At 42.5% G+C, this 72,089-nt stretch overlaps 1 protein-coding gene across 1 annotated transcript; it reads left to right on the top strand.

Moving 5' to 3' along the window:
• Positions 1-18,070: 18,070 nt before the first annotated feature.
• On the top strand, positions 18,071-39,743 carry LOC149454787 (serine/threonine-protein kinase SBK1-like). Its single transcript, XM_089687109.1, has 5 exons — positions 18,071-18,345; positions 35,801-35,917; positions 38,124-38,299; positions 38,570-38,772; positions 39,162-39,743. Exons 1-5 carry the CDS (start codon positions 18,071-18,073, stop codon positions 39,741-39,743), a joined length of 1,353 nt encoding a protein of 450 aa, XP_089543235.1.
• The last annotated feature ends 32,346 nt before the right edge of the window (positions 39,744-72,089 follow it).

Genomic DNA, 72,089 nt, shown 5'->3' with positions numbered 1-72,089 from the left:
TCTAGTCCTGTTTTGGTTACAACTGTAAAATTGTGGATTTCTGATCGGTTTCTGTTTTAGAGACAATGGTCACCAGGACAAATAGAGAGGGTGGATCTCCCCAGAAGTGACACATACAGAAAATCAGAACCTGACAAAAGATATAATCCTTCACCAGTTGATGGAAAACTCAAAAATATTTTTTACCATTACATAAACTTTGGACAGGTTAGTTTCTCATTCATTTTTTTTGTTTTGTAAATTTTTCACCCCAAATCTATTTACATTAAGATGTAATATCTCTAAAGATATGATTTGGTAGAGTGTTCACACAACTAACTGAAAGAAATGTATTGGTAAAAAGGCTTAAATCTAACAAACCATCAATCTATTCATTTACACAGAAATGATTAAAGTGACACTGTTTTGTTTTTTCTTAAAAACATCAAACATTTCATACTTATCCGCTGTGTGCAATGGTTTTGCACAGAGCAGCTGGGATTCTCCTCTTCGCGGGTCCTCCGCTGGTGCTCCTGGTCTTTCCCTTCTGTCGGGTGCCCCAATAGCGAATAGCTTGCTATGGGAAAATCTGAGCAGGCGCACTCCCAAACCATGGTTCTACGTATCCATTCACATACAAAGCTGTGTCTGAGCCCTGCCCCTCCCTCTCCTAATTGACTCACTGGCTGTGAATTGGCTCACGCTGCTGCATCATCCAATCAAGAGTGAGGTCCCAGAAAACAGAGGCTGTCATGGACATTGATGGATCAAGAGGGAGCTCAGATAAGTGTTGGGGGAGCTGCATACATAGAATGCATGAAGGTAAAAAACCCTGAGACTTTACAACCACTACAAAAAGAAAATTAAATGGATTGGTATAGAGCTCTTTCCATAGACTTGCATGGTGTACTACCAATTGGTGGGTCTATCTATTCCATCTACTCAAATATTACTCATCTTTTCAGGATTGGACAACTTCCAATATACCTTTAGTTAGCATCCTGTAATAAATCCTAAGCACAACCTTTTTGGAGGGAAAATTAGATATAAACAGGACTGGGACTTCAAAGGTCAAATAACACATTCCTGAAAGGATGGCCTCCCTCATTACATATCTAAACAAGGGGGATCCATTAAAGTGGATATTTTGGAGTTGGTTCCATTGGGGGAGATTTACTAAAATTGATGCGCACACAGTCCGGTGCAGCTGTACATGGGAGCCAATCAGCTTCTCGCTTCAGCTTCCTCAATTAAGCTTTTCAATAAGTCCTGGAAGCTCCAGTTTTAGTAAATCTACCCCATTATGTAGATCACTACTGAGACATGGAATCATCTGAAAGAAGCTCCTCAGCCTATTGTCAGCCTTCTCATATACAGTATCATCTGTAATGAATAGAATGTGCCCCTTGGCAGCTTCCATTCAGATCACACAATTCCCTTCTATCTTCAGAACCTGGGGATATCCGAAGACATATTACACACTAGATATGGGCTGCATGTTAGACTCGAACATGGGCCGTTCGTGAGTTCGCTGAACACAGCTCAGATGCATTGCTTTGACCAATCTCAGTGTGTGATGATGTCACAAGGGGTAGGATGAACCCCTGCCCCCTTGTGCCATCATGACAGTATATCAGAACTGTCATCGTGGGTGCAGCTGTCAGACAGTGAGAGCCAGCATGGAGTGCAGAGTGTTTTTTTTTCTTTTTTTGGGTAGTGGCAGCAGCGGGCATCGGGATTGATGTTGGATCTACTTTGGGGGACATTTTTTTAATTTATGTTTTTAATAAAGGACTTGCCAAAGACTGTCTCCTGTCTTTTACACTACACTTTTTCTTTGCGAATGGGTAGCGGTACCATGTATCGCATACTCATTTACATAGGTGGGTTGGGATCTGGGGGCCCCCTTGTAAAGGGGGATTCCATATTCTGATAAGCCCTCTGCCCGCATATCCCCACAATCACAGACTACTGTTGTGGAGAAGAGGCCCTTGTCCCCATCAACATGAGGCAAGGTGCTTTGGGCAAGGGGATCCCCTGCCCTAAGTGCCCCTCAATATTGAGGACATGTAGCCTGGCATGGTTCATAAGGGGGGGTACTCACTCATGTCACCCCCTTTTCTGATCTGCTGGGCTCCATCGTCGGATAAGGGTCTGGAATGTTTTTTGGGGGAACCCCCACACCATTTTTTTTTACATTTTGGCATGGAAGTTCCCCTCAAAATCCATACCAGATCCCAATGGCTTGGTATGAATGGGAGGGGGGACCCCACGCTGTTTTTTTTTTTTTTTAAGTAATTGTCGTGAAATGCCGACAATTCCTTTTACATTCAGTTGTCAGCAGGGAACCCCACTGACAGCTGAAACATGAATGAATGTTTCACTACTAAAAAACACATGACTTCAGAACAGAACTCAGGCCAGATTTTAGTAACTGAGCGGGATCTCACCACATACTCAGATGCAGTCAGATACCACTCAGTTGTTCAGTTCATGTACGAACATTCAAACATTCTGTAGGTTCCAATGTTCAACCGCGAACCAAAAAGAGCGGTGTTCGGCCCATCACTATTACACACCCACATTGATCAAACTCTAACTAAAATATATTTCTAACCACAAGATTATTTACATCTATGAATGGAGATTTCACATAACCTCATAAATAATGGCGGGCTCACCTCATGAAAGGATATTGCATGTGGTATTTGGGTCACGTGACACGTTTCCCAAATATCGCATGTGATACTGAAAATGATAATTCACAATCCCTTTATCCGGTATTTACCTCAAAAAGCAGAAATACTTGGTAAACATTAGTCTATTCACTAAACACACGGCTGGTGACGGCTCTGGAAGAACCAGATGAAATTTCATACATTACTTGAATATCGCATACCTGGACCTCTACTTATTTAACATTTACATTTATTTAGTTATGTACTTTTGGTGAATTGACTTTAATGCTTTCAGGAGATATTTATCGAGTTTTAGCATTTTGAAGTAAATTCCACATAAACGGATAATACATTGACATTTCCAGTATTGCATATGATATTTGGGAAAAATGTGTCATATGACCCAAATACCGCATGCAATATCCTTATGTGAATTGAGCCCAGAGTGCTTTGTGCATTCCTTCTTCATAGATGAGTTAGGAATCAGAAGACTTCAGTGTTTATGAAGACATGTGACTCTTTGTATACACTCATAAAGCCGGGCTGTGTTCCTGTGACTCTTGTTTTCACCACATGGAGAGGTTGTAGAAGGTCAGGCTTGTAAGGATCAGGTGTAATAGTTGGGTTGTTCATGTAATTCCTGCACAGGTTACTACTGAGATAATCATGAAAAGTTGGCATTCCCTGAGGGCCACAGTTGGACATCAGGAGTCCCAACAATAGAGGTTGGTGTCCATAAACATGGTCATTGTAATGGAAACAGTATCGGCAGTCACACCTCAGCCAGGTATTCTCCCTCCTCTTTAACATATCAATTCACAAGCCCATCACCATGGAGATGATCAGTTCTGTTCTGGGGATAAAAGTTCTCTTTATATTCTACAGCTAGATAGTCAAAGTTTTACGCAAAACAAAGTGTATTTTAGTGAATAACACAATCTTGGTTGTTATATTTACAGAATTTTTTAAATAGTTTTTTTTTAAATAGTTGCTCATTTATTTTTTATTTTCATTTATTTTTTTCACTACATTTGAGATTTTCAGATTCTTCTTTTACTGGCCATTTCCATGCAGTAGGCCTCCCTGAATGAACCACAAGTGACATAAAGAGGAAGCAACATAGCATTGATTTTATATGGTCTGTTCAGGCTGGTAGAGCTATATTGGGATGAGGTGAAGTAATACAAAATTGTTAAGATGAAATCATATTCTCTGTATGTAATGAGCAATTATGAATCCCTTCTTATACACATTATTGTATGATAGTCATTGGGAAGAATGTTCCTTACATTTGAGGTCACTGCAAACCCCCCTTACAGAAAGCTAGAAAGATCATTGGTGTCAGTGGCAATATATCAATGAAGCAGAAATTGCTCCTTGCTCAAGGAATCCTCAGCAACCTCTGGAGGAACCTAAGTGTTCCATGCAATGATGGCTGAGAAAGGCTGATCTAGACAAATCCTCTTCTTAAAGAAATTCAAAGTTTTCCAGCTGTAATGGAATGGCTATTTTGTCCAACAGGATCATTCTGTGGTGGTTTTCTTTTGATAATACTATGGTTAAGGTTTCTTTAAGTATGCCAAAATCCAGTGTTGTGTTATTGTTCAGAATAATTATATCTAACCCACGTTAATTGTACAATATTCAGAAGCAGCCATTTTTAAAGTTTGCTTTTGAAGGTGAAAGTTACAGATCTGGGTTCCTTGCCTCAATACTTGGCTTGTTATTCACCCAGAACATCATGTCAGTATATTTTCCATGACTTGATATACACCTGGCTTGTTCTAGGTCACTGATCACCAAGTAGTGAAGAAATGATCAGGATGTTTGGAGATGAATCTCTATAAATAAGATCAGACATGGCATCTCCAATATTCCTATCCTGAGAGGTCTGTTTAATCCTCATGAAAATATTTCTATGCTAATTACATTTTTTAAGTTCATTTAAATCTTTTTTTGTCAATAAAGTATTTTTTAAGTTAAACCCATTGGTGTTCAATGTTGCTGGAAATGGGGAAAATGGTATAAGATCCATCAATAGGCCACAGCCCATATTACACCGATACTTCTTTATTAAAAATAAATTCCTGTTTTCACCTCATGGAGACGTCATAGAGGTTCTTATAGATGGAAGTGATTCTTTGCTTTGTGATGATCAGATATAAAATTTGGGTTTATTCATCTCAATGACAACTCTTGTACAGATTATTATTTAAGCACTTATGTCCCTTCCTATACTAATATAATCATGCAAATTTGGCATCCACAGAGGGCCACAGTTGGGCACCACTAGTCCTAACAATGGAGGTTGGCTTCCAGAAACAAGGTCATTGTGATGGAAACAGTATCGGCAGTCACACCTCAGCCAGGTATTCTCCCTCCTCTTTAACATATCAATTCACAAACCCATCACCATTGAGATGATCAGTTCTGTCCTGGGGATAAAAGTTCTCTTTATATTCTACAGCTAGATAGTCAAAGTTTTACGCAAAACAAAGTGTATTTTAGTGAATAACACAATCTTGGTTGTTATATTTACAGAATTTTTTAAATAGTTTTTTTTTAAATAGTTGCTCATTTATTTTTTATTTTCATTTATTTTTTTCACTACATTTCACATTTTCAGATTCTCCTTTTACTGGCCATTTCCATGCAGTAGGCCTCCCTGAATGAACCACAAGTGACATAAAGAGGAAGCAACATAGCATTGATTTTATATGGTCTGTTCAGGCTGGTAGAGCTATATTGGGATGAGGTGAAGTAATACAAAATTGTTAAGATGAAATCATATTCTTTGTATGTAATGAGCAATTATGAATCCCTTCTTATACACATTATTGTATGATAGTCATTGGGAAGAATGTTCCTTACATTTGAGGTCACTGCAAACCCCCTTACAGAAAGCTAGAAAGATCATTGGTGTCAGTGGCAATATATCAATGAAGCAGAAATTGCTCCTTGCTCAAGGAATCCTCAGCAACCTCTGGAGGAACCTCGGTGTTCCATGCAATGATGGCTGAGAAAGGCTGATCTAGACAAATCCTCTTCTTAAAAAAAATTCAAAGTTTTCCAGCAGTAAAGGAAAGGCTATTTTGTCCAACAGGATCATTCTGTGGTGTTTTCTATTGATAATACTATGGTTAAGGTTTCTTTAAGTATGCCAAAATCCAGTGTTGTGTTATTGTTCAGAATAATTATATCTAACCCACGTTAATTGTACAATATTCAGAAGCAGCCATTTTTAAAGTTTTCTTTTGAAGGTGAAAGTTACAGATCTGGGTTCCTTGCCTCAATACTTGGCTTGTTATTCACCCAGAACATCATGTCAGTATATTTTCCATTACTTGATATACACCTGGCTTGTTCTAGGTCACTGATCACCAAGTAGTGAAGAAATGATCAGGATGTTTGGAGATGAATCTCTATAAATAAGCTCAGACATGGCAGCTCCAATATTCCTATCCTGAGAGGTCTGTTTAATCCTCATGAAAATATTTCTATGCTAATTACATTTTTTAAGTTCATTTAAATCTTTTTTTGTCAATAAAGTATTTTTTAAGTTAAACCCATTGGTGTTCAATGTTGCTGGAAATGGGGAAAATGGTATAAGATCCATCAAGAGGCCACAACCCATATTACACCGATACTTCTTTATTCAAAATAAATTCCTGTTTTCACCTCATGGAGACGTCATAGAGGTTCTTATAGATGGAAGTGATTCTTTGCTTTGTGATGATCAGATATAAAATTTGGGTTTATTCATCTCAATGACAACTCTTGTACAGATTATTATTTAAGCACTTATGTCCCTTCCTATACTAATATATTCATGCAAATTTGGCATCCACAGAGGGCCACAGTTGGGCACCACTAGTCCTAACAATGGAGGTTGGCTTCCATAAACAAGGTCATTGTGATGGAAACAGTATCGGCAGTCACACCTCAGCCAGGTATTCTTCCTCCTCTTTAACATATCAATCCACAAGCCCATCACCATTGAGATGGCCAGTTCTGTCCTGGGGGTAAAAGTTCTCTCAATATTCTGCAGGTACATTGTCATTGTCAGCGCAAAACCAAAGTGTGTTTTAGTAAATAACACAATCTCAGTTGTATTATTACATTCATATGAATATTTAAATTGTTTTTTTTTTTTTTTACTACATTTCAGGTTTTCAGGTCCTTCTTTTAGTGGCCATCTCCATGCAGTAGTCCTCCCTGATGAACTACAGGTAACATGAAGGGGAAATAACATAGCAGGAGTATTGATTTTATAGACTAGTGGAGTTATATTGAGATGAGGTGAAGTAAAACAAAAAGTGATAAGATGGAAGCAGATTCTCCATGTGGAACGAGCAACTTTGACTCCGTCTTTGTACACATAATCTTTTCTTTTTACCTTAATGCTTAACTCCACAAAGTTACATAAAACCTGGCCAGTCAATAAAAAAGCTGAAGACTCTGGAACCAGAAGACCAAGAGAAGGTGGCAATGGTGCAACTAGGTGAAACCTGGACATCATGTCAGGGAAGTCTGCCATAATGTACAAAAATGATGTGTGTACTTGAACATTATCGCACGAGCCCTGGATACCCTATGTTTAGTTCCACTTTAAGCCGTCCATTAAGTCATGTCTAAACCATCATTTCTCAGATTTTTGAAAATGGTCCTCTGCAACAACTTTCAAGTCTCAGAGAACCCCTGCTAATAATTACTCTACAGTATGTACAGCTCTGTGTATGTTAGTGTGATGGTCAGTGCAAAGAATGTCCTTTGCCTTTGTGGTCAATAGGAAGAATCCCGTTTACAGATAGCTAGACAGATAACTGGTGTTAGCCTCAACTCATCAATGAGGTAGAATTTGCTCCATGGTCAAGGAACCCTTAGCAACCTCTGGAGGAACCTTAGGCTTCCATGGAACACTGATTGAGAGAAGCTGATCTAGACCAATTCTCTTATTATTGGAGCTAAGTTTCCAGCAATTAAGGAATGACAAGTTTTGGGGCCAATGGGGCCATTCTGCAGCAGTTTTTCATTTAGACTTATAAGGTTCAAGGAATCCTTTATGCCATGACAGACTCTAGTTTTATGCTGAATTCATTTAAAATTCATTGTTTTTTTTATTGGCAATAAAGTTTTTTAGGTTTAGTTTTTTTTTATTAAACCCATTGGTGTGCAATGTGCTAGAAATAAGGCATAATGTATAAAAGAACCAGCAAATAATGGGTACATTTGTTTTCAATAAATGAGCTGGTTACTATTTCCTCTTGTATTATTTATTTAAATTAGAATCAGGTAAAAAAAAATAAATCTTATAAAGCAAAAATAATTTCCCATTTTATAGTTACAATGTTGAAAAGTTTAATATTAAAACTCTGTAAAGTTTCAAAGTATTTGGTTTTCATCATGTTTATTCCTATCACCTTTTCTCAGGACACACTTTTTATATGCAAATCAGCAAGAACAATCCGGGGTTATTTACACAACATTTACATCAGGAGTCAGCCAATGGAAAGCCTTCATTCTCTGCCTTCCCCGCCCATCTCCCTTGTATAAAGAGGTCCTCTCCTTCCCCTATTCAATGACTCTACTTCCAGAGATACCGGTATACTCATCTATTACAGCCTAGCTGAAGATTTGGTGACGTTGTCCGGAGCTGATCTGCAGAGGAACCCAATACTCAAAGAAAACTAATTGGACTTCATCACAGCGGAATCCTCACCACATTAAGGTAAGGTCACTTTCATCTAACCAATCAAGGGATCTTTATTATTTAATGAACATTTTTTTAAAAATCCTGCAGAGGTTTATGAGGCATATTTAATAAATATATGGAAAACTGACACAAAGGGGCAATGAGTGGAGGTTTAGGACAGGATAATATGTAATACAATGTATACAGAAGACAGGATAGCCATTGGAGGCTTCCCATGATCAGACTGATGAAAAAGTTGTTCGTATTACAGGATATAATAAACATTGTGGCAGTAATTTGTGTGATGTAATACAATTTCAAACATATGTTTAGGTGGCCAAATAATTTATAATTGTTTTCTAAATCTCCTATTACAAGTATATTCCAATCTGTACAAAAACAATTGAATGAACAATGTTGAATTCTTTGCTATGAAATACTACCTCTCACCAAAAAAGGAGTACAACATTATACTTCATAATCTCACTGAAAATTCACTTCATGATGTCTGTCCTTCTGATTCTATGTGGTCTTCCTGAGAACATAAAGATGACATTTAGCAGGAAAACGCCTTGAAAATGTTTTTAAGATGCCTGAAAAGGGATGTGACAGTTGAGTGTTTGGATGAAATGACATCACTCATGGTAATTGTGGATCATTCTGGGACGTCACAGTTTTGGAGAGAATGTTTTAGGGAAATGCCACTAATATCTTCTGATATCCTTTAGCATGACCTCTGCTGTCTTCTGAGTACAAAAAGTGAGGCAACCCTTTTCTATATTTTCCTTGAGAGTTTTGATTAAAATACGCTTTTTAACTGACTGAGCTCCGTGTTCATCCTCCTGAATTTATGTAACCAAAACTGGAAAGTTGACATAGCTGGTCGGCAACAAGAGAGCAGAGTATCTCCTGTAGATTATTCTTATGGAATGTTTACTCTTTTCATGGAAGTATCTGCCAGAAATATGAGGGTCACCAAAACTCTTCTGGCAGCAGATACACCTTTCCATCAATGATGACCAAAGTTTATTACATTCTCTTCCTGAAGGAGACTTGGGGGTTAAATGAGTCTTCTGACCACCAATTACTGAGAGCCTCTCCCCCCTCCCCCCGCACACAACTGCACTTATAGCTATTGGATATATTTATGTGTTGCTATATGTCTTGGCTTTTCCATTTTGTTTTTGCACTTGATAAAGTTATAACCTTACTTGATAATTTTCTTATATAAGGATTGCTGGCTTTCCATATTCAGCTCATTTAACTATACTCCATAAATTTCTATTCCCGAGCCCCATTCAATAAGATGTGAAGCTTTAGTGAGCATCTCATATATATATATATATGTATATCAATGTGGGTAATAGTATTCATATTTGAAACATTTCTATAGTTTTTCTAAAACAATTTGTTTTCTTCTTAATAATTCAACGTTTTCTTTTTTTGCTCTCCAGGACACTATGGCCTCCATTACTCATGGTGTTGAAGGTTTTCTGAATAGAATGATCTCGTTCTATTCACAAGAAATAAAGCAGGTAGACTTACAGGAGTACTTCACCATTATGAAGGAACTTGGAGAAGGTGGATATGGAAGAGTTTTATTGGCAAAGGACAAGATAACAGGTCAGTGAACTATTCTAAGTACCGTTTCAGTATCCTCTGCAAATATTTATGTATATGTTTGTACATTTGTACACTATAGACTTTATATTTATTAAATCTCCATAAATATATCATACTTAAATATTTTTTCATGTTGGTAGAATGATTTAGGGAAATAAGCATTGGGCTGATTCTTGGGAGCAGTTATGCAAATATTAAAATGCCTTGATGGGTACATATCTGTCTGGAGGAGTGGACTGTATTTCCATGCAGACTGTCCTAGATAATGATCACATGTGATGCTGAGCCTCCATGATTAAAAGGACAGACATATAATGAATGAAAGGGGCAGGCCAGGAATAGTCAGGCTGGGAAGGATATGATGCTAACAATGCTGGATGTCCTCCAGCCAGGAAACGAGATGGGGTTTGTCTGACTTGCTGAAGCTTCCGATGCACAATGAGAGACTATCGCTGTGTTCAGTGAAATCAGAATAGGACATTTCAGCCCAGGAAAGGTTCTTGTACAGCTGATTGATGGTAAAGCTGAAATTTAGCTATGAATGAAGCATAATACATTCTCAAACATTTTAATAAAACCCGTTGCTCGAAGATTGAGATTTTCAAGTGGATAGAAAAAATGATCAGCTAAAAATTTCCATTTCTTAATCAAAGTTAAATTATTTTTTTTTACAGGTCAAAGAATGGCATTGAAGACCATGGATAAAAACAGAACCAGCCAGCGGTCTTTCCTCCAGGAGTTCTGCGTTTCATACTTTCTTTCATCTCATCCCAATATCATTGGATGTAATGGCATCGCCTTCACCACCATCGACTACTTTGTGTTTGCCCAGGAACTAGCCCCTGTTGGTGATCTCTTCTCCATGATTACACCATACGTAAGTACATTAAGGTTTCAGTATGCCCTTTTTTTTTAAAGTTTTGGATAAGGGAGAGTTAAAACTAATGTTTTGAATTGCCCATCACTTTGTCTTAATAATGGAGATCACCAGAACATTTAGAAAAAGAGAATCTCTTTTGGGGAACACAAACGGCAATAGACTCCACTCCTAGTCTAAAACTAGATCAAAAGTGATGGCCATGCTTATACTTTAACTGATTCTGAATTACTCTTTATATTCTATCTTACTGTATTTAACAACTATTGTATTTTGATTTTGTTTTCCTAGGTGGGAATTCCAGAAGACTCAGTTAAGAGGTGTGCTCTTCAGATCTCCAATGCTCTCGAATTCATATCCGAGAAAGGACTGGTGCATATGGATTTGAAGCCAGAAAACATTTTGGTTTTTGACCAGGACTGTCACTTCATCAAGATCACAGACTTTGGCCTTGCGAAGGTCAGAGGGACAGTGATAACATTCAGGTGTGGTAGCAAAACCTACATGGCCCCAGAACTACGTGACATGACCGTTACGGATGGACTGGTTGTAGATGGCAGCCTTGATGTGTGGGCGTTTGGTGTTACCATCTACTGCCTACTCCTAGGGGAGTATCCGTGGCAGGTGGCCATGCCTGAAGATGAAGGATATAGAGGTTTTGTTGACTGGCAAAACAATTTTCATATGGACAATCCTCCTGAAGCATGGAGAAAGATTTCAACTGGAATAAGAAGGATGTTTGGTGATCTTTTGGCCATTGACTTTTCTAAAAGAAGTAAATCTACAGCAATCCTGAAATACATGAACGAAAGCTGGAAGGAAGAAATCCCAGATGCAATCACAGGACAAGAAGATGAGGATCTAATCAAAAGCAGCTCTGTACAATCTGAGGTAACCTCCATTTCTCACCTGAACACCTCACAGTGTAGTGTTACTAACAAGTCCTTGTCTTACTTTTTGACCACAGACACTTCTGTATCTCAGTCTGAGATGACTCCATTGCCCCAGAAGGATGACATGGAAGAAGCACTGATCATATTCGATGATGAGTTCTCCTTACTTGTTGGTGCAGAGGTAAACATTGGATGAAGAAGAATCATGAGTGATGGTGCGTCTGAAAGAACATCACATATGGCCAACTTCCCCAGGTATGTGCCTTTCTCAATTCACAATTTAATCTTTTAGGGCCATGTCACACTAGCAGTTCAGCACTAAGTCATCACTTTTTCCACCACAATATCCATCACTGATTTTGCTTTGATACTAAAGCAATCCAGTTTCAGTCAATAAATAGCAGCCACCTTATCTTCCTATAGAGGGATTATATTCTTTTAGAGGCTCTCTGTACCTCTTCTGATCTGCAGATCTCTATAAAATGTATTACCGATCTACCAAGAATGTTGTAACACACTAAACCTTTCATCCCAACTCTACATTTTTGTAAGAATGGCAGGGGTGCAGTCTATGCCTACATACGTGCATTATGCAGCCTTCACTTTCATCTCAGATGGTTGGGGGGGGTGTACGTCAGAGATAGAACTCTTGTTAGCAACTCACAAAGGGGTTGGGTTAGGCCTTGTAGTTCAGAAGTTTAAAGTGAAGCTTGAAGCAAAGGGGCCGATACTAAAGTCCTTCTAGCTAACAATGGTAATAGCAGGACTCTTGTTGGATATGATATTAGAAGTTTGCGGTAAAATATTTGAAATTGTTAGTATTTTATTATGGCATTGCCAAGACCATTTATAGTACATTATGAGAGAGCCTTAGTCATTCATTTTATTTATGAATCTAGAGCAGTCAGATCAATGAAGGATGGTTGCTTTTTGGTTGCTGTAGGTCTCTATCCATTTTTATTTTGTCTTTTTGACTAGATTTGTCTATTCTGGGGATAGTTTGTAATTTACACAACCACAATCTGCCATATAACCTCTTGGCGGAACCTTTTAAACATTTTTGTAACCTTTTTAACTGAACCACAACCGGTGATTTCATTTATTACTCCAGGATACTCAGTTTTTATATATACAGTTGCAAGAAAAAGTATATGAACCCCTTGGGATTACGTGGAGTTTTGCATGAATTGGGCATAAAATGTGCTCTGAACGTCATCTAAGTCACAACAATAGAAGAACACAGTCTGCTGAACATAATACTACACAAACATTAGATGTTGCCATGGTTTAATTGCACATAACATGTCAACATTCACAGTGCAGGGAGGAAAAAGTATGTGAACCTTTGGACTTAATAACTGGTTGACCCTCCTTTGGCAGCAATAACCTCAACCAAACGTTTCCTGTAGTTGCAGATCAGACCTGCACAACGATCTGGAGTCATTTTGGACCACTCCTCTTCACAAAACTGTTTCAGTGTAGCAATATTCTTGGGATGTCTGGTGTGAATCGCTCTCTTAAGGTCATGCCACAGCATTTCAATGGGGTTGAGGTCAGGACTCTGACTGGGCCACTCCAGAAGGCGTATTCTGTGCTGTTGCAGCCATTGTTTTGTTGAATGACTTGTATGCTTTGGGTCATTGTCCTGTTGCATCACCCATCCTCTGCGGAGCTTCAGTTGGCGGACAGATGGTCGTACGTTTTCCTGCAAAATGTTTTGATAAACTCTGGAATTCATTTTCCCATCAATGACAACAATCCGTCCAGCCCTGAGGCAGCAAAGCAGCCCCAAACCATGATGCTCCCTCCGCCATGTTTCACAGTGGGGATGAGGTTTTGACGTTGGTGTGCTGTGCCTTTTTTTCTCCACACAGTGTTGTGTGTTCTTCCCAAACAACCCAATCTTGGTTTCATCTGTCCACAGTATATTCTGCCAGTAGTGCTGTGGAACATCCAGGTGCTCTTTTGCAAACTTCAAACGTGCTCTAATATTCTTTTTGGACAGCAATGGCTTCCTCCGTGGTGTCCTCCCATGTACTCCATTCTTGTTTAATGTTTTCCTTATTGTAGATGTGTCAACAAAAATGTTAGCATGTGCCAGAGATTTCTGTAGGTCTTTAGCTGACACTCTGGGATTCTTCTTTACCTCATGCAGCATTCTGCGCTGTGCTCTTGCAGTCATTTTTACAGGACGACCGTGCCTAGGGAGAGTAGCAACAGTGCTAAACTTTCTCCATTTGTAGACAGTCTGTCTTACCGTGGACACATGAACATCAAGGCTCAAGGAGATACTTTTGTAACCCTTTCCAGCTTCATGCAAGTCAACAATTCTTGATCATAGGTCTTCTGAGAGCTCTTTTCTGCGAGGCATGGTTCACATCAGACAGTGCTTCTTGAAACCAGTAAACCCAAAACAGGTGTGTGTTTTTTAAGGGCAGGACAGCTGTCAGCAACACATCCAATATCATCACACTGATTGGAGTCAAGGTTGGCTCACTCCTGGCTCCAATTAGCTCTGGGAGAAGTCATTAAGCTAGGGCCTCACATACTTTTTCCTCCCTGCACTGTGAATGTTTACATGTTGTGTGCAATTAAACCATGGCAACATCTAATGTTTGTGTAGTATTATGTTCAGCAGACTGTGTTCTTCTATTGTTGTGACTTAGATGACGTTCAGAGCACATTTTATGCCCAATTCATGCAAAACTCCACGGAATCCCAAGGGGTTCACATACTTTTTCTTGCAACTGTAGATATTCAGAACTGACCACATGCATTTTGTCCTGTTACATTCCCTATTCTTGTTTGCATTTCACAGATCATTTCTATATTTTGCTCTAACAATATTTCTTTACATTTTTCAGATGACAAGTCTGGACTATCCCCAGTGGATGAACAAGGCCCCTGCCTGGTACATGGGGGAATGTAACTTGTAGATATATGAGTAGTTACTCCTCCTGTGAACTGGGTGGGGCTCTTGAATTTTCTCTGTACAGAAAAATGCCCATTGATCCTGTCAGAAATCCTTTGAGTTCATAAATTACTTTTTGAGCTGACAACACTGCCTCTGTTGCATCTGAAATGCTAAGCAGTGTTGTCAGCCAGGTTTAGAAGGACCTGTTTAGCACTGACAGAGGTATATACTGGTATGTCAACCACTTTGCCACATGATTTAACATTTGTAACTGTGTGTACTGGTAAGTCAACCACCAAATTACTTTTTGGTGAATTGGATTCATCAATGAGGCAAATTGTAGCTTCCAGGCAACTCCTGCTTGGAGTAAACCATGAGAATCATATAGTATATCCGGGTAAATAGTATCTTCAGGTTTTCTTTAAATTCACCATTTTCACCTCACTATGTGAATTATTCTCAAAGTTTATCATATTTTTGGGGGCGCATGCGCGGCCGGCTCTGGGATTACAGCTCCGTGAAGAGAGCTCCGCATCCCCACCAGCAATAACCCGGCACTCACCAATCCCAGCAGCGGCACTGACCTCTCCCCACGCTGATAAGGGGACACATTTCTCCACTGGATCCCCAGGGAATATGCCCCGATGCCGCAGATCACCAGGGAAGACAGGAAAGCTGACAAGCTTTTTCCCAGCTCTCAGCCCCTGCAGGCAAGATGGTGCCGGCTCCTCACAGACAGATGCCTTACAGACAGAACGGAGACCAGAGCACACCACAGACCCCAGGCTCAAAGCAACATTATACCCTGGAGACCCTGGTGAGTCCTCTCCGCCCCTGTCTCCCACCACAAGTAGCCCTGCTAAGTCCAGACCTAGGCTGGACATAGAAAATCCTCCTGTCACTCAGCCTTCCTATTCTACACTCAATTCTGCTATTTCTACTCCATCCTTAATAGAACATTTTCCTGCTTCAGACCAACCTATCACTGAACTGTCTATGAACAGTATGCTTCTTTCACTGTGACAAACATTACATGATGACCTGACGACGACACTATCACAAATTTCAACCATGGTACAACGACAGGACCACCATATCCGCCATATTGAAAATAAAATGGGGGAAATGTTCGCAGCTCACAACGACCTAATAGACGCATACACCGACCAGGGCACCGACATAGAACAGATTAACCTCAAACTAGCGGATCCTGAAGACCGCTCTAGGCGGAACAACATCAAATTCCACGCAATCCTAGAAAACATCAATTTGGACACCATAGAACCATATTTACAACAATACATGAAACACCTCATTCCTTCCCTATCAGATGTAGAGCTCGCTATAGGTCCTGTGCGCAGATTACCAAAACTATCGTTCCTACCGGCCGCAGTCCCTAGGCACACCCTGGCACGTATCCACTTTTACCATGTGAAAGAAAAAATTATGATAACCACAAGAAACATTACATCACTACCGCCAGACCAAGCAAATATAAAATTATTTGCAGACCTACCTAAAGCCACTCTTCTAAACCTCAAGAAGCTTGTCACCATAACAAAAGCTCTGTGGAACCACGATATTGTCTACCAATGGGGTTTCCCCACAAAGGTCATTGTTAAACAACAAGGAAGGTTCTTTACAATTAAATCTCTTGAAGCAGGCTTCGACCTCTTGAAAGTCTGGAAGATCCTATCAGCGGACTCCCACCAACCCACCTCCAACCATACTCCTAGGGGAGTATCCATGGCAGGTGGCCATGCCTGAAGATGAAGGATATAAAGGTTTTGTTGACTGGCAAAACTATTTTCATATGGACAATCCTCCTGAAGCATGGAAAAAGATTTCATCCAGAATAAGAAGGATGTTTGGTGATCTTGTGGCCATTGACTTTTCTAAAAGAAGTATATCTACATAAATCCTGAAATACATGAGAGAAAGCTGGAAGGAAGAAATCCCAGATGCAATCACAGGACAAGAAGATGAGGATCCCATCAAAAGCAGTTCTGTACAATCTGAGGTAATCTCCATTTCTCACCTGAACACCTCACAGCGTAGTGTTACTAACAAGTCCTTGTCTTACTTTTTGACCACAGACACTTCTGGATCTCAGTCTGAGATGGCTCCAGTGCCACAGAAGGACGACATGGAATAGGCACTGATCATATTGTATGATGAGTTCTCCTTACATGATGCAGAGGTAGACGTTGGATGAAGGATAATCGTGAGTGATGGTGTCAGGGATCCCCTCGATCCCCGCCGCGATGGTCCCGGCGCAGGCGCAGTATGCCGCCCTGTGCAGGGACGCAGGCTCTAGGTCCGGGCCTGCCGCGGCGCGTGAGTTCGCGCATGCGCAATAGGAGCCGCGGCCGCCCGCTGGGCACCAATGGCAGCGCAGGGCGTGATATTTAAACGGCCCTGAGCTGTCATTCAGTGCCTTCTGGTCTTGTCCTTGCCCTGTATCCTGTATCCTGTATCTGAACCTGTAAGTTGCTGACCCAGATTGTACCTGACCACTGCTGAATTCTCCTGCCCAGACCCTTGCTTTGCCTGACCTCTCTTCCGTATGTCCCCTATTGGATTTGACCTACTGTTGATGACCTGGCGTGTGACCCGACTATTCTCTGCCCGCTGCCTTGTACCGTGCTGTCCTCCACGTTACCGACCCGGCTTGCCTGACTCTGCACTTGCTCATCCATCCATCCATCCATCCATTCCTCTCAGCGGGGTTCCCAGACCTCCTCATATCAGGCTGTCTCCCGTGGGAGCCCCTGGCGACCACCCCTACCACTGACGGGTGCCCTCAGTAAGCACGACCTGGTCCCGGGGTACTCCAAGTCCATCCCCACCATCAGGGGCTCTGGTGAACAAGTACTCTGGGACTTAGACTCCGTGCGCTGGGGACGCCTGATTAGTGGAGTGCTAGTGGTGTCGCCAGGCGGTCCCTTACAGTACCAGAAGGCCATGACTGAGCCTAGAGGAGGGCCCTCCCCGCTGGAAGAAATTTGCAGGCATCTATCTAACCTGACGCAGGCCGTAGCAGCCCTGCAGGATAAATGCATGCAGCTGGAGCACCGCTTCCAGACCTGCTCCCTATCTGACCCAGCCCCACAGGCCCCAGTTTCTGCACCCCCGGCTGCTCTTGAGCCAGCATCAGGGGCCTCCGCCCCGCTACCTATGGCGGAACCCCGGGTACCCCTACCGGAGCGTTTTCACGGGGACCGCACACGCTTCAGGTCATTCCGTGAGTCCTGCCTCCTATTTTTTGAACTTCAACCCCGTACCTTTTTGACCGAATCAGTGAAGGTGGGATTTATAATCTCACTGTTGCAGGGCGAACCCCAAGATTGGGCCCATCGGTTAAGGGGAAACAATGACCCACACCTAGGAACAGTCAAGGACTTCTTTGAGGCGATGGCCATCCTATATGATGACCCGCAGTGGGCTGCTTCTGCCGAAGCAATCTTGTACACACTCCGACAGGGCCGTCGGGCGGCCGAGGAATACGCCTCAGATTTTAGGCGCTGGATGGGGGACACTCGCTGGAACGAGTTTGCTTTGTTGCACCAGTTCTGCATGGGGCTATCAGAACCCCTAAAGGATGAGCTGGCCCGGGTAGAGGTTCCTGAGTCATTAGAGGACCTAATTGCCCTGACGATAAAGATTGACCGACGACTGCGGGAACGCAGGTTTGAGAGGTCCGGCCAGGGTCGTGGAAACAACTGGGGTCCATTCCTAGGCCCCAGCCAACCACCTAGACCAAGTATCCAGAATCCACTCCCAGGAGATGTTCCAGAACCCATGCAACTAGGCCTGGCTCGACCCAAATTATCGCCAGAAGAACACCAGCGGAGACGCTCGCAGAACCTCTGCCTCTACTGCGGGGAAGCCGGTCATATGGTACGATCCTGCCCTCAGAAAATGAGTAAGTGTACCTCTTTTTCTTCCTTGTCTATTGGCAATGTCAGTCCTTCCCAATACTTAGTTGTACCCCTCTCCTTTCAGCTCCCCGAAAGGACCGTGGAAGTGACAGCCATAATTGATTCGGGGGCATGCAGTTGTTTTCTGGATTTAGACTTTGCTCGTCAGCAGAAAATTCCCCTCCAACCCAGAAAGAGGGGTTTTAACATATTTTTGGCCGATGGTTCCCAGATAAAATCAGGAGTGGTTAATCAGGAAACTCCCCCCATTGCCACTACCATTGCCAACCAACACCGGGAATTCCTCCGCCTGGATGCCATTGCGTCACCTCTGTTCCCAGTCATTTTGGGGCTCCCTTGGTTACGGGCCCATAACCCCCAAATTGACTGGGAAACCGGGTCAATCTTGTTCCCTTCCCCATACTGTCAGGAACACTGCCGCACTTCAGGCCCGGCAGGCCCCCAGGTCCTCCTATGCTCCGAGGGGGATTCTGATCTGAAACAGGTTATTCCCACAGAATATCATGAATTCCTGGACGTGTTCAGTAAACGGGGAGCAGATGCCCTGCCCCCCCACCGCCCGTATGACTGTCCCATTGACCTGTTACCCGGCTCTGAGATTCCTTTTGGGCAAATTTTTCCCCTATCGGAACTCGAATTGGGGGCCCTGAAGGAATACATTGAGGACAGTCTCCAGAAGGGGTTCATCCGTCCCTCCACTTCGCCAGCAGGGGCGGGGATCTTCTTCGTGGAAAAAAAAGACAAATCTCTGAGACCATGTATAGACTACCGGGAGCTGAACAGGGTCACGATTAAAATTCGTTACCCATTACCGTTAGTGCCAGAGTTATTTCAGAGCCTGAAGACTGCGGTCATATTTACTAAACTTGATCTAAGGGGGGCGTACAACCTAGTTCGCATAAGGGAGGGGGACGAGTGGAAAACCGCGTTCCGTACACGATTTGGGCACTTTGAATACCTGGTCATGCCATTTGGTCTGTGCAATGCACCAGCCACATTTCAGCATTTCGTAAACGATATTTTTAGGGATTACCTGGACATTTTCGTTATCGTTTACCTGGACGATATACTGATTTTCTCATCCTCCCTGAAGGATCACAGGATACATGTGGCAAGGGTGTTGGGGCGGTTACGTCAGCATGGGTTATACGCCAAGGCAGATAAGTGTTGCTTTGAGCAACCTAGCATTACGTTCCTGGGGCTGATTATCTCCACCGCGGGGGTCGCAATGGACCCTCAGAAAGTCTCGGCGATTTTGGAGTGGCCGGTACCCGCGGACAAGAAGGGCGTCCAGCGGTTTATCGGTTTTGCGAATTTCTACCGGAAGTTCATTAAGAACTTCTCGGGTCTGGTCTCCCCCATAACTCAGTTGACCAAGCTTGGAACCCGGTTCAGATGGACGCCGGAGGCTCAGGAAGCCTTTGAGGCCTTGAAGAAACTCTTTACCTCGGCACCCATTCTGGGCCACCCGGACGCTGCTCTGCCATACATCCTGGAAGTAGACGCTTCAGAGAATGCGGTGGGGTCCATCCTGTCCCAGCGAAAGGGCACCAAAGAGTTGCTCCATCCTGTAGCGTTCTTCTCAAGGAAACTTACCCCAGCAGAAAAGAACTACGATATCGGCGATCGAGAGTTGTTGGCCATCAAAACAGCTCTCGAAGAATGGAGGTACCTGCTGGAAGGTGCCTCGCACCCCATCTTGATCTTCACTGATCACAAGAATCTCGAGTACCTAAGGACCGCCAAACGCTTACGCCCACGGCAGGCAAGATGGGCATTGTTCTTCTCCAGGTTCATTTTTCACATCACGTATAGGCCCGGATCTAAAAATACGAAACCTGATGCACTATCTCGCATGTTTGAAGACTCCAAAGAAGATCCGGTACCTGATACGATTCTGTCTGCAGGAAATTTCTTGGCGCTCCAGACGGACCTTCGGTCCAAACTATTGGAGGCATCCACGGCCGCGTCAGTCCCAGTTGGTGTGTCCCTCCAGAACAAGGGGGGACTCCTATGGAAGGATGGGTTGGTCATGGTCCCCGAAGAGGTCCGGACCCTTGTCCTGGGACATTGCCATGACCACCCGATGGCGGGACACTTTGGCCCAGCCAAGACCCTGGAGCTTCTCCAACGCTCTTTTTGGTGGCCAAGTATGGCCAAGGATTGTAAACTCTATGTAAGATCCTGTACCGTCTGCCAGAAAAACAAGCCATCGAGGAACAAGGCTTGGGGACTGCTGCGTCCCTTGCCGATTCCTGAACGACCGTGGCAAGGGATCGCAATGGACTTTATAGTCGAGCTCCCACCGTCCCAAGAACACACCGCGATCTTCGTGGTCATCGATCGATTATCGAAAATGGCTCACTTTGTACCATTGAGGAGGACTCCGTCTGCGTCCGAGACTGCGCGAATATTCATCCAGGAAATCGTAAGGTTACATGGAATCCCGGAGGACATCGTCTCGGATCGCGGGGTCCAATTTACATCTAGATTTTGGAGGGCCCTGTGCAAGGCCCTGGATATCAAGTTGTCCCTCTCCTCTGCTTTCCACCCTCAGACCAACGGACAGACCGAGAGGACAAACCAGACCCTAGAACAATACTTGCGTTGCTACACATCCTTCCTTCAAGATAATTGGTTACCACTGTTACCTTTAGCGGAATTTGCATATAACAACGCAAGCCATTCAGCGACAGGGCAATCTCCGTTCTTCTCCAATTACGGATTTCACTCTGTCTTTCTTCCTGATTTGGTCTCTGAATGCCCAGTTCCGGCAACGCAAGACGCATTAAACTTCTTCTCCTCGAACAACAAAGTACTACAGGAAGCCATCGCTCGGGCCCAGGAGGATAACAAGAATGCATATAACAAGAAACGAAGAGGGAATCTGGTGCTGAAGCCTGGGGATAAGGTCTGGTTGGCAACAACCAACTTGAGAATGCTTTGTCCCTCAAAGAAATTGGGACCTAAATTCGTGGGGCCTTTTTGTGTGAAGCGAATGGTCAACGAGGTGGCATATGAACTTACCCTCCCTGAAACATTCAGAATTCATCCTGTTTTCCACGTGTCCTTACTTAAACCTGTGATCCCGGATGCCTTCCCAGAACGTGAATCCAGACCTCCGGAGGCCATAACGGTGGAGGGACAAGAAGAATATGAGGTGGAAACGATCCTGAAGTGCCGAAGAAGGGGGGGCCAGACCCAATTTCTTATAAAATGGCAGGGCTATGGCCCCGAGGACAATTCTTGGGAACCAGCCCATAATGTCCATGCACCCAGACTTGTCCGGCGGTTTCTTCGTGACCACCCGTGGTGGAGAGATCGGGTGGGCATCCGGAGGTTGCCCGTAGGGGGGGGGCAATGTCAGGGATCCCCTCGATCCCTGCCGCGATGGTCCCGGCGCAGGCGCAGTATGCCGCCCTGTGCAGGGACGCGGGCTCTAGGTCCGGGCCGGCCGCGGCGCGTGAGTTCGCACATGCGCAATAGGAAGTATATCTACATAAATCCTGAAATACATGAGAGAAAGCTGGAAGGAAGAAATCCCAGATGCAATCACAGGACAAGAAGATGAGGATCCCATCAAAAGCAGTTCTGTACAATCTGAGGTAATCTCCATTTCTCACCTGAACACCTCACAGCGTAGTGTTACTAACAAGTCCTTGTCTTACTTTTTGACCACAGACACTTCTGGATCTCAGTCTGAGATGACTCCAGTGCCACAGAAGGACGACATGGAATAGGCACTGATCATATTGTATGATGAGTTCTCCTTACATGATGCAGAGGTAGACGTTGGATGAAGGATAATCGTGAGTGATGGTGTCAGGGATCCCCTCGATCCCCGCCGCGATGGTCCCAGCGCAGGCGCAGTATGCCGCCCTGTGCAGGGACGCGGGCTCTAGGTCCGGGCCTGCCGCGGCGCGTGAGTTCGCGCATGCGCAATAGGAGCCGCGGCCGCCCGCTGGGCACCAATGGCAGCGCAGGGCGCGATATTTAAACGGCCCTGAGCTGTCATTCAGTGCCTTCTGGTCTTGTCCTTGCCCTGTATCCTGTATCTGAACCTGAACCTGTAAGTTGCTGACCCGGATTGTACCTGACCACTGCTGAATTCTCCTGCCCAGACCCTTGCTTTGCCTGACCTCTCTTCCGTATGTCCCCTATTGGATTTGACCTACTGTTGATGACCTGGCGTGTGACCCGACTATTCTCTGCCCGCTGCCTTGTACCGTGCTGTCCTCCCCGTTACCGACCCAGCTTGCCTGACTCTGCACTTGCTCATCCATCCATCCATTCCTCTCAGCGGGGTTCCCAGACCTCCTCATATCAGGCTCTCTCCCGTGGGAGCCCCTGGCGACCACCCCTACCACTGACGGGTGCCCTCAGTAAGCACGACCTGGTCCTGGGGTACTCCAAGTCCATCCCCACCATCAGGGGCTCTGGTGAACAAGTACTCTGGGACTTAGACTCCGTGCGCTGGGGACGCCTGATTAGTGGAGTGCTAGTGGTGTCGCCAGGCGGTCCCTTACAGATGGTGCATCAGAAAGAACATCACATATGGCCAACTTCCCCAGGTATGTGCCTTTCTCAATTCACAATTTAATCTTTTAGGGCCATGTCACACTAACAGTTCAGCACTAAGTCATCACTTTTTCCACCACAATATCCATCACTGATTTTGCTTTTATACTAAAGCAATTCAGTTTCAGTCAATAAATAGCTGCCATCTTGTCTTTTTTAAGAGTGATTACCATTGATGGGAGTGCGCATGCGCAGCCGGCGGGACGGACATGTCCCGATGAGGCTCCATCTCCCCGTCGGGTGACAGCGCCGAGGAGCAGCGGGTCCCGGCCCGCAATACAGCCTGGGGGTATCCGATCCCCGAGGCAACCCTCCCAGGGTCTGATCCACCCTGGTCTACGGCGGATCCTCCGCAGCAGGTCGGAGAAATCTGACAGGGGACTCTGTCCCCATTGTGAGCCGTGCACAGGCCCGCCCACCGCTGTCTACACAGCACCGAGGCTGAGGAGAGAGAGCAGGGGGGCTGAGATCAGCATAACAGCCCCCCCCTGACAAGCAGCAAAATGGTTAAGGGGGCACCCCGGCACCAGGTCCCCCCTTCAACCAAAACAATCAAAGAGGCCCTGGCAAAGGCCTCCACAAAGATGGCCACCGCCCCAGCTCGTGGAAGCAAGCAAGCAGCAGGGGCATATGCAGCCCTGCAGGATCCGCAGCCCAGCCATCCCTGCACATCTGAGGGTGAGTCTGACACTGAAACTGATGTCCCTGCACAAGCCCTGACGCCTGACCTTACACCCCCTGACCTATTGTCACGCTTTGAAAAAATGCTACATAAAGCTTTGAAGCAAACCTCGGACCGCATCACTGCCATGCTATCTAGGGAAATCCATGAACTAGGACAACGCACTGTGGACCTAGAACAGAGAGTAGACGGTCTTGACACCTTGCTTCAGACACATACCGATGACCTTGATCTCCTGTGTGACGAAAACGCAACATTATTAACACGACTGGAGGACTTTGAAAACCGAGCACGGCGCTCAAACTTACGTATCTGTGGCCTTCCGGAAACGATCGTCGATGTCCAATCAACGGTAACAGCTCTGTTCCAAGAGCTTGCCCCAGCTATCCCAATCGAAAGATTAGAATTGGATAGAGTTCACAGGGCGTTAGCATCATGACGCACGGGCGGTCCACCACTCGACATTATAGCCAAGCTCCACTTTTTCCGTACCAAGGAGCAACTCCTACAAGCTGCCCGTAACGCAGAATCTGTACAGTTCCAGTGTCATACCTACCAATTATTCCAGGATCTGAGCCCCACAACTATCTCCAAGCACAGGGCTATGAAACCTCACCTACAAGTACTTCAACAACACGCTATACCATATAGGTGGAGCTTCCCCTTTGCAGTGCGATTCTGATTTCAGACCCGAGATTACACCTTCAAGACTCCAGAGGACCTTTTAGACACCTTGCGGATCCTACAACTACATCCCCCAGTGATGCCTTCAGAAAGCGCCAAGCGGACATCCACATCCTGCTCGCCGCGGAAGTCCTTCCCCGCACATACAACTGAAGGTCAACTCAGCCTCCACAAAAGAGGGCGTTTTTCGTCTCCGGGCCTATCTTCGCAAGATACCATGGACTGAACTATGTCCCACGCTTATCTTTTTTTTTCCTTTTTTTGCCACACACACCAAACGGTGTACTTTTTTGACTAACATTGATATCCTTTCTCCCTCTAACTGTTAAATTTTGGTTGCCCCGCAATCTGGGGATTGTTCTGCACCCCCCATCCTGGGCTCCATTTTAGTTTATATTTGGGAGCCTAGGCTTTGGCAGCATGCGATGCCACACCCCTACACCCAAGATGTCTCACTAGTACTGCTAGTGCCGTCTGAGTCTGGGACACCCTGATTTTCTCTTATTTTTTTTTTTTTTATATATACCTGTTTTTTCTACCGGGACCTCGCCACCATTTATTAATCACATTGCTGTCATCCTCACGGTCCGCGTACCTGCACACTCCACCCTAGTCCCTGTGTTATTGGTTATTTAATAACACTTGGGCTACTATTGCTCCCTAGCCCACCCTGATCCAGGGTGTCCTTGGGAACCCACCTTTTAGGCCTTAAATGGCCTCCTACACCCCTTCTTTCATGTTACCTCTCTCATACCGTACCCCTCCTCCCTCCCCCCAACATGACTCCATGACTTTGCGCAACATACTCTGCAACGTTCTCATCCCCCACAGTAATCGTCAGGCTCCATCCCGGGCGGTAGTGCCATGCTATCCAAACCACTATGCACTTTCCCCATGGGCTTGTTAAATATCCTTACCCTGAATGTACAGGGCCTTAATATTCCACAGAAATGGAATAAGGCTTTCCGAACCTTTGCTACACTTCAAGCTCACGTGGTCTGTCTACAGGAAACACACTTCACTCCCAACTCCACCCCTAAGTTTTTTGGCCCTCGATATCCTCAGGTCTATACAGCCTCTGCCACCACCAAACGCAGGGGGGTGCTGATTGCCTTCCATCGCACAACACCTATGCACCGAAATCAAAGACCCGGAGGGTCGTTACCTCCTGTTAGTAGGGCAACTCCTAGACGTAGATGTCACTATTGTTGCATACTATGCCTCAAACCAAGACCCTTTACCATTCCTTTCCCACATACTCTCGGTTATAGACCACCATAAGCGCAGAACTTTAATTGTTAGCGGAGGCTCTAACAGTGTAATATATCCCTTTCTAGACAAATCTCCTCAACCATCCCCTGTCCCTGCCTCTAAACAAACCTTCCAAGCCATACTACAACGTTATTCTTTGATAGATACATGGCGGGAACTCAACCCGACTAAACGCCAATACACCTTCTATTCTCACCCCCACCAGTCATTCTCCAGGATAGATCATATTTTCATTATCACCGCCTCTTCCCCCCGGCTCCTGACTTCTGAAATAATTCCAATCCCTTGGTCTGACCATTGCACCATATTCACGACTATGACCTCGTTAGCCCCATCCCCCGCTGAATCCTCTTGGATCATTAACGATAACCTGCTTGCAAATCCAGCTCACTGTCTAGAAATCGAAGCAGCCCTTAAAGACTATTTCTCTCTTAACCAATCACCTGATATTTCCCCTCTCCTGTTATGGGAAGCACATAAACCGGTATTGCGAGGGTTTTGCATTAGCAAAGCATCCTTCTTAAATAAAACCAAAAGACAACAACGTCTCTCACTGGAGCAAACCTATGATTGTTCTCATCAAGCCTTCCAGGTGGCTCCTATGCCTGCCAACCGTGAGGCCCTGGAGCGATCTAGATTGGTTCTAGATCTCTTTCTCACAGATCAAGAGGAACTCTCACTCCGTAGATCTAGGCACAAATATTATATTAGGGCAAATAAACCCAATACATTCCTGGCTCTCTCACTTCGCAGGTTCGACCAGCTCACTAAACCTATCCGAATTTGCACCTCTTCTGGCAACCTCACTAGTAACCCAGAACATATTCTACAGACTTTCCATAAACACCTGTCACAGCTTTATTCTTCTTCCACACCTTTTGACCCTACACAAGCTGATACCCTTCTAACTTCCATTTCTTTCCCGAAACTCTCAGAGTGCCAATTAGCGACACTTGAGCTACCCATCTCCCCAGCCAAAACCTTAGATGCTATTAAAAGTCTAAAACTACGTAAACGCCCAGGACCAGGTGGCTTCTCAGCCACTTACTATAAAAAATTTGCTCATCTCCTTACACCTATCCTCACTAATGCTTTTAACACTTTACTATCTGGCCAAACCTTCAACCATGAAACAGTGCAAGCGAACATTTCAATGATCCCAAAGCCGAATTCTGATGACACGCAGTGGTCCAATTATAGGCCAATCTCTCTCCTGAACATTGATATCAAACTGTTAGCAAAAATCCTCTCTTCACGTCTTAACCTGTGTATTGGCTCTCTAATTCATAATGACCAAGTGGGCTTTATCCCAACTAGACAAGCGGGAGATAACATCAGACGTGCATCTCTTTTGGCAAATTTTAGCCAGGTCTCGCAATATTCCTGCCTGTTTCCTGTCCTTAGATATCCGGAAAGCATTCGATACAGTCTCATGGCCATACCTCAACTATATTTTGCACCGTTGGGGTTTTGGCCCACACTTTTTAACCTGGATCTTCTCACTGTATCGAGAACCCTCGGCCAGAATTAGGTATCTGGGGCACAGGTCAGCTCAGTTCCGATCTCTAGAGGCACAAGACAGGGCTGCCCTCTGTCCCCCTTGCTCTTTTCCCTGGCTATAGAGTCTCTGGCCCTCTTAATCAGAGCTAACCCGGATGTCAGGGGACTCGAGATAGGGGGCACACATCATAAGTTATGTCTCTTTGCGGATGACGTCTTGCTCTTTCTCACATCCCCATTGACTTCCTCTCCTTCCCTACTACGGCTTCTCGAGGCGTTTGGTTCGCTCTCTGGTCTAATAATAAACCACAATAAATCAACAGCACTCAACATTTTTCTCCCCCCTATAGAGCTGACGCATCTGAAGCAGATTTTACCATTCCCATGGTCACAGTGTCATATCCCCTTCTTAGGAATCAAACTGACTCCTAAGTTATCAGACCTTTACGCAGCTAACTATCTTCCAGTGCTAAACCATCTTTCTGCTCTTCTGACCAAATGGTCTTCCCTTCCCCTCGCATGGCTAGGCAGAATAGCAGTGATAAAAGTGTGGTATAGGCATCATCCTGTAAATCTGGAGTGTCTAAAGATTGATTAGTTTTGTTTTTTGTATACATGGTTTTTAGAATTAACTTCCTCGCAAACAGTTGTATGGTGTGTTTTTTAGGCTTCAAATTTGTCCATGTTGATGTTAGGACAGAAGCCAAGACCCTTGTTAAGGATACTAATTTTATGTTCAGATAAACTATAACTTGTAAGATTGATGCTCATTTCATTGTCCTTACTAGGTATGCTGGAATCATCAGCAATCAATTTCTGTGACCTATGTTGGAGTTTGAAATAATTGTGGTTTGGTTCTAAAAAAACCTTCCTTGGGTGTATATGAAATATTTCCTGGACTACATGGGGCTGAATGTGAGGTATTTTGAGTGCCTGTGCAGTAGATGGAGTAGCAATGCAATCATCACCACTTAAATTACCACCTGATCCGGTAAGGTCCCTATTTGGAACATTAAAAGGTGCTTGATCAGTAGTGCATTTTTCTTAAATGATTGTTTGACCAGCCCATCGCCAGGGGGACTTCTTTTTTCCCTTTTTATGGGATTTTTTTTTTTAAACCTGTTTAACTCCTCTTGGCCTCCATTGAATTTTGTGAAACGTTGGAAAAATTAGGAGTGTGCATCATCAAAATTTCTATACATGATTTTCTTTCTACCAATCCTAGGGTTTGAATGCCATTTATAAGCTTTTTGTTCACCAAATGCTAATTTATCCCTATGAACTTCTCTCCTTACCAATTAAAATTTCTTTGGTATGTTCTATGTGTGTTTTTAAGATCACTTTCAAATTGAACAAATTTAGGATGATTGTTAAATAACTTTGCATGTATATCAATTGTTTTATCAATGTATTTTAATTTATGATGATACTCGTCAATCAATAGACATATTTTGAGGTTTTTTTTTTTCCCCCCCTTGGCCTGTCTCACCTGTCTTTAATCATCATGACCTACTACAAAGGTAAAGAATGGGAAATCCTTATGTCCAGTCTATGAGGAGGATTCCAGCAAACATTACACCCCGACCGCTTCAACCCTGGCAGAATGACCATACCAAAAACCTCAAGCGACGCAGTCGTGCACTGGAGCGACTATGGCGCAAAACCAGATCCCAACAAGCGTTCACCTGATATAATTCCGCCTTCCTCACCTACACCTCCTCCCTCCACGCCACCAAGCAAGCCTACTTTGTAACCCTCATCAATACCCTCTCCTCCAGTCCTCGCCGGCTCTTTAGTTTTAACTCTACTCTCTCCGCCCCCACCTCCACCCAGTACCTCACTCACCGCCCACGAGATTGCTAACCACTTCCAAAGCAAGATCGATGCAAATCATAGGGACATTGCCACTGCTCAGACTTCCGCCCCACCTAGCACCCCCACACAAAAACCCCCTCAACACTCCTCTCCTTCAACCTCGCCACTGTCCAGACCTCCACCCCACCCAACATTCCTCACACTATAACCCCCTCAACACTCCACTCCTTCGACCCTGCTACCACTGAAGAGGTTGCTAAGGTCTTCTGAAGCTCGCTTTACCACCTGCCCCCTTGACCCTGTCCCTACACAACTCCTACGATCTCCATCCTATGCTCCCTCACTCACATCTTTAATCTCTCCCTCTCTACTGGCGCATTCCCCTCCCCTCTGAAGCATGCGCACATCACTCTCATACTTAAAAAACCCTCCGTGGATCCCACCAACCCGAACAACCTCAGACCCATCTCCCTGCTGCCATTTACATCCAAACTCTTTGATCGCTTAGTCTATAATCGCCTGAGTTCCCACCTCACTGACAACAACTTCCTTGATCCCCTACAGTCTGGCTTTCGTCCCCTACATTCCACCGAAACCGCCTTACTCAAACTCTTCAATGACCTGCTAATCGCCAAAGCTAATGGCCACTACTCAGTGCTCCTATTCCTTGACCTCTCTGCGGCTTTTGACATGGTTGACCACCCCCTCCTCCTCAAAACTATACTTTCTTGGCCTCAGACTCTGTTCTCTTCCTATCTATCACAGCGCTCCTTCAGTGTTACCTATAACGCTACCAACTCCCCCTGACTCCCCCTCTCTGTTGGGGTCCCTCAAGGTTCTGTCCTCAGGCCCCTTCTCTTCTCCATCTACACCTCCTCCCTTGGCCAACTGATACACTCCCACAGCTTCAACTACCATCTCTTTGCCGATGACATGCAAAGCTCTACCCCTTTCCTCACACCTTCAGTCTCCGCCTGAATCACTAGCCTTCTGATCGACATATCGGATTGAATGTCACTCCACTTCCTCAAATTAAACCTTTCCAAAACCGAGCTCCTAGTTTTGTTTTCTTTTCTCCCCAGCCTGCGCCCCCCCCACCCCGACTTCTCCATCACGACCATCGCCACCATATGCCCCACCCCGCAAGCCAGAGTACTAGGTGTCATCCTAGACTCCAATCTGTCTTTACAGCCCCAGGTCCAATCACTGGCATTCATGTAGACTCCACCTCCGCAACATCTCCAAAACACATCCGTTCCTAACCCCGGAAACTACTAAGCAACTCATTCACTCCCTTATTATATCATTACTTGACTACTGTAACTCCCTCCTCACTGGCTTACCTCACCGCAGGCTTTCCCCGCTTCAGTCTATGCTGAATTCTGCAGCCAGACTCATCCACCTCACCAACTGCTCTGTATCCGCCACCCTCCTCTGCCAATCCCTCCACTGGCTTCCGATTGCCCAATGCATAAAATTCAAATTACTAACCTTGATGTACAAAGCTGTTCATAGCACTGCCCCAAACTACATCACCGACCTGGTATCCATTTACCACTCAAAACGTACTCTCCGCTCCCCATAAGACCTCCTACTCTCGAGTTCCCTGGTCTCCTCCTCCCATGCCCGTCTCCAGGGCTTCCCCCATCCTCTGGAACTCACTACCCCAATCCATCAGACTGTTGCATACCCTCCTCACGTTTAGGCGCACCCTTAAAACCCATCTCTTCAGGGAAGCCTACCCTGCCCTCAGCTAATTGCCAATCTCCTCCACTCTTCCTACCACTCTATCCCCCACAGCTATTTCCTCCGGTACCACTATAACCTCCCTCCTAGATTGCAAGCTCCAAGGAGCAGAGCCCTCGAATCCCTCGTGTATTGTTACTGTACTGTCTCGTGTACTGTCTCCCATTATAATGTACAGCGTTGAGCAAACCGTTGGCGCTATATAAATATTGTATAATAATAGACTTATCCATATTATTTGCATTTCCACCTTATGGGCCATTGCTCTCCATTGGAAGTCCCCAGTAGTCCCTCTGGCCTCTGTATTGTGGGTAGTTGATATGGTCATGCTCATGGAATGTATTCAGTACACATTACTGGACAGGATGCATTCGTTCAACAGAAAATGGGATGGTTGGATGACGCATTGACACTTAATGATAGATTAAATCTCTGCTGTACCATTATTTGTCTTTGACTCTTGTCAGTTATGTGGTTAATCTGCCTACAATGTTGACTTCCTCTCATGTATTTGATCTTTCATTTTTTGTGATTATCTTTATTTCATTGTAAAATTATTTATGTACATTTTTCTTGCTGTTCATTCTATCTCATGTATGATGTGCAGTTTTTGTAGTCCCATCTTTTAATAAAAACTTTTGTAAACAAAAAAAGACTGAATTAAGTTTGATGTAAATTTTTTTTTGCTTCATTTAAACTTCTCTTTAACATGTTTAGAAATATTGCATTATAACAAAACCAAATCTGTGGCTATTTATAAAGGATTTACTGCAAAGGTTTGCTGGACATTCATTCATCTGTATTTTATGCCACTAACAGGGGATTCATTCTCTTTGAAAAATGCAGCAGATGGATGAATCTTATTTGAGAAAGGTAAACAATATTTAACCGTCATCTACATACAGCATAATAGATTTCTACTAAATTTAGATTTGTCCATTGCATTTAAATTCAAAGAGGATTCACCCATGATTTTCCATCAAGATTCACTCATCAGCAGTGAAAAATATAATCAATTCGTGAAAGTGACAAATTCTCATCAATTCCTATAAATCATACTTTTAGTTAAACCATTACATATCCATGTGATCAATAAAATAAAACTGCTCAGTGCAAAAGAAGTGACTTAGTGCAAATGATCCACTTCCAGGAATCCAGCCAAAAATCGCAGCTGGTATTCGTGTTTCTCCACCATCACAAGGATATGCAATTAATTATTTAAGTATCATTTATATGGTTTAATACAAATGTATTTGTCATTTTCATGAATTGATTATGTGCATTCCTGGATTCATTGAGATGTTACAGGGCTAGCACAGCACATTAGTTGGGTTGTTGGTGTTTATGGCAACTCTTGTAGCAGTTGCTAATGTAAGCAGTTGTGTCCCTTCCTATGCTGAGATAATCCTGCAAATTTGGCATTCCCAGAGGTCCACAGTGGGACACCCCTAGTCCCAACAATGGAGGGTGGCTCCCATAAACATGTCCATTGTGATGCAAGCAGTATCATCAGTTACATCTCAGCCAGGTGTTCTACCTCCTCTTTAACATATCAATTCACAAGTCCATCACCATTGAGATGATCAGTTCTGTCCTGGGTGTAACATTTCTCTCTTTATTCTGCAACTACATAGTCATTGTCATAGAATGAAGAAAAATGAAAGCATATTTTATTAAATATCACAATCTCTGTTGTATTGTTACATTTTACCTAAATTGTTAAATTATTTGTTTTATACTTTTCACTACATTTCAGATTTCAGCTGTTTTTTAGTTACCATCTCCATGCAGTAGGCCTCCTTGATGAACAACAGCTGACATGAGGGGGAAGCTACACAGCAAGTGTATTGATTGTATTCAGTCTGTTCAGACAGGTAGAACAATAATGAGAAGAGGTGAATTACAACAAATATGATAAGATGGAATCAGATTCTCCTTATAATGAGCCAATATGACTACCTTCCTGCACCCCGGTCTATTGTTATGTCATACAGTATCACCTGTAATTAATAGAATATCGCCCCTTGGCAGCTTACATTTAAATCAAACAATTCCCATCTATCTTCAGAACCCGGACATACAGTATAAGACATATTACACAACCACATTGATCAAACTCTAGCTAATATATATTTCTCAGTACAAGAACTATTGATATCTACCAATGGAGATTTCACATAAACTCATATTGTAACAGTCACCCCCTTGTAGCCAGTAAAACTAGACCACACATGTAATAATGGTTTATATGCAATCTCCTTTAAGATTTCAAGTTTTGCCTTTGTATTCTGAAGACTCTTTAATCACAAAATGATATCTATTCTCACATTGGACCCCTTTGGCAGGGAGGGGGACTAGACCCCATAGGCAGGCAGAATGGAGGCAGATTGGACCCCATTGGAAGGCAGAATGGAGGTAGACTCCAGTACAGCTGTGATCTCTCTTCCATAGATCTGGATCTTAATGTCTGTAGTCCATCATTTTTGCTCTGGATGTACTAAGTTCATAATCACAAAAGAAAAAAAAAATCAGTTCTCGGTAGTCCAATAATAAATAAGTCTGAAATGCCGATCTGATCATGTTGCACTTGTTTCTTGAACATCCTTTCATAAATAAATTTGGTAAAGCTGACTTGGTAAAGTATTTTTGGATACGCTTTCCTGGCTTTCTGAAATAAAACAAATAAAAAATGTATCCCACAATGTTCTAAGACTGGAATATTCCATACACAGGATGGAGACACAAAATTTAGAATAACAATGGTGTCTACTTTGAATAGCCAACACCTGATAGTCAATAGATAGAGGGGACATGATGAACAATGGTGATGGGATCCTGTATGTACAGTAAGCATGGAATGAACAATAGTACAGGTGGACCCCCCCCAGGAAGACAATAGGAACAGTAAACATTGGCAGTGTTATGCTAATAACTACCACAACCCATTCAACAGCCAATGTTAGGGGGGCAGTACACCTCAAAAGTCAACCTCAACTTATAATAATGTATTCTAGATGTAACAGATATTAAAAACACAATCCAACAAATACGTATCTGCTAAACTGACCACACACACACAGCTCCATACCCTAGAACGTGTTTTAGCCTTGCACAGAAAGACCAAAACTCATCTATTTAAAATAATTGGAAGTAATGAATTAATTTCCACTTTCCCAGCAATTAGAATGCTTAAAACATTAAAATCATGTCCATAAGTTTCTCCTAGTTTCACTTTCCTGCAAAATGCAATGGGGTAGATTTAGTAAAACTGGAGAGTGCAAAATCTGGTGCATCCCTGCATAGAAACCAATCAGCTTCCAGGTTTTTTGTCAAGGTTTAATTGAACGAGCTGAAGTTAGAAGCTGATTGGCTACCATGCAAAGTTGCACCAGTTTTTGCACTCTCCAGTTTTAATAAATCAACCCCAATGCATTTAGGTGACACAAAATTTAAATGAAAAAACTGTTAAGGCTTTTATTAAAAAAAAAAGGTCCAGCTTTTTGCCTTATAAAATAAAAATATCATAGTGAGAAAAAAGATTAAACCCAAAAATTCCCATTACTGAAATCTTCCCCATTAAATTAACTGTGTTTAATGGTTCTTCCAATATATTTATGGGAGATCTAAATATTGAAAAACAATTCTGTGGTGTATCCTCCCTGTTTGTTTTGGAGGGCTTCTAATACCCACTATGTTGCACTGAAACCCTCAGTTGAGTGTTCTGACAAGTGGTCACAAATTAAGTTACCCAATCAATATACTTTACTAAATTATACCACTAGAGATAATAGATCTCAGAGAGTTCATTGTCCTATAGTCACGGGGTGCAGGAAGCAAAATCACTTGAGTCTCCCATCAACACAGTCAGTGTTGATGGGGGAATCCCTCCCATTGAGCTATTGTGTTCCCCTGGTGGAGATAGGTGGTGAAGGGAGTCTATTAGCTGTACCCAATTTGATCGATCAATCAACTTTGGTACATTCACCACACCTATACATAGGTTAAATATTGGCAGGTCCTTGCTGAACCGTCCAAGATTTGAACCTTCTATGGCGGGCTTTAGTTACAAAGCTTTCCATACTAAACATGGCAGCCATTTCCAGCAGATGGTGCCCACAGTTTCCAAGTAATTACCTTAAAACTTTTCAGAGTTCCACTAACAAGTTGAGCTTATTTATTTTTTTAAGCAATTAGTCAGACTACAATATTCAGTACACCCAAGGTGTTGGAGCACAGAAATTTACCAGAACAATAAGATCTACCCTGAATGGTTTCAGCCGACACCCAACAGACAATACACAGAGGAGTGACTGAAGGCAATGGTGATGGGATTTGGTAATTACAGTAAACAAACAATAATAGAGGTGAACACCCAGACACTCAGCAGAAACAATTCACAATGACAATGGCTACCATTTCCCCCAACAACAATGTTTTGTAGTGTATAACAAAAGAACCCTAAAATACTCCATACTCTGGCCCACTGACCACACACAGCTTTATACACTAGAAAGTTTTTACAATGCACAGAGAAAAAAATAAAGCTATAATTTATCTGCAACATCTGTATTCACTTTATTCATTTTCTACAAAGTTCCCCTTTTCTAAAAATGAGGAACCTAAAATGTGTGCATTACCAAACATCCTCCCTGCTACATTTAGCTTTAATTTCATACAAATACAATCCAAATTAGTTTCAGAGTAATTTCCCGCCCTCATCACACTGGCACAGCATAAACAATCCCCATTCATATGGACCTACCTGCTCCACCCTTCAGGAGCCCATTACAAACTCACCAATCATATGTTAATGAGCAGCTCCTGTGTGTTGGCCAATCAGAATCTCCTTTAACAAATTCTTTTTTCTCCCCACATATATACCAGAGCTCCAGTTCTTACTTTCAGTGACTCTCATTTTGCTTGTAGCAAAAGTGATTCATTTCCTCCATTGACTGCTTCCCGCCAGAATTGCTTTTCAGAAGACCACATAGATTTCCTCCGTGAAGACCGACTTGGAGACCATCTATACCTTCATTTTCCAAAGTAAGTCATATAGAACTTCATAGTTTTATAATCCTCAGTTTTATCCTTTTCTAGGGTTTTTCTACTATTAGAAGATGTACTTAGCAGAAAGTTAGATAGTAAAACTGTTTAATGTTCTCTATTTTTCACACTTACCTGTTATTTATTGTCACACAAATAGCTAGAGGCCAACTCCAGCCAATCCAATTTATTTGCTTGATTTATGAATGAGTTATAACTTCTGTCAGGTTTTTATTACCACCTGGGTCCTTATTGGGAAGATCCGCTAGTGACCCAATACTGGGACACACATGGCAATAAACACCTGACAAAGATATGAGTCTGAGTGCTCCAACTATCTTGTCCTATGACATGCTCAGATCATTTGTTGTACTTTGTACTTAACATTTAAATATACTGTGTGTGTGTGTATATATATATATAAAAACATTTTTCTGTTTATCTTCATCCCTTGCTAGTCTGGCTAAAGTATTCTATGGCATTCTTTTGCAACCAGGGTGTCCAGGTACCCTGGGGTGCCTTCTGGGTTCTTCAGCAATGCCTTGGTAGTATTGCCCCAAAAACTGTAAACAAGACAGTAAGAGGATCAGTCCTGCCTTTTTGTTACACAAACCACAAATTTGTATTGTGCAGCATTACAACCTTGGGTTCTGTGGGGTCCAGCCGCTGACATTCCTAACAACGGATGATGTAATTGGTTGAAAAGGAGGACATCAGTCACCTGAATCCTTGTTTGCCCCTCTCCATCAGCACTGGGGTCACTTTAGCTGAGTGAGGGAGAATGTTGGGACATGTTGGTAGCAATGTGCAAAGGTGCAATAGCTATGAAAGAACAAACCACTTCTAATGTTGGGGGTCCTACTCGTGTGGATGTTGCTGCGTTACGTAAAACTATTTGTTTAGTTCTTTACATTTTAGCATGGGGTGCCTCAAGATTGTGTGGAATTTTAAAGGGCACGTTGACTAAGAAAAGGTTGAGAAACACTGTTCTATGGTGTATGCATAGCAAGACCAGTATAGGTCCATGATGAGGGACCCCTTGTATTCCCCTGTTACTATATAATGCTAGAATGCAGTTTTTCATTGTCCAGTTATACCTGACTCTGGTATATTTCCTATTGTGAATTGATTTTGGTCACCTTTGGAAATAGCCACCAAACCTTCTTTCTGTTTATGTACCTGTTATTAATCTTTAATAAAAATATTATGGGACAAAAAAAATGTACAAAACCTAATAAAGGTTTTCATTCTTCCCCCACTTGTGCCCTCTTATAGAGGTTTTGCTGACCACACACATGAAGTGAGGGAAGATCGGACGTCAGAAATGGCAATAAAAAGTTAAAAGATGTTCTAACCCTTTTCGGTTTTTGTCCAAATTCTTTGGTTGGATTTGTGCTTGAAGTCTCAGGAAGTCACATATCTTTAGTAAATCATTTTACTGTATTACAGCAAAGTAAAATCAGGGACTTCCTAGGATGGCATCTAAGGACAGAAAGTCAACACCCAGCTATAAAAGATATTTTCATAAATGTTAGTCATATCATGCAAAAGTTTAAAAGATTCACACATGATGTTCAATACAAAAACTTTTGTATGATGTGACTAATACATTTGGAGTTTGTATCCCTATGTTTTGAATTGATATCCCTGGCTGCCATCCTAGGAAGTCCCCGGTTGTTACCTTGTTGTAGTCATTTGTTGGTTTGGAATGATGGCACTCTCGGCCCTTTGCCCAGTGCCATTCTACATCACTCCTTTCTCTCTTTGGAATCTATAAAATAATTGGACTTCTTACATATAACTTGTATGTATCAGAGTAAGGGTTCGTGTCCATAGAATCAGTTTGATGTCCATTTGAGACCCTTCTAAAATAATTTATAATACTGTATACTGACAGGTGAATTTGATCGGCTTCAAGTGGGTTTTGCATTACCATAGACTTATATAGGAAAGCAATATCCACTTGCTGTGAATAAAAGCTCATCAACATAAGCCCAACATGTATTTAATAAGAATTGTAAGCATATATCAGCTTTAAAATGTAAAATAACTGTCTTTAGTTACAATACTACCCCTCCCCCCACCTCTAATGAAGGTGACAATTAATAACAGTAACTGGGTGATATCCAGAGAGATGATTAATGCCGCTTACTAATGATTAGTGCCAAATGAAACTAATTTGTATGTTTTGATGTTGTGATTCCAGAATGGCTTCTAGCATTGTAGAAGTAACCAAGAACACTGCAAGGAAACTTCTTGAGCTCATTGCCGAAACCTCAGAAAACCTGAGGATGATGGAAGTCACAGACCACTTCCACCCCATCAAAGAGCTCGGGACAGGATCGTACGGAAAGGTTCTCTTGGCCAAACATCGGGGTTCAGGTAAATTTGTAGCCTAATTCATGTAAAGAGAATTATTTACAGAATCAGTTGTGCTTCTGAGTGCTTTTGAGCAGCATTTTTAAGTTTCTAAGTTTTCCAAGCCCCCCTTGCTTCCAGTTTTTGAGTGATGGTTATGGATCTTAATAAGTCAGAGCTTTTAGATTTACATAAACTTCTAACTAACTTTAGCAGGTTTTTAGCAAGCTTCATCATTTCTCTAATGTTGGGTTTATGATACTCATTGTCTTTTTATGTCTTTCTTTTTAACAGATGAGTTGGTGGCTATGAAACTGATGAATAAAGAGAGAACTCCAATGGACAACTTCCTAGTGGAATACGGAATGTCTCTTAGTCTCAGCGGCCATCCAAATATCATCGAAACCCATGAAATCGCTTTCCAAACCAGCAACGATTATGTCTTTGTCCAGAAGGTGGCACCAGCTGGAAACCTTCATTCAATAGTAAAGCTAAATGTAAGTTTGTATCAAAAATGTATTGATCTTTATAAAGTCACAATTTCTAGTTTTAGTTGCTTTTGAAGCATTTCTGAGTTTTAAAGGTTCCTTTCCCAGGGCAGTGAGTTGGTAGGATGTATAGTTGGCATACGCTTGTTGTTTAAGGTATGTGTATCACTCAAGATATGAAGCAAGGTTTAAAATGGAGTAAGATGGGTTAAGATGGATCTTGCACCATTAATGGCACCATTTTGTATGCTGACAGGTTTCCTTTAATCCTAGTCCTTGTGTATTCAGCTAATGTATGTTTGTTTCCCTGTACACGAGGTAAGGTGGGTTCAATATGTTGGGTAACATTGTGTTATATTTGTGTCTAGTGACTAATTTTCTCTCTTTTTTCCCTACAGGTTGGTTTAAATGAAGATCTTGTAAAGGGTTTTGTTCCACAGGTAGCGAGTGCCTTAGACTTTATGCACAGCAGAGGAATGGTCCATCAGGACATTAAACTGGACAACATTTTGCTCATGGACATTGAATGTAAGGAAGTCAAATTAGCAGATTTTGGACTGATGAGGCTCCGGGGCACTCAAGCACCATGTATGGCCTGGTCCATCCCATATACTGCTCCGGAATTGTGCAGCTTAAAAGAAGGGGATCAATTGCTGCTGCACCCGAGCATTGACGTGTGGGCGTTTGGAGTCTTGTTGTACACAGTTATGACCGGCACATTTCCTTGGGAAGAAGCAGGGGGTCATGACCCCATGTATCGGGAGTTTGCTTGGTGGCAAACGAAGAAAGACCTAACCTTGGCACCAGGAAAGTGGCAACAATTCTCCATGGAAGCCAGGCAGATGTTCTGGGACTTGTTGGCCCTCAATGCCTCTGAGAGGTGTTCTGCTATGGACATTTTAAAATATGTCCACCTGCCATGGACAGCAAAAATGCCTCCAGAGAATCTAACCAGGAAAACAGTCATACATGTGATATAACAAAGTGCATGATGTCCATTGTGGAGCCTCATCAAGTGTTGCCTCATACAAGACTCATGTCCTAGGGGAAGGTAAGTCTAAATCTTAGGACTGCTGGCTTGTTCTGCATCTGGTCACATGTTTGCTTATCTACTGTAATTGCTGATTTCAGGAATACTAACTCATAGCATAGGAAAACCGTATATAATGAGCCACAGAAGCACAGATCTAATTGGACCACATGTCCACTTCTTTCCACCACAGTTCTCAAAAGCAATTTTACTATTCAAACATATATCATTCTAAAGCTATAACACCGATGTATGCTTACATGGTACCTACACTAATTACACATTCATTCTATTTGGCTTTAGTCTCCCAATGATTCCCCTGCCTAAGAAAATATTATATGGTCAAATTACGGGACCCTCTGCTCCAGGGCCACAGAGCAGCTAATGGCATGGTTATACTACATAGAAATTACATTGCACTTCTTCTCACCATTGATTTTATTGTTCTCCTTAAATGGCCTTAAAACTCATTTCCAGTTTTATTCTTTCATGTGGTAGGAGGGGGGCCTGTTTACAAAAACAAGCAATGTTCACCCTCCCCAAGCTCTAGTGCTGTCCCATATTGTCTTTGCTCCAGATTCGGTCTTTTCCAGGATTTGACACCCAATGTTATGCAACATCTTCTGTGAGATGACAGAGAAATGATTCAGGGAGCCAAGCTCACCTCATCACATGAGCCCAGTTCTCTGCAGCAGCATGCAGGACCTGTTCCCTGCTGGAGGATAGATGAGGATGGGAAACACATGTCAATCATATGTCCAGCCCGGCCAGCAAGAAAAAAGACAGATTTAAATAAAGCTCCTAAACATGTGTACTATATTAGAACAAATTGACATTTTTTTACATTTTGTTGGTTTTCTTTTCCCTTTTTTTTGTTCATTGTCAAGTGTATTGGAATGTGTTCTGCAATCCTTCTGTACAAGGCATATATGGTAAGTATAATATTGTCATAATAAATGAAGACTTTAATGACTCTATTGCAGTATGGACTGAGGAATCCTTGGATACATTGATGGAATGATGTTACATTACCGAGCCTGAGATCAGCAAGCCCCCCCCCCAGCTGCATAGTGTAGTAACTTTTGCTAATCTGTGGTTACTCCTCCTGTGCACTGGGTGGTGCTCTTGTGCTTCTTCACCTCTGGTTTATTCAATATTGTATTATTATGTTTATACAGCAATATGACTATTACTAATACTACTATCACTTTATACTACTTTACTACTTCTGCTGCTATTACTCCCACATGTATGGAAAACCTCTATTTCTTTGATGTTCCAGTGTTCAGAGTTTGATTTTTCAGTTCTTTTTTTCCTTTTAACATTATTTTGAAAACTTTACACTCTATTACCTAGCAGAAGAAATGATGGCTCCACTGATTGATACTTTCCAACCGTTCCTGATTTGGCAGGGCATTCCCATTTTTTAGTTTATTGTCCCATGACGGTTGTGTCTGGGCTGTGTCCTGGGATCACAGCATGAGGGTCTGATGGTTTCAGCAGTAACAGCATCAATGTTGGCTTCTAGTCCTGTTCCTTGTTTGCCCACATTCCCAGCAGCTGTGCCCACTGATCTCGCCCTTTACCAAGTCACAAATACCAGTGTATTGCATGCTGTGCCAGATGGCCCTTCTGGCCAAATTAGGAAAAGGATCTGATCTGGTGGAGGCTCTTACTGACTTCATGGTTGTGTCCGTTTTATAAGACTTGGTTACAAGCTGAGGGGTATCCACAATCTCCTGCAAGGGAATTTTTTTTCCCCCAATATGCTGACCCAAGTTACCAGTCCAAACATCCAGGTTGTGAGCCACACATGCAGCTGCCAAGGCTGGTGCCACAGACGGAGAACTTGCATCCTAGATTATCCTAAGGAGGTCCTCTATCTTCCCATCCATTAGGGTTAAGATGAAGGTTTAGTCTGGATTTTCCTTTAACGCCCAAACCTTTCCCCAAGCATCATATGTAGGAGCTGTATTTCTAACAGTCCTACATATGACAGCTTCCCACTGTCACAGGATTTTAGGAACCGCTGCTGTCACTGGGAATCCCCAGCCATGTGGGGGGGGGGGCCTGCATATGGGGACCACTTATTTTATAGGGGGTTTCCAGGTTCCAATAAGTATTTGCAGAACCGAACAACCACCAATCAGGGTTGTGGGGAAGAGACCCTTGTCCTCATTTATTATAGGGACAAAGTGCTTTGCTAAGGGTTCCCCCTGGCAAGCCACCCCTGAATGTTGAGGGCATGTGGCCTGAGGCTGAGATTTTTTTTCTTATTCCTTCATCTGATTGAGGTCCTTCAAGGATTGATTCATATGAAAGACCCTCCCCTTTTTGGTCTAGCAATCATGCAGGTCTTTGCAAAAGCTCAATGAAAAATATTGTTTTCTGTGTGCCCTGTTCACACCACACCATCTGCACATGACATTAGCATCGTGGTGTGAACAGGACACATAGAAGGCAATGGTTTTCTTTATACCCATGCAGAGACCTGAGAGGTGCATAAAAATATGTCAATGCACATGGTGTGAGCGAGCCCATAAGGTACACCCAAAGCAACACCGTATCCATGAAGTCTTCAATAAAGAGGTAATGAGGTAAGCATTAGGAATGCCATTCCCACAACCATATGGGGGAGACAAGAACCTACCAATGAAGGGTAGCCTGGGGAAAGAGACAAGAGGGAAGTGCACATATCTGTGCTCCCAATGACCACTGGCCCAACAGCCATCCGGTAAAAAAAAAAAAAAAACCTACATCACACTTTATTCCTGTTGGCAGTATACACAATCAGAACTGGAGGGGTGGGTGGGATATTGTATGCTGTCTTGTATTTCCTGTTGAGTAGAACCATTTGTCTCTGGTTGGACCTTGAAGATGGGGATATACCCTGAAAACTTGTCCAGAAAATTGAATGTTAGTGCAAATAAAAAAAGTATCCAGGACAGTACTCAATTGTTCTTGTTAGCAGAAAACTAAAAAAAGAAATGTGTGGGTGGGCAAGACTTTAAGGCCTTAGATCGCTTTTCACAGAGAAGCACAGGGGCAGCTGACAGGCATCGTGAGGCCATACTGCTTCTTCCTGAATGTTTTTGGTTGTCTTGGACAGTTGAAGTATTTGCAATGGTATTTTCAGCTGCAAGCCTAATGTTGGACAGGCAGTTGCAGCACAGCTCTATTCACTTGAATAAGTCACGTTCAGTGACAGTACTGCCTACTGAATGTGATTTAGGGAGATAATTTTGGATGTTGAGCCCCACTGAATCAATGGGTTTGGGCATTTTCAAAATGGAGGTCATTGGTGGTTGACTTCTTTCTGGTTCCCTGTGCCGGCCCATTGATGTCCTGTTTTATAAAACATTCTTAAGTTAATTAATGTAATTATTTCTAAGAACATAATTACTAGTTCTTATAATATAGATGGACAGCATAAGAATAGCAATGTTAGGTGATTGGGCCCCATATTGTTGTGGGAGGGTGTGACCTACTGTTGGGTCCAATCTTCTCAGCATAGTCTATTTGGTAGGGCGTCTCCCACTCCAGTACTGTATATGCATTTTGGTATGTAGTCAGTGGGGTTGCTGCATTGCTACGTGTCCTCTTTCACAATTCTAGTTATTCTGATTGCAGAAGGTTTGGCAAAACCTTAAGGGAATATCCCCTTCTCTTATTACTGCTTGGAGCCACCTTTGTGGGCCGAGGCCTGGTTATGTACCCCTCCCCCCTCTTTTGTATTTCTAATTTGCATTGTTTATTGTAAACCCAGTGTCAGGGAACAAGAAGATCGCCGCAGCACATGAATCTGCGCATGTGCAGGATCCCGACAAGGCATACAGGCAGGCGGGCACTAGGACCCAGGCATGTCTGTCGGCGCTGGGTGGGCTATTTAAAGAGCACCTCGGTGCTCATTCAGTGCTGACTGGTCTTCAGCTTCCCCCGTGTCCTGCTTGTTTCCTGTGCGATTTCCTTTGGTTCTGACCCGGCTTGTTCCTGACCCGACTCTGAGTACTCTCCTGCCCCCCCAGGTCCTGAATTCGGCTCTGTTCCTGATTCTGGCATTTCCTCCTGATCCTGTACCGCGCTGCCCGACTGTTATGACCCTGGCTATCCTATACTCCGTTCCAGTCCTGTGTCCTGGCTACATACCTGGCTCTGCTGTGCATCTGGCAATCCACTGTACCTGCCTGGTCTATCTCCACAGTACCCAAATCAGAGGATATCCTGCTTATCAAGGTCATCATCTGCAAGAGCCGCAAGCAAAACCCTGGCGCTCTTGTCCCCCTGGTCCTTAGACTCCCTCTGTTCCAACTTCAGCGGGCTCAGGATTAGTGACACAAGTGAGGCCGACCTCGTCAATTCAGTCTCCCATCAGGTACGTGACACCCAGTTATCTGATTTTTTTTTTTTCCTTTTTTAATTTCTTGTTGATTTGTTTTTCATCTGCAGTTATTTTTGTATCTTGTATTCTTTGTACTGTATTTTGTAATCTCTTAAATTCTGATCAATAAAATATTATGCAAAAAATAGTCACATGCCTGAAGAAGGGGCCTTGAGGGACTCAGAGACAACAATGTTGTTATGGTGTAATGTGACCATTTAATAAAATGTTTGGATGCTTTTTGGAGATCCTTCATGTGCTTCCGGCATATCTCTTGTTCTATTATATCTAAAGGTGAATTCCCAAAACATGACCTACTTGGGGTACTTGACAGCTAAGGTTGGGAACCATTGCTATACACAAACTTTGCTAACCCCAAAAAAATCAATTCACTGTAGTGAACGTGGGTTACATTTGGCTTCCATATCCACTTCCCTCAAAAGAACCGTACCTGTACATCCTCTGGTTGAATTTGGTATAACAGGGTCATGGCTGGAGCTCCAGTCATAACCCCAATACTTTTTTTTTTTTTTTCAGACAGCAATGCAACAAAGTAAAAGTGAACCAAGTGGCTAATGAATCACTGGATTGCTTTTGCATGCAACTGAATGGGGTTCCCCTAATGCTTTCTTGGGCTCTCCCATCCCACCAGGGAGCCCCACACTGAAGTCACTGGTCCTGCCTGCCAACCATAGAGATAACTAAAGACCAGAACATCCTCAATCATTTCTATGATCAAAGAAACTGGAAGCAACAAGTATTTCGTCACTTCTGGTTTTGGTCTAATGTAAACAATCCATTACCAGCCTGTGAAAGCATCTGATCACACCAATCTCAGTCTGATCAGATGTTTGTAAGGGCAGAGAAGAGATCTGGGGTCTAATGGACCCCAGATGTCTCAGTAGAGAGGGCCTGTCACTGCCCATGCTATCACAAGGGATGTTGTTCCTCCCTCGTGATAACAATAAAAGTGATTTAAACAAATGAAAACAAATAAGTAGTAAAAAATAAATAAATACAAAAATAAAAAAAACACTTCAATACCAGAATCTCCCCCTCTCTCCTTCCTGCCCAGGCCAATTTTCAGCTCTTAGTTTTGTTGCACTTTGAATGACAATTGCACTGCAACGATGTAGTCATAAGAAACTTTTTTTTTAGACAGATACAGCTTTCTTTTGGTGGTATTTAATCACCAACATTTTTACTTTTTTCTAAACAAATGAAAAAAGACCGAACATTTTTAAAAAAAAAATCTTAGTTTCTGTTATAACATTTTTCAAATAAATGATTTTCCTCCTACACTGATGTTTGCTGATGAGGCTGCACTGATGGGTATTGATAGGCGGCACTGCTGAGGAGGTACTGATGGGTACTGATAGGCAGCATTGATAGGCGGCACTGTTGAGGACGTACTGATAGGCGGAACTGATGAGGAGGTACTGATGGGTACTGATAGGTGGCACTGATGAGGAGGTACTGATGGGTACTGATAGGCGGCACTGATGAGGAGGTACTGATGGGTACTGATAGGCGGCACTGATGAGGAGGTACTGATGGGTACTGATAGGCGGCACTAATGAGGAGGTACTGATGGGTACTGATAGGCGGCACTAATGAGGAGGTACTGATGGGTACTGATAGGTGGCACTGATGAGGAGGTACTGATGTGCACTGATTGGGCTGCACTAATAATCAGGCACTGACGATCAGTGTAAATATCCCCTGTCAAAATCGCTGGTAACTGGCTCTCCTCACACTGACAGAGCATGAGGAAAGGATTGCCGATAACCAGTAAAATTAGTTTACAATGTGATCAGCTGTGATTGGACACAGCTGATCACATGGTAAAGGCCACTGTGATTGGCCCTTTACCATGATTTGTGATCAGATCTATAGACACCCTCCCAGAACTGGATGATTCCGGACCATCTTTTGGCTATAGCACAGTTGGGAAGGGGTTAAAGCACCCCTGTGCTTGTGCACAAAGGTGAACGCATACAGAAGCCCCGCCCACATATATAAACAGTGTTCACACCGCACATGAGAGGATCGCAGTGATCGTCAGAGAGAAAGCAATAATTCCAGCATAAAGCCTCCTGTGTGACTCTAAACTGGTGACCTGAAAAGGCTTTTATAATGTTGTCTATGGAGATTATTAAGTAGTGCGGTTTGTCTCCATTCCATGAGTGCGCACAATTGTAAAGCGTGACAGATATCTAGTTACTCGGTGTAACACCATCCTTTACCACACAATTGACTATTATATCCGGTTTTGTGAATTAAAATTAAAGTGCATTTTTTCCCCCTTAAAAAAATGTGTTTGAAAAACTTCAGCACAAATACTGTGTGACATAAAAATTGCAACACCCACCATTTTACTCTCTAGGGCCTCTGCTTAGAAATAATATATAATGTTTTGGGGTTCTAAGTCATTTTATAGAAAAAAAAAAAAAACAGGATTTGAAGGGGCAACGGATTTAGAAAGGGAGAGGATCTGTGCTGGGAAGGGTACCTTGACGGGGGGTTTTGCTAGAAGTAGGAATTTAGGGGAATTTTTCAGGGGATATTTGTCCTAGGAGGGGGGATTAGCAGGGGGATTTGTGCTAGATGGGGTAATTGGGGGAGATTTGTGCTAGAAAGGGGGGTTGGAGAGGTTTGTGCTAGGAGGGGGGATTAGTGTCAGAAAGGGGATGGGGGTATTTGTGCTAAGGGGTGAAGGAATTTGGGTTAAGAGCGGGGACTGGGGGGGGGATTTATGCTAGGAGGGGAGATGGGGGGGATTTATGCTAAGGAGAACTTTGGGGAGATTTGGGAGGAGGGGGAATTGGGGGCATTGGAGGTGGGATTGGGCTGGGACGGGGGTTTATACTGGGAGGAGGAGGAACTTTTGCATTTTTTTTTTGCAGATAATTTTGGCTTGCAGACAGAAGTTATGCTTGATTGGGGGGGAGGGGAGCGTGCTGACTGGTGCTTTTTTTTTTTTTTTTTTAGGGGGGAGAAGGATTTATGTTGAGACAGGAAGCTCACACATAGAGGACTTAGTTTTTCATCTTCGCCCTGGGAGCTAGATGACCTTGTCCTGGCACCACACACAGAGCAGTCAATAGATGTCCTCCTCCCCACACAGCACATAAGATCGTATTCCCTTTCAGACACAATCTGCAGTGTATAGCTGGCTGCTATGTTGCAGTTTTGACCCAATCCTCTTCTCTTCTGACCCCTGTCCTCTACACTGCTGACCCTCTGTACCCTGCCCTGCTGACCCCTGTCCCCCATCCTGCTGATCCCCACGCACTGCCTTTCTGATCACTGTCCTCAGTCATGCTGACCCCTTTTTTCTGCCCTACTGCCCTGTCTTTGCCCTGATAACCCCCTCCGCCCTGCTGACCCCTGTCCTCCATCATGCTGATCCCCACGCACTGCCTTTCTCACCACTGTCCTCAGTCATGCTGACCCCCTTTTTTCTGCCCTACTGCCCTGTCTTTGCCCTGATAACCCCCTCCGCCCTGCTGACCCCTGTCCCCCATCCTGCTGATCCCCACGCACTGCCTTTCTCACCACTGTCCTCAGTCATGCTGATCCCCTTTTTTCTGCCTTACTGCCCTGTCTTTGCCCTGATAACCCCCTCCGCCCTGCTGACCCCTGTTTTGTCTATTGACCCCTGTCCTTTGCCCTGATGACCCCTATCTTTTGCCCTACTGAACCCCTGTATACTACCCTACTGACTCTTGTACAATTCCCTGCTGACCTCTCATCCCTGACATCACCCCAAAACACTAAACCAAACTACAACCTTTTTTTGGCTTAAAAAAATAAACACAAACAACCTATTAACAAAATAAGGAACTCCCACCATTAAAGAAGCAGTCAAAGAAAACTAATGGGACTAATTACAAATGAAATTGGAGTACAAGGAGGCTTACACTCCACGCTCTCTAGCCGCAGATACTGCAAAATCATCAATAGATAAATATATACAGCACACAATATAGTAATACATACAGCACTGAATACAATTTATAGCACGATACTGACAGCACACCACTGTAAACGGTCTCTTTCCCTTTAACAAATGTCAGCTGTCCTTCACTCACACTAAATCCACCAACACTGACAAAGGGTGCTGTGAAGTCGGCCTTTTATGTTGTGTGGGCTGACACTTTACTGTGACCCAACATTGGCCAATTTCTTGCACCTGAACAGAGGACACGTATATGACCTTAGCCAACGATGGCTCAAGCAATGCATTGGGGGACATTTGGTGGGGAAATTCCAGCCAAACATCCTTAAAGTTCAGATCTTTTATAAACAGTCAAAACAGAGAAGGTTCAGTTTATAATTCTGCTTGGTCTGGAAGTTTTTCTCTACCCTACCTACTAACGTATCATGAGTTGTAGATAGTTATTTTATCAGGGGTTCCCTGAGACCAGAAAATTATTTCAAAGGTTCCTCTGTGTTGAAAAGGTTGAGAAGCTGAAATTTTGCCAACACTGATTTTTTTTGCGCCGGAAACATTTCATTTTAACTGTTTCTTTGCTTATCTAAAGTATTTTCTTGAGAACTACGGATCAATCATGTGAGCACAAAAAAAGAGGAGTGAAATGAGATGGTCCAATGATCATGTAGAAGACACAACAGCACTTACAGTAGCTCCGAAATGGAAATCATTTGCTCTGTATGCTATATGTAGAACAGTACTCCTTGTAAGGGTTTCTGAAAACATTTGTGCTTTCCATGGCAGAGGTTTTAGAATGTTTTAAGAAGATGTAGCACCCTCTAGGTAGCTAGGTTTGTGGTTTTGTTTAGACAGAGGCTGGTTCAGCCTGGGACTGAGGTAGTGATTTTGCCTCAGGAAAGGCTGGGAAGCTCTACAGGTCAGGGGTTTTGGAGCCCTTCCACCCTTCCAGAAACCCAGAAATGGTTCTGGAAGAGGGGAGGAGGAGGGGAGGATGCCCATATCTGCATGTATGAGGGAAGGTGACCAAGCAACAACCCTTAAATATGACAAAGCCAGGGACTCGGGTGGAAGATGGACTGAGAATACTGGAGTGTGGAGCCTGAGAGGAGGCCCCAGGGAGGGGAGCCTACCTACAGGCAGGATGCTGGAAAGAAGGATCTTCACTGCCCAAGGTCTTAGGAAGGACATCCTGTGCAACAGAGAAGGAGCCAGCCCAGCAAAAGGCCTGAAAGCAGCTACAAACCCTCCATACTGACAGGACAGTGAGTACTTCTACACCCCCTAGGCCAGATGGAGGGAGGGAGCAGTTAAGTGCAAGACCCAACTAGTTCTCATCCAGGACTACTTCATTGTTACATCTTGGAATTCCTTGCCCAGGGGTAGCCTCAGTGCAGCTGGGTGAAGAGGAACGCTTCATCTGGGGTCTGAGGAGGTACATCAAGGGGACTTTAGCGCTCCAAAAGAGACAGTGCTACATGCTGCTTATCTGGATTTCACATTTTTGTACAGTGTACAGGCTGCTAAAAAGCTTGTCCTCAAGTTTTCAGTTCATTGGGAATCCCATATACCCCTAGACCCCGGCCAAGTTGTTAACCCTTAAGACAATTAAAAACCCAGCTCAAGGACTGTTGAAAATGCATGTTGCCTGGCTGTGCAGAGCTTAGGGCAATCCAAACAAATCAAGCAGCCCTCAAGATGTTAGTACTACAAAAGTGTACCTGAACCCCAGTGTTTGGCTAGAAGCACCTTTCCATTTGAACCTGTCCCAAGTTCTTGGATGGGGTCACATTGTTCTGAGAGGAGTTGAAGGACATACCTTGTGGTGTTTTTGGCCACTTTCTGGAGGTTAGAAGGCATTCTGGAATCATGACAAAGAATATAGATTAGTTTCTCGTGACATTTTTATTATGTTAAACATGAACATTCCTCAGTATCTAGGGTCAGGCTTTTAGAAACATACTTGTCCCAGTTGGGGAGATCATGTTCTGTGTTATCACCAGTGAAGTTTCCCCAGCAGGGGCACATATGACAATTAGTATCTGACAAAGGTCACAAACCAGAAATGGACTTGGCTGGAGCTGGTCTCTAAACTTCAGCACTTGTAGAGAGTTTATGGTCAAAATAATCAACATTCTAGCCAGAAATAGAGGTGATAATGTGTTCTGGTCATTGTAAAAATATGGAAAAAGAGAAATTAGAATAATGCTTCCATGTGAATTAAAAATAGATGGGAATGGTGGAATGTGAAAGCCAAGCTATTAAAAAAGAATTGGTTTGTACTGTTACATCCAAGTGTTGGATGATGGAGATTACCAGACAACATAAGATGGTGCAGTTTATATTTACTTCACAGATATATGAAGAATGGACATCCCTATGTATGCATGACTTTATTGTCTAAAAAAAAAGAGTTGCAGGACAATGTGGATATTCAATAAATAGATCTCTACTCTGGCTGTAAACGCCAAGAAAGAAAAAAAAAAACCACAAGCTAAATATAAGTCCTAAGGGCAGATACAATCCTAGTATTTTAAAGGAAAATTATGTTTTAACTACATAACCTCAGAAAATGGAGGTGTCCTGGACCAGCCTGCAGAGTTCTGTTTGTGCATTTCTTACCTCCTTCTGCAGAGGTTCTGCTAGATCTGTAATTTCATTCACATGTGTTGCTGGTGTCTCTTTCCCTATGGGCACCGCCTGCTCTACTGTGGATTTATATCCTTTTCCCTTCTATTACTTCCTGGGTCACTCCCAGTTTACTTCCCTATATATACACATGTGCTCAGTGTAGGTAGCTTTACTGGAGTATTGGGACAGTTCTTTGAGCTGCTGGGGCTGTAGATGGTAATCTGTGTACAGATCCTGGCTTTGTCTTCTTGGTTTCTGACCTTGGCCTATCTACTGGATTTCCTGCTGTTGTACTCTACTCATGTGAGTGGTCTCTGCATCCTCAGCTGGGTGTACCTGGGGGCTGTGACCTGGTTCCAGCTTGCTGCAAGTCCATCCCCACCATCAGGGGCCCTGGTGAAGAAGCAGACTGGGGCTTAGACTCCACACCCTGGGGAACCCTGAGTCTGATCTACAAGGGCTCACTACCACTGATGCTTTACAGAAGGTACTGATGGATTCTTGCTCTGTCTTCACTAATGGAATCTTTGTTAACTTCCTAACTTGTCATTTCTTTAATTAATTGCAATATGACAGTTGATCCCCCAACTCCCTTTTGGTTCACACAAGATCTCTGAAAGTAAGGACTGGAGGTCTGGTATATATGAGGGGAGAAAATGGATTTATTAATTGATGGGAGATTCTGATTGGCCAACACAGGAGATGGAGACTTTGGCATGAGCTCTAGAATGGTGGAATGGGTAGGCCCATATGGATGGGGTCTGTGTATTCTCTTGTGCTGAAGGTGGAAACTTCACCCTGAAACCATGGGGTGCAGGAAAGTGAATTGTTCAGTGTTGGAGGAATCCCTCCCACAGAGCCATAGTGTATAGCTGCGGGCAATAGTCACATTTGTGGCATTTAGAGGATGTGGCATTTAAAGGATTTATACAGGCAGTGAGGAGGCAACATATTGTCTTCTCACTATCAAATCCCTCTGAAAAGTGAGCTGAGTGTGGATTGATTTTCAGAGGAGCAGCACTTGGTTGTCTAAATGAGCCTCTATATTGTATTTATTGCAATGAGGACTAAGTCCATTCTAAAGTGTTATTTTTCTTCTCACCTACTCTTAAATATTTTTGTGCCTGACTCTTAAAGTTGTATAAGTGGTTCAGTTTACATGTTGATCACAATTACTGAAGTCACAGGATAGCTGCAATTTGTTAATGCCGTTTGGAAAAAATAGCTCTCCCCAAAAAAGTGTCACAATTTATAAAAAAACAAGGGGAAATATTTCCTAAATCTGGTGCAGCTGTGCATAGTAACCAATCAGCTTCTTACTTCAACTTGTTCAGTTAAGCTTTGACAATAAAACCTGGAAGCTGATTGGTTACTATGCAGAGCTGCACCAGATTGTGTGCTCCTGCTTTAGTATATCCCCCAATGTTATAATCTGCATAAAACCCCTCACATCATACTTTACATATGTCAGACTTTGCTTCAATCTACTGATTGCCCTAGATCAGCCAAAATAAATTAAACCTTAATATCCAAAGCTTGGCGATTGCCAAAGGTCTGACCTGGGGACAGTGGAGGAGATGAAAGGGGAAGACCTGGATCTCTGCAGCATAGCTGTCCTGTCACAATATCCTAGAATGTGTATATAAAATGTACCATTGTTTACCATCCTATTATCTTTTCTATCACCAGACATTCTATACTTAATACTTGTTGGTCTATAGGAGCCCAGAACCCCTGTAGGAGTGACCACCATGCTCCATTATACAAATATAAATAAGAAGGGAAGATATGTTCAGTGCTTCTGTCAATAGGGACATTTAATCCTACCAACTCCTTTTTCCCATACAGTGACCAAACCTATAATTCAAGAAAGCTGATCCAAATGTCTTTACTGAATCAGCTGTACCAAATTAAAATTTGCCATGGAAGGTTGGTCCAGAAGTTGGTGTAACATGATCAGATCAGCATTTTGGACTTTATTATTGGACTGTAATTAGGATCCATGTTTGTGTATGGATGGATAGATATTACGTCTGGAGTAAGTGATGGTCTTCAGATACTGAGATACAAAAATCTGGACTGTACAGATCATTAGGTGCCTAAAGGGTCTCTTCAGAATACACTACCAAAAGCCCCAAATATTAAAGGAGATGACATATAAACCATTGTGTGTCCTAGTCTCACCGAGACCATGAGGTTATGTGATATCTCCATTAACGGGTGTAAATTATCTTGTAATTAGAAATATATTTAGTTTGTGGGTGTGTAATGTCTCCTTATCTGTTCATGTTCTGAGAATAGTTGGAAATGGTTTGATTTGGCTGTAAGCTGCCAAGCAGGGTAATCTATTCATTATGGGTGGTACTGTTTCATGAATGGCATGACAATAGGCTGAGGGCAATCTGGTGCCAGGATAGTGCTTATCTGAACAATTGATTTGAAGCTGATATCTGGAATTGATTCCTATTCAGACAAGCACTAAAGGTGGCTGACCTTCATCATACCCGCACATGTGTGATTTTCTCCAAAGGGGCCCACCTGCTGGACATAGAGTAATGGAAATTTAAATGATTCAGCAGGGACCAGCTGAATTATGATCTGTAACCACTCCTGCTTCATAGAAGTTGACTTACAGATTGACTTCTGTTGCATGGGAATGTTGGAAAGCCAAGTTGCATGCAATGTGGCACTATGACAGCAAGTGCAGAGGTGCTGAACCTGCCCAATCTACTCTGGCTCACAATCCAGTATACCCTCTTCAACTGCTCATCCTTGCACATTTCATTATCACCAACATCCTCAGGGGTATGGAGGAAGGGTAACATGTGTATTTGTGTGGGGTGGCCCAGCTGTATGAGCGGCGTCTGCATAACCGACTCACTGCTCTATCATCCAAGTATAGATAGAAGCATATCTAGAGGATCACAGAAGCAATATAAAAAATAACTAGACTGTAAAACAGTTGTTTAGATAATGCATTGAGTGGTAGAACCTCCAACTGGAGAACAATCCCATATATCCATTACTCTTGTAAATATAAAATATGTAAAACATTTAAATTTCAGTGCACTGAAGACCAGAAATTATGAAATGTTCATGAATGTGTATATACAGAGCATCCAGAAAGTATTCACAGCTCTTAAGTTTTGCAACGTTTGTTATGTTACAGCCTTATTCCAAAATAGATTAAATTAATTTTTCCTCAACAATTTAATGACAACATGAAAGTTTGTTTTGAAATCTTTACACTTTATTAAAAATAATTAAACCCCATGTACATAAGTATTTACAGCCTTTGCCATGACACTAAATTCAACTATGGTGCATGCTGTTCCCACTGATCATCCTTGAGATGGTTCCACAACTTGATTGGGAGTCCACCTGTGGGGAATTCAGCTGATTGGACATGATTAGGAAAGGCATAAACCTGTCTATAGAAGGTCCCACAGTTAACAGTGCATGTCAGAGCACAAACCAAGCCACGAAGTCGAAGGAATTGTCTGTAGACCTCCAAGACAGGATTGTATCAATCCACAGATCTGGGGAAGGGTACAGAAACACTTCTGCAGCATTGAAGGTCCCAATGAGCACAGTGGCCTCCATCTGTAAATGGAAGTTTGGAACCTCCAGGAATCTTCCTAGAGCTGGCCAAAATGAGCGATCGAAGGGCCTTAGCCAGGGACGTAACAAAGCACCCGGTGGTCCCTCTGAAAGAGCTTCAGTGTTTCTCAAGAAAGGAGAACCCTCTGCAGCACTCCACCAATCAGGTATTTATGGTAGAGTGGCCAGACGGAAGGTAAATGGCAGCCCGCCTGGTGTTTGCCAAAAGGCACCTGAGGGACTCTGACCATGAGAAACAACTCTCTGGTCTGAAATGAAACAATGATTGAGCTCTTTGGCCTAAATGCCAAGCGTCATGTCTGGAGGAAACCAGACACCACTCACCACCTGGCCAATAACATCCCTACAGTGAAGCATGGTGGTGGCAGCATAATGCTGTGGGGATTTTTTTCAGTGGCAGGAACTGGGAGGCTAGTCAGGATCCAAGGAAAGATGAATTCAGTAATGTACAGAGACATGCTTGATAACCTGTTCCAGAGCACTCTGGACCTTTTAAACTGGGGTGACAGTTCATCTTTCAACAGGACAACAACCCTAAGCACACAGCCCACAACAAAGGAGTGGCTACGTGCCAATTCTGTGAATGTCCTGGAGTGGCCCAGCCAGAGCCAAGACTTGAACATGATTAAACGTCCCTGGAGAGATCCGAAAACGATTGTGCCTTGACATTCCCATGCAACCTGATGAAGCTTGAGGTACTACATAGAAGAATGGGAGAAATTGCCCAAAAAATGTTGTGCTAAGCTTGTAGCATCATACTCAAAATGACTTGAGGCTGTAATTGGTGCTAAAGGTGCTTCAACAAAGTATTGCGCAAAGGTTGTGAATACTTGTGTAAATTTATTTTTTTTTAAAAATTTGCAAAGATTTCAAACAAACTTCTTTCATGTGTTTGTCATTATGGGGTATTTGTAGAATGCTGAGGGGGGGAAAGAATAATCCATTTTGGAATAAAACTGTAACATCAAAATGTGGCAAGTTAAGGTGTGTCTGGGGTATTGGCAAAAAGAGGAATGACTCGGTGCTCTCACCATTAGTAGTGGCTTATTTGGGACCCAAGATTTTTGGAAGTACAGAGTGATGTTTAGTGGAAAAGGACCTCCACTCCTGACTAGAGTGAGATTGGAGGACTAAGAATGGAAGAGGACTGAGACATGAGAATTGAGGTTTAGGAGTGAATAGAGGTGGCGTTTTGTGGATTTCCCCTAGTCAGCCAGTGAGGCCTAATTGGAAAACATACTACAGTATAGGAGATCAGACAAAACACAAAGTGTATGCTGGAATGGTCTCCATTTATTACAGATGTGACGTGTATATAAAAACAGAAGATGCAAGGCAACCCTGTCTTTGGTCATCAATCAGTAGTCTGTGACCATTGATAGGATGCTGGTGACAATCAGGTGGTGGTGACTATCAGTGGACATGTTTGACAGCTTTTGGGTCTTATTGGAATTTTTCATTTCTACATTCATGATGTAATGTCTTGAGACTTGGCACTGTTTGTGGTTCCGGGTTGTGACTTTCAAATGCATATTCAAAATAAGAAAGTAAGAGCCGAGGTTAGCTTAAGGAACTGGCTTATAAAGTTGTCAGTAAATAAAATCATTAGTAATTATATTAAAGGCATTCCAAAATATTTTCAGATATAGAAGAGAGGAAAATGGAGGAGTGCTGAGAATGGAAATAGAGGAAGAGGATACTGTTTGTAGGGGACATTTGGAGGGGTGTCCTATAAATGGTCCCTAGGACCCTCACCCCATGCTGTTTTTAATAACCCTTTACCTATTAACCCAGAAAATGGCCATTTTGAGTTGGCTACCATTGATTTCAATGGGTTTAAGTTCACCATCTGGTCTTTGTAGTTCCCAAAACCCGGGTTGTGACTCTCAGATACATGTTAAAGAGCAGAGGTTGGCTTCAGCAACTAGCTTATAAAGTCATTACATAAAACCATTTGTAATTTTAATGGCATGCAAAAATACCTCCAGGTATAGGATGGGAGTGAGGATGAAGATGATAGAGGATAATATTTTGGGGGACCTTTTTCTTCTATAAAAGGGAAATACAATTTTCCCTAAATGCGTATGGGAAGTCCTTGATCAAATAGTTTTGACTGTGATTGTCCTTAGGACAGTGAACCCCCCCCCCCCCCATGCTGTTCTTTTATAACCCAGAAAACGCCATTTTTTGATTCAGCACCCAGTTTTCTTTGTAGTTCCCCCAAACCCTGCTTGAACATATTCCAGGGTAGTTTGACTCGTCCCTAACGCTGCTGGTCCCTTAAAATTTATATATGACCATAACCATCAAGCTAAAAACTACAAGAAAGTAAAAATGTAACTCCTACCCAAAACATTAAACCAAACTAAAACCTTTTTGGCTTGGTGTAAAGGATAAAAAAAAACTACCTACTATTGACATAATGCTAAACACCCCAAACCAATCGGGTTAAGGGGGCTTAAACTCAGCTCTTCCTAGCCATAGATGACCATTTTCTGCAAAAGTATCAATAGAAAAATATATACAGCACACAATATAGTAATACATATAGCAATGAATACAGTTTATAGCACAATACTAGAAGGACATGACACTAACCGGTCTTTCCCTTCAACAAATGTCACTCACACTAAATCCACCCACACTGACAAATGGGTGCTGTGAAAGCAGCCTTTGTGTGGGGTGCAAACTTTAGTGAAAAACATTGGCAAATGTCTTGCTCCTAACTAGAGGTCCAGTATGACCATGGCCAACGATGGCCCAAGCAATGCATTGTAGGACATTTGGTCAGGGGATTCTAGCTAAACAATGTTCATATGAACAGCCAAACTGCAACTGTTCAGTTTGAACCTATGCTAGAACCAGATGTTATCCTCCCCTCTACTCTTCATGAAGATTTGTCTGCTATTCCTGAAGCCTATCACTTCCAGAGCCATCTTAAAATTGATACACTGATCCATAATTATAAAGACTGTAAACAATGTAAGCAAAAGATCAACAGTGTTCTAAGATTTAAGTGTTCAACTAGGACAGGAGGCTTGTACAGTTTCCCAGAGTGGATTCAACAAGTTATTCTCTTTATTAGGTGGTTGAAAGGACATGCAATTTCTACCTCAGCTCCAACAGTCATGGAGGTTGTCTCATGGTCAGGTATAAAACATGTGGAAGCACTGACAGCTGTGGAATGGACCATATGTTCTGTATAACAGTACTTGTAAGGTCTTCTGGAAGCAATTCTGCTTTCCAAAGCAGATGAAGATATATTAGAATGTCCCTGGATGAATACCTTTCAGAGACCCCAGGTCCCAGAACATTTATTTGGCTTCAAGAAAGACTTCTTCCACTTTTTCTGGTGCTAATGTGAGATCCTTTGACTTGCCACCAAGCAAAGTCCCTAGACATTGGGTCATAGCCCTCTGCTCCTTTCCAAGGGAATGACCTAGTCATAGCTGTGTAAAATGACACCAAAGGTCCATGCATCGAATATTTGGTGTAGATGCAACTGGTTTCCTTGTTTCAGGCTACATTATTCTAGAGCTGTGTACAGTATGAACCAGGACATAGTTGATGCTTCCGTACCTTGGAGCCTTGCCAGTCCAAAATCTGCCTCTTTGATCAGATTACATTCAAAGTCCATTAGCAGAATAATGTCCAGCTTGACACGGATCATCCCTTTGCTGTTCATGTATTCCAATACACTTGCTATCTGAGGAATGCATCGCTTCACAGTATCTTCATTTAAACAACCTATTAAAAAAAAAGACAATTAGTCAAGATGCCAGCATGACAAAGTATGGATAGCAATAGGGGAAATGTAATCTAATAAATCCATCGTACCACCCTGAGACATAGAATATTTGCTCAAAAGGATGATTAAAGGAAACCTGTGTTTGTATACAATTGTGAGAGCTGCCATTGATGGTGCAAGATCCTCAAATACTTTAAGGACAGATTTTTAATGCTTAAAGATTAATTCTTTTCATACAACTTAAATTTGGCTTGGCCTCCTGGACCTCTGCTTATATGAGGCAACTTCATGAGTCCTGATTATGTTTGGGTGGCCGCTGAGGCTGATGGACATCCCATATTCAACCAGGAAGATGTGTAGGAACCTTTTCCTTGCTAAACAACTTCACAGCCACTAACTGACCTGTCAGAAGATAATTAGCAACATAAACCCGATGCAGAATCTTACTAAAAGCCCATTGAAGTGTGCTGAAAGCTTGATTGAATCAACAGCAGTGACCCAATAAGATCCTTAATCATCACGCCAAAACTGGAAGCGGGGGGGTGCTTTAAGAACTTACAAGAATGCTGCTTAAAGGAAGGTTAATGCTTTGTAAATGCTTCCTGTACACAATGCTGAGGTTAAAGCTGTTCATAGAAGGTTTGAATCTTGGCCAGTTCAGCAGGGACTGGCCAAGATTCAAACCATGTATAGGCAGGCTGAATGTACCAAAGTTGATCAATCATTCAACTTGGGTACAACCAATCTGTCTAATTTTACACTTGATTATTGCTGGTGGTTATAGCTTCTAGAAAAAACTGTGCTCCTGGGGACAGCACCCCCTTCTCCCTGACGGGAGAACTCAATGGATCCACAGGAAGGAAATCAAATGATTGTTACAGGGAGAAAATTGCTTCATCTATTGCCAGTTCTATATTCACAAACTAAGGGAAAACAATTTGTGTATGCATGGCTTCAAAGTCATTGTGTCGGAATACACTACCAAAAGCCCCAAATACTAAAGGAGATGACCTATAAACAATTGTGTGTCCTAGTCTCACTGAGACCATGAGGTTATGTGATATCTCCATTAATAGATGTATATCTTGTAATTCAAAATATTTTTGGTTTGTGGGTGTGTATTGTCTCCTTATCTGTTCATGTTCTCGAATAGTTGGAAATGGTTTGATTTTGTCTGTAAACTGCCAAGCAGGGTAATCTATTCATTATGGGTGGTACTGTTTCATGAATGGCATGACAATAGGCTGAGGGCAATCTGGTGCCAGGATAGTGCTTATCTGAACAATGGATTTGAAGCTGATATCTGGAATTGATTCCTATTCAGACGCGCACTAAGGGTGGCTGACCTTCGGATGATTTTTTTTCCAAAGGGACAATGCTGGACATTGAGTAATGGAAAGTTGACTGATTCAGGAGGGACCAGCAGAATTTTGATCTGTGTGACCCCCCCACCCCCACCCCCCCCCCGCTTCATAAGTTGATTTACAGATTGACTTCTGTTGCATGGGAATGTTGGAAAACCACCCAAGTTGCATGCAATGTTGTACTATGTAACAGCAAGTGCAAAGGTGCTGAACCTGCCCAATCTACTCTGGCTCACAAACAAGTATACCCTCTTTAACCTCTTACTGCTCATCCTTGCACATTTCATTATCACCAACACCCTCAGGGGCATGGAGGAAGGGTAACATAAGTGTATTTGTGTAGGGTGACCCAGCTGTGTGAGCGGCGTCTGCATAACTGACTCACTGCTCTATCATCCAAGTCTAGATTAAAGCATATCTAGAGGATCACGGAGGCTATATAAAAAATAACTAGACTGTAAAAAAGTCGTTTAGACAATGCATTGAGTGGTAGAACCTCAACTGGAGAACCCCATATATACATTACTCTTGTAAATATATGAAATATGTAAAAAATGTAAACTTCAATGCACTGAAGACCAGAGAAAAATATGAAATTAGAAATGTGTATACAGTGCATCCAGAAAGTATTCAGAGCTTAAATTTTTGCCACATTTTATGTTAGCCTTATTCCAAAATGGATTAAATTACATTTTCCTCAATTTTTAATGACAACGTGAACGTTTTTGTTTTTTTAAATCTTTGCAATTTAATAAAGTACATAAGTATTTACAGCCTTTGCCGTGACACTCAAAATTGAGCCATGGTACATCCTGTTCCCACTGATCATCCTTGACCTGTTTCCACAACTTATTTAAAGTGTCTTGCGAGCCAGAAAACAAAAAAGGTCTCCCTAATATACAACATAAAATATATGTCCTCTATATAGTCGGATCGCAAACATCTAACACATAACTACCAATGTGAAAAAAATGTGAATAAAATCCTATAATGTTGCGCTCCCAAAACACTCCAATTTATATATGGAATCACTTTATCTATGTCCTAAGAACCATATGCAGAAAAAATAAAAAATATATATAATAAATCAAATGACATAAAAAATATACTGAATTAATATTAAAAGAAACCTCCGTGATTATACTAAAATAACTGTGATTAAAGAATGAATAATTTTTTATAAGTGAAGTAATATTCAAATGATCAATGTGCATAAATAAATGCATATGTGAAAACAGTGTCCCATATAATAAAAGTGACTTTGTGCTGTTTAATTAATCTTCAATCCATATTGCATGTGATGTGAATCCGTGACTGATTGTGAATCCTCCCATTAGTGCAGATGTACGCTCACCTCCTTCTCTGCCTATAATTAGGCTATATGCGCTTTTGGTTCTCCTCCTATGGAACCTACTTGGCTAGGACTCCCTCCTTTGGAACAATGGATATCCGCCGCTATTAACATATGCTCTGGGATTGATCCCTTCTCCAGAGGATTCAACTCCTCTATACTCTCATCTCCATACGGCTCTCCACATAGGAAAAAGATGTCAACATGGTGTTTTATCCTTTATAAAGATTGGCTTTATTGACTCCAAGTATAACACTCACATGTGTTGTATTCAAAATCCGTATCACAATATGAACCGAGTCCTCCGCTGACTGTCAGAGGCATGCACCCGTGGTCCGGCAAACGAACTGACTCCCTCCGAGTGACGTTACAGTCCCACCCCTACGCGTTACGCCACTGGTCATGTGGCTTCATCAGGGGGATTTGATAGCTGTTTTCACATATGCATTTATTTATAGCTGTTTTCACATATGCATTTATTTATGCACATTGATCATTTGAATAATTTTTTATAAGTGAAGTAATATTCATTCTTTAATCAGTTATTATTTTAGTATAATCACGGAGGTTTCTTTTAATATTAATTCAGTATATTTTTTATGTCATTTGATTTATTATATATTTTTTATTTTTTCTACATATGGTTCTTAGGACATAGATAAAGTGATTCCATATATAAATTGGAGTGTTTTGGGAGCGCAACATTATAGGATTTTTTCCACAACTTGATTGGGAGTCCACCTGTGGGAAATTCAGTTGGACATGATTAGGAAAGGCATAAACCTGTCTATAGAAGGTCCCACAGTGCATGTCAGAGCGCAAACCAAGCCATGAAGTCCAAGCAATTGTCTGTAGACCTGACAGGATTGTATCAAGGCACAGATTGCTAGGACCAAATGTTATCCTCATCTCTACTTATCATAAAGATTTGCCCCCACTATTTATTCCTGAAGCATCACTTCCAGAGCCATCTTAAAGATGTTCTAAGATTTAAGTGTTCAACTAGGACAGGAGGCTTGTACAGTTCCCCAGAGTGGATTCAACAAGTTGTCTCTTGATTATTAGGTGGTTGAAAGGACATATGCAATTTCCACCTCAGCTCCAATAGTCAGTGAGGTTGTCTCATTGTCTGGTAGACATGCAGTAGCTCTGGCATGGACATCACTTGCTCTGTATGTCATGTATTACAGTAGGTCTTGTAAGGTTTTCTGAAAGCATTTCTGCTTTCCATGGCAAATGAAGATATTTTAGAATATACATGGCTGAGCACCTCTCATGGCAAATGAAGATATTTTAGAATATACATGGCTGAGCACCTCTCAGAGGCATTGAGGGCCAAAAGGTCCCAGAACATTTGCCTTAGAACTTCCTCCACTTTTCTGGTGCTAAAGTTAGATCCTTTAACTTGCCACCAAACAAAGTTCCTATACATTGGGTCATGGTCCTCTGCTCCTTTTCAAGGGACTGATGCAGTCATGGCTGTGTAAATCATGACACCAAAGGCCCACACATCAATGCTTGGGTGTAGAATCAATTCTCTTCAGGCTGCACAGTTCCGGAGCTGTATAAAGTATGAACCAGGCCATAGATGGAGCTTCGGTACCCTGGAGCCTTGCCAGTCCAAAGTCTGCCACTTTGACCATATTACATTCAATGTCCATTATCAGAATATTGTCCGGCTTGATGTCACGGTGGACCATCCCTCTGTTGTGCATGTATTCCAACGCACTCGCTATCTGAGGAACACATCACTTTACAACATCTTCATTTAAACCAACCTATAAAAAAAACTGGACAATTAGTCACTAGACACTGACATGGAAAAATGTAATCAAATAAAAGCCAATCTTGTCCATCATACAGGCTAATAGAATATTAGCTCACTACACTCAAAGGATGATTAAAGGAAACCTGTTCATATACAAATGAGAGCCACTGTTAGTGCAAGATCCTTAAATACTTTAACCTCCCTAGCGGTATGATTCCTTCCAATTTTTTTTTTGTGCTGAAAGCGGTACCATTTTTTTGCATGGAAATAGTTTTTTATTGTAGGCTGTAATTTTTAGGAAAATTTCCCCACAAATCATTATCACTCAATTCTGTAAGTGGTTCTGATTTACTATCGCTGTTCTTTAGCCGGTCTAAAACCGCTTTTGACGTAAAGGGACGCTTTTTGGACGCCATGGACTTTTCTAAGTTTCCAGGCAGAACGGACAAAATGCAGGCAGGGCACAGGACAAAGCACTAGGGACAATATGTATGTGAAATGGGATGAAACAGCAATGTTTTACTAATTAAAATTGGGAAAAAAAATGACTTTTTTTAATTTCCCGGCGCCCGTACGTCACGGGGACCGGAACACAGAAGCCGGATGCCGGCATCGGCCGGAGGAGATGGCCGGGGACCCTGCAGGGGACACATCGTGGGAACGAAGGACAAGGTAAGTGCTGCAGGGACCCCCTATGCAGCGCCGCAAGGTAAGCCCGAGTGTAAAACCGCCAGGGAGGTTAAATAAACTAAAGTCTTTTCTTAACTTAACGATAATTATTCTTTTCATACTTACATTTGGCTTTATTAGAGTACAGAGTTCCAACTGTTGCCACCTCCTGGAAAAGTGCATTTTATCTGCTTCTATGAAAGGCAACTTCAGAGGTCCTGATGTTCGGATGGCCGCTGAGGCTGACAGACATCCCATATTCAACTAGTCCATTAGCAGAATATTGTCCAGCTTGATGACACGGATCATCCCATTGCTGTGCATGTATTCCAACGCACTCGCTATCTGAGGAACACATCGCTTCACAGCAACTTCATTTAAAGCAGCATATAAAAAAACAGGACACAATCAGTCACAAGATGCCAACATGGCAAAATATGGACAGGAACATGGAAAAATGTAGTAAAATCAATCATACCATCATGAGACATAGAATATTTGAGGAACACATCACTTTACTGGATCTTTATTTAAACCAACCTATAAAGAAAATGGGACGATTAGTCACTAGACACCATATGTACTGTATAACAGTACTTGTAAGGTTTTCTGAAACCAATTCTGCTTTCCATGGCAGATGAAGATATATTAGAATGTCCATGGCTCAGCACCTTTCACAGTGTTTTGGCGGTTTTCCTACCACACTTATTTACTTGATTCTATACAGTTTATAACCGTAATAAGTGATTATAACCTTTTGTCTATACCTGAATTTAGCCAATAGTGTTAATATTAAAAGATAACCACTGTGCAAAAAATAAAGATCTAATTTATTTATACAGCAAGGAAACTTTCTATTAATCAAATACAAGAAAAATATAATACAGAAAACAAATAGTTACTAATATAGTCAATCAATTGATGTTACATGAAATAAAATATTAGATGTTACAGTATAGAGAGATGACTATAAGAAAGGAAGTTATAGAAAATAAAAGATAGAGCATGGCTTATACATTACAGACACCCAGATGTTGTTAGGTCTGGCTCCTGGAAGGCACACACGATAAAGAGAGGGCTTGTCCATTGTCCTAGGTGTATTATGCACTTTACAATAGACCATCCCAAGAACCACCCACCCAAGTTATCTTCCAATGGGTGGGCTTCAGAGCAAGGTACACTAAGAAGCAGTTGCCTTCCATCCCCCTCAGCTCCATTGAGTCTTTTGTGTACTCCCCCCTCCCCCCCACAGTCACAGTAACATACATGGAGGTGTGTTGAGGTGATACAACAGATGGTAAATATGTTGAAAATTATTATAGGCCCAAAATAGCCACCACATTTCCCCCTCAAGTTCATTCGAGAACTTATGCCCTCCCTCAATGATTTTGTACCCACCCATGACCACCCAGAAGGCCCAACCGCCCCACCACCACTGCGGCCTCCTCTTCTTTCTTGATCACGAAGGAACTCCTAGTCCTGGTGCCTCCGAGACCTCACATTCGCACCATGAATGCCTGTGCTGCGATGTTTCCTCACCCCTCTGCCTTGGAAGGATGGAACTCCAACATCGATGGCGGGATCCTGGTATCTTTAGTCCCGTATCTTGGGAACACTGTGCAATGTTTGCAAAGATTGGATCAGACCGCAAAATGGCACTATTCAGCATGGTGAAAGATGGTTGAGGAAGGTCTAGCTTTGCACCCTTGTCTCAAGAGATGACGTGGTGGTTGTTGTTTCTTCAGGTGGTGGTAGGGCAGGCCTCCAGACAATCATACATGGATACAAAAAAAGAGAAGGAGAATGTTATTGGGGGGAAATCAAGCATGAAGCAGCTGTTTGGCCTTTAAGGTTGTTAAGCATAGGGGGTCTTAATGTGGGCAAGTGAAGTGGGATCCCCACAGGATGCAGAGTCTGAGCAACAGCCGGTATTTACCAGAGCCCCTGAAGGTGGGGATGGCCGATGCTGCATGCTATTGTCAGTTCTCAGTTCCTGGGTTCTCCCCACCCACTCACAGAGCTCGGGGTGGAAACTATAAACAGATTGAGGGATGTCTGCAGGAAGCAATTCTAAGCCTGTGGATCCCCATCGGACTCTTGAAACTGAGTCGGGCACAAATGCCACAGCCTTATAATGCAGGCTAAAAAATTACATGAAACAAGGAAAAAGAGAGAGAGGAAAGAGTAATAAAAGCAAAAGCATAAACAAAATGATATAAAAATAAAAAGGGTACAGATTTAATGCTCCTCCAACTACGACTTTTACTTTAGGATGGTGAAGAGCAATGAATCTATATTCATACAAAAAAAATTAAAAATGAGAAAAGGTGAAAAAAAAATAATATATACTGTGTATATAGTCGCCTTGGAAAACTGTTGGTAACTGCACTAAAACACAAAAACACTGCAAAAATTGCAGCAGTTACTTAATAGACAAGTTCTCCGCCATACTAGTAATCAACAGTATATTTGCAGGTCAGGTACACAAAAATGGAGAGAGTATAAAAAATCGACTGAAAAAAAAACTTTTAGAATTAGATAAACCTGACTGCATTTTATTGCTCCAATTTAGAGGCTTCTCCCTAAAACAAACCAAACGAAAAAAATAAAAAGGGGAAAAAAGAAACAAAGAACATCAAGAGTTTCCTTTTCCTTTATGTTGTTTTAGGGTCCTCTCTTGAATGCGCAAATTTCTTTTGTGTGTATCAGAACAGGTTCTTTAGAGAGCAGTTAATGGCCTCTCGGTTTCTCAATAGGAGATACCTCATTGAGGTACACCTTCTTATAAGTTTGGTGATCATTTTCCTGCTAGTGATGCACATTATTAATTGCATCAGGAAGAGCAACAGAGTTACACAAATCAGGTGAAGAGGGTGGAGTAAGATGTTTAAGAAAGCTGTGGCTTTAGGACTGTACCTGAAGAAACTCATCAGCATACCTTAGCATCTCTCTAATGTGTGTGTTACTTGGATTAATCGACTTTGATCCAAAGGTAACACCTAAATTGACCACTCCGCTCCTCCCAAGACATCCTGATCTCCAGCTCCCCTGTTACCTCCTCCCATGCTCATCATCAGGACTGCTCCAGAACCTCTGGAACTCCCCTCCCCAGTATGTTCAGCCAACTTCTACCCTGTTCACCACTATGTGATCCCAGAAAATGAATTTATTTATGGAAACTTCATCTGCCTCCACCTAAAAACTATATCTCAGCCAGCTCCATCAGACCATTCTCCCGCAGCTATTACCCTTTGTACCACCCCCTCCCTTTAGATTATAAGCCCCTGAGCTGGGCCCTCCTGTTGATGCTCTGCACAAACTGTTGGTGCTATCTAAAACCGGTTGCCCAAAACCAAACGTTTTAACTCTTCTTCAGATTCCAAAGGAAGTTTCTGTAGGTGTATGGTGGTGTCAGGTTTGAGACCAAGCCTTTTCCCTGAGGTAATAGGGGTATATCCCTGTGTCTCTGCTATTCTTTGTGCCAGCATTGCTGTCTCCTGTAAAGCCCCAAGCCTAACATAGCACCCTCCTTTCTCCAGCACCCATCAGTATCAATCATCTGAGGATGTCCGGACTCATAAACCATCAAAACATGATGGACTCGGGGGTATAACACAGTAAAGTCCGATAGGATAGTACCCAAATTGACTGCGGTATATGCACATTGTTCAGTCCCTGCAGCTGGACACAGGGATGAGACAGTGCAAGTCAGGCATTGATAGCCAAGGACCTGAGCCATCCACCAATCCTTATGACTCATAGCAAACTTGGATACTACCCTACCTGTGTCTTTTCAAAGTGGAAATTATCCCACTGAGAAAAAAAAACAATCATTCCTCCGAGATCCTGGGACACCTCTGATTGTACCTGGGTACCGGACAGAGCAAGTTGGGTTTCCTGACCCCTTTACCAACATGTATCAGACCTCCCAATTTGGTTCTGAGTATCTCCAGATCCGTATTGTAATATTAATTGAGGTACACTAGGAGTCTAGGACAGGAAGGGCACCTATGGGTACTATGTGAGGAGACTACAGCATACCCGAATGTATCACAAGGTGAAGGGCTCTTGGAAGAGCCGAGGCACAGTGTTCAAGGATCTGCTGCTATTGGGAACAATTGGCCAATAAACAAATAAGAATCTCTTGCAGCGCCGAGGTGCTGGGATCACTAAACAGGGGGTAAAATTCAATTTGACAGGTGTGCATAGAGACACACAGATACTGGGGACAAAAACACATAAAAACAGCCATGCAAACAAACAAACTGAATTCTCTAGAAGACAGGTAGAGGTATACTGGGACACTGGACAGGAAACAGGCTTAAAATACAATTGGGTACACAAAGGCAGGCTGCTAGGAACAATAAGGTGACAAGGCTATGGTAATTAGACAAGCTTGAAAAGAGATAGCCTGGCTGGGGGGTGGGGGTGTAGCTAACTGAATTAACAGCAGGAGGTTAACCAGTCTACAACACAAGTTTTGTGAGACAACAAGGATCAGCCAAACCTTACAAGTTAAAGCCATGGCACTACATCTACCATCATACCTACTGATCCTTAGGAATATCTTCACAACACACAAACACAATAGATGTAGTAACACTTTTTAGCGCTGTCCTAATCAGATTTCCATCTGAAAACTGGCTTTACCTAGTCACCAATCAGTGGAGCAAAGAAACTCGTTCATACTTGAGCTCCATACATGTCAGATTAGGACATACAAGCGTACAATCCAAATGCACACGTTCCTGCATTACCAATGGCGGTGTGTATAAGTGGGTGCTGCAGCGACCGTCTGCTGGAACCGAACAGAATCAAGCAAAGCAAATTGTCACCAGCACACTGAGGATCACCAATATGGGGCAAAAAGTTTTAATGAACGATCACATGGTTACAACAAAGCAATTAGAACATACAACACACGCCTAGACCTGAACAGTAAGACACAACCTGACTGACAAACGCAAACAAGCACCATCTAACTAATGGGGGGTGAAACTCATAAACATGGACACCTGAAAACAGACAATACAGGAGAAAGATAATTTTGGAACGAGATGATCGCCTTCTGTTCGGAAAGCCCTGAAAGCCAATGACAAAACCTGTGAGGTAAAACACCAATAAAATTTAGAAATAAAACATTACATTTCCACCTAAAAAATAAACAACCAATGGTTAGGGCTTTACAACAGCAACACAGCTTACAGTGAATATTAAAAAAAAAAACATTTTCTCAGATGTTTAAAGAGTGCACTTTTTGTATTACAAAAAAAAATTGTTGATGTCAACTAATTATTACCACGTGGATTTTGTTTATGGTATACCATTAATATCCCAAAAAAAAAACATTGTTCACCATGGTTAAAATAAAAATGAGCAGCTCAAAACAAACATTTTAGTGTTACCATTCATTTACAAAATGTTGTACTTCACCAAGAAAATTCTCCAAACTCGTCTTTCTAGAAAAACAAACACATTATAGTGAATATAGCTCAGTACATTTGCATATGAATAGTCATTTCCACTCACAGACCTGGCTATACAGACAGGGGGGTCAGTTGTTGGTGGGCTGTCAGCTGCTGAGAAGACATTAGATTTTTTTTTGAAGCTCTAACACACACATTCCAGTTACCTTCAGACAACACAACATAGATCCATAAACACACTCTTACAATTTGTTATCTCAAAGACAAACTCTAGATACCACTAATACCATCATGTCTTCTCCAATAACCTGGACTTTTTCTTTTTACTTCCATAAAATCCATTTTGGAAGTTTGAGATTCCTTTAATGATTCTTCCCTTTTCAGTTGCTTATTCTCAGCCTGTATAGATGCATTCTCTACCTTCATCTGCTGGAATGGGACCCGTGATCTCGGCCGTTCATACTTATTACACTTCGGCCAAGTACCAAAGCGTGCTGAATACACTTCCATATCACGTCTCCTTGTCCTGTATGGATTTTGTTTCACTACCTTTCCAGCAGAAGAGGATCGACAAAATCGTGCAATGTGGCCAAATAATCCACATGCATAACATTTGATCTTTTCTAAGGTGGTCCGGCATCTATTAACTAAAGGCTGTGTTTTAGACGGAGAATATTCAGTAACTGACACCTGATTAGCAACTTTTTCTGGCTGCTTACAAGATGAAGGGGCAGCTATACAATCGCTCCCACCATCCAGAGATTTACAAATGTTCACACAGACACTAGGGGAGGATGATTTTTCACTGAATTGACAAATACTTAAATCAGTCTTTTTATCATCTAATCTAACGGGAAAATGAGCGATCTGCTTCTGGCAGTCCACAGAAAATTGATTCAATTCACTTTCTGCATTCTTCAATTTTCCTACTAACTGATCAATTTCCTCCTGTAATCTTTTGTTATCTCTTGTTAGCTGTTGGTGACTAGCATCAGAATATTTTACAGAAATTTTTAAACTACTCAGGTCGCTTTTGGATACTTCAAGAGCTTCCTGTAGTGATTCGTTTTGCAACTTCAGATGCTCATATTCCTTAGCCATCCAACAGGCAGCAAAGATCAGTGGAGTCTTTCCCACACGCTTACTACAACTTTTCCCGCTAGGTTTTGATTTTGTATCTTCTTCTAACTCCAGTCTGGCCTTTCCCTGACTAACTTCTCTGTTTTCCTCATTCTGTTCCTGTTCCTCACAGTCTTTTGGCCTTACCTTGTGGCTCTCCCTTTTCATCAACTGCTGATAACAGTCCATATCAGTGCTTGAGAATTCCACTGGCAAGGACTGGGTAACTGCATAAGGCCCCAGTCCTGAAGATTGCTCATTGTCCCCCTGTCCATCAATGCCACAATTCTGGGGTTTAGACTTTTGTGACTGTTTCTTTATACATTTACTTTCAAGTGTTTGGAATGCGTTCTCATGGAATGATTCCATATTAAAAACATTCCCTGCTTCCCTACTCATTGACTCTAACAACCATATACTCCAAGCATCTCTTTCATTTGGGCGTGTCATCTTTTTACGATGATCATACCAGAGGTCTTCCCAGGTCTTAGGCTTAAAAGTACCTCTTTTAGAATACTTCATTCCAGTCCAGCGCTCCCAATCATGTATATATTCTACCACCCAGGGTCCATATTTACCGATCATCTCTTCCCTTGGGGTCAGTTGGCAGGGTTTGCCACACTTAGACGCCCTCCTTGAGTTGATGCTGTTACCCATCCTTACGGATACCGGACCCTGGAATAATTCCCAACCTTAAGCGGTTGCCCCAACCTTAAGCGGTTGCCCCCAGAGGTAGCTAATCTCTGGCCAATGATTGGGTTGACAGGTTCTGCCCCTGTCACCGTTGCTGCTTTTCACTACTTGTAATATAGTCCTTCAAGCAGCCTAGGGATCACCCGAACTTGATAGTTCAATCCCCCCCGTGGACGTTTCTGAAGTATTCTGACAGATTTTTTCCTAAATTGCTCCTATTATCCCAAGAAGGATTAGAGCAAACTTAAATAATCAAGATTTGAGTGCTTGAAACGCATCAGGCAGTTAATTGAGGCTACTTGCTACTTGCAGCATGGTGTGTAGTAGTTACAATAGAGCTGGTTCTCACAGATCTAACTACACGCTTACAATCTACAGTTACTAAATTACAAAGAGGACAGATTCATACTCACACCCCGCTGCAATAGGTGCAACCCAGCAGTTATGATGTTTCCTTATACACTCTCAGTACAATTTTAATTCAATTATACTGTTCATAATCAGTCTCATCAAAATATTAGTAAAGACAAAAGGTAAAAATGACATTCGACAAAGCTTACTAGTCTAGGTATTTTAGACAGAAATGGAAGATAGACATGAAAACAAAGAAAGATGTAAATAATTATCTATTCCACACAAGAAGTAACATTTACCTAAACATTCAGACTTCCTCACTAAAGGGGCACCATTTGTTTTGGCGGTTTTCCTACCACACTTATTTACTTGATTCTATACAGTTTATAACCGTAATAAGTGATTATAACCTTTTGTCTATACCTGAATTTAGCCAATAGTGTTAATATTAAAAGATAACCACTGTGCAAAAAATAAAGATCTAATTTATTTACACAGCAAGGAAACTTTCTATTAATCAAATACAAGAAAAATATAATACAGAAAACAAATAGTTACTAATATAGTCAATCAATTGATGTTACATGAAATAAAATATTAGATGTTACAGTATAGAGAGATGACTATAAGAAAGGAAGTTATAGAAAATAAAAGATAGAGCATGGCTTATACATTACAGACACCCAGATGTTGTTAGGTCTGGCTCCTGGAAGGCACACACGATAAAGAGAGGGCTTGTCCATTGTCCTAGGTGTATTATGCACTTTACAATAGACCATCCCAAGAACCACCCACCCAAGTTATCTTCCAATGGGTGGGCTTCAGAGCAAGGTACACTAAGAAGCAGTTGCCTTCCATCCCCCTCAGCTCCATTGAGTCTTTTGTGTACTCCCCCTCCCCCCCACAGTCACAGTAACATACATGGAGGTGTGTTGAGGTGATACAACAGATGGTAAATATGTTGAAAATTATTATAGGCCCAAAATAGCCACCACAACAGGCAGAGGGCCAAAAGGTCCCAGCACATTTTCCTGGCTTCAAGAGAACTTCCTCCACTTTTCTGGTGCTAATGTCAAGTCCTTTGACTTGCCACCAAGCAAAGTCCCTATACATTGGGTCACAGCCCTCTGCTCCTTTCCAAGGGAATGACCTAGTCATAGCTGTGTAAATGACACCAAAGGCCCATACATCAGTGCTTGGGTGTAGATGCCTGAAACAA

This window comes from Staurois parvus, unplaced genomic scaffold, assembly GCF_062004578.1.
Source record: "Staurois parvus isolate SC_StPar_1 unplaced genomic scaffold, SC_StPar_1.0 ptg000417l, whole genome shotgun sequence".
In the NCBI taxonomy this organism is placed as follows: domain Eukaryota; kingdom Metazoa; phylum Chordata; class Amphibia; order Anura; family Ranidae; genus Staurois; species Staurois parvus.
This window is presented reverse-complemented; position numbering and strand designations above follow the sequence as displayed.

Coding starts and splice junctions, on each gene's coding strand:
- LOC149454787 (XM_089687109.1), top strand. CDS start 18,071: ATGGCCATCCTATATGATGACCCGCAGTGGGCTGCTTCTGCCGAAGCA. Junction 38,300..38,569: donor GGCCAAACATCGGGGTTCAG/GTAAATTTGTAG, acceptor TCTTTTTAACAG/ATGAGTTGGTGGCTATGAAA. Junction 38,773..39,161: donor ATTCAATAGTAAAGCTAAAT/GTAAGTTTGTAT, acceptor TTTTCCCTACAG/GTTGGTTTAAATGAAGATCT.